Raw genomic sequence first — 72,089 nt, 5'->3', positions numbered from 1 at the left:
AGTACCGCCAATGTCCACAGTGAAATGTTTGTCCCCGGTCTCCAGCAGGTGGAAGGGCCCGTCGTATGGGAGCCGCAGCGGTGCCCGGTGGGCGTCGTGCCGGACGAAAACGTACTCTGCCGTGCGAAGCTCCGGGGCGACGTGGGAGGACGGGAAACCATGGTGTGCCGTCGGCACTGGGGCGAACCTCCTGGCGGCCTCCTGCAGGGTGGAGCACTGTTGCGCCGCGGACCAAGGAGCCGTGGAGTCGGGGATAAATTCGCCCGGTACCCGCAGCGGTTGTCCGAAGACCAGCTCCGCCGAGGACGCGTGCAGGTCGTCCTTGGGCACCGTCCTGAGGCCCAGCAGGACCCAGGGGAGCCTGTCGGCCCAGCTGCCGTCGCGGAGGCTGGCCCGGAGCGCGGCCTTCATTGAGCGATGAAAGCGCTTGCACAGGCCGTTGGCCTGGGGGTGGTAGGCCGTGGTGCGGTGCAGCTTGATGCCGAGTCCTTGCGCCACCGCTCCCCAGAGCTCCGAGGTGAACTGGGGGCCGCGGTTGGACGAGATGTCCGAGGGGGCACCGAACCGGGCAACCCACGTGGCGATGAAGGCTTGCGCGTCGTCAGTAATAAAGCATTTCAGTTTGTACAACGCGTGGTGGCCTACCTTCTTGGCAAACAAATCGTGTGTGCATAGCACCACACTGGTGACCCCGACTGGTTCAGCCGTAGCTGACCCCCGAACGCGCCATGGCTACCAACGCTGTCGCCGTCAAACTCCCGGAGTTCTGGGAAGCGCAAGCCGACGTTTGGTTTGTGCAGGCCAAAGCTCAATTCCAGCTCCGGGGCATCACAGATTAACCGCATATATACACTACTCACAATAAGTTAGGGACGTTGGCAGGTTCTTCGGTGTGGTTGATTTTGTGTATTAATTATGTTGAAAAAAGTTGTTGGCCCTAATTCTATGGTTATTAATGAGTGTGAAAAAACACAGCATTCTTGATTTCAATACCCTAACCTGACCCCTATAAAAAAAAAAACTCACTCCCACAATATCCCTAACTTATTGTGAGTAGTGTATGTTGAATGTGAACGATTACAACCGCTTTTTACCTTTCTCCAGGAACGCTTTGTGAAGCTTGGTTCTCTCTTCAATTACAATGTTTTTATTTATGGGGTTTTAGGACCGTCTTCCCTTAGGAATGTGGTTTTGATGAACTTTTTAATTGGTCAGGCCAAGTTTGCAATTTACAAGTCCAGGAAGAAAAAAATGGGAAACATTTCTGGTTCTTTACATGATGTATTTCTCACCTTTAAGGCTCTTGTAAGTGCAAGGTTAAAATTAGAGTACTGTTTTTTTTAAATGAACAAGAATTTAACATTGTTTAAAGAAAAATGGATTTTTAATGATGTCATATGTAAACTTGATGATGATTTGTTAATAATTTCTCCTTGAGACCGTTTTTTTAATTATTGTGATTTTTCTCTGTGACTGTACATAACTGAAAATTATTGTGCCCGCTCCCCCCGCTCGGTCTTCCCTTCCTCCGACCGTTCCTCCCCCCTCACCCCTCGTTCCCCTCACCTCCTCGTTCCCCTCACCCCTCGTTCTCCTCACCCCCGTCCCTGCCTCCATTGCATTCCTCGCTTGTAAAGCTATCTCTATTTTTAGTTTTCTCCACTTTCGTTCATGAGAGAGAGAGAGAGAGAGAGAGAGAGAGAGAGAGAGACACAGACAGACAGACAGACAGAGAGAGAGACAGACAGACAGAGAGAGAGACAGACAGACAGAGAGAGAGATAGAGAGAGAGAGAGAGAGAGAGAGAGAGAGAGAGAGAGAGAGAGAGACTTTTGTGTCCTTTTTATTATAAAAAAAGTGTAAAGCCATTTCACAAAGTAGTTGTAAAAAAACAAAGCAATCAGTTTAAAGAAATTGCATAAGGATCATGAAGACACCACAAAAAGAGCAAAGGGTATTTAAAAGAAACCAGCAAATATACAAATATATACATTTTACAAACCAAAGGTGAAGCCACAAACAAAACCACAACCATTTTTAAAGGAAATGCTCACGCAAGAGCTATGAATACATCAAGAGCAAATTAAGCGAAAAACTAAGCGAGAGAGAGAGAGAGAGAAATGTGTGGAAGTGTAACTCAGTGTAACTTATTGATTGGCACTGGTAACTCATTGATTAAAGACTGGTAACGATTTCGTAAATGGATGCCAAGAATGTGCACGAACATGGTAATCTCTTGTCCACCTGGTCACAGCCCCAGGCTGGAGCACCCCCCTATCGTTTGGTAAACGGAACTCGCAGCAGGAGGGGAGCGAGCTGGTGCCAGGACTCGGTGCATGCATGACCTCGGGGCATTAGCGGAGAAAGGATTAGCGCGACAAGGCCCATAAAAACCAGAGCAAACGATGAGTCAGGAGACTTGTCACCAGAAGCTCTGACCTACGGAACGGAACGGAACCCTGTGAACAGCGCTGAGAGAGAGCACTCATACTCAGAACCTCTGCCCGACGGGAATGGCGGAGGAACATCGGCCGAACGAGAAGGACCATGCGGATAGAGTTAACCTGGTCCATTGAGTTAAACGGTATTATTTGGTAATGGAATAAAGTGAATAACCAGTTAATAAACCAGACCTTTTGTAGAACCTGTGTCCGGTCATTGGCGTCTTGAGCCCCACCACTTCCCCTACAATTTGGAGGCACCGCTGAGATCAATTGGACACATACAAGACCTTTAAAGGTGAGTGTGTCTTGTTTTTGTCCAGTATGATTTACGAACTTGGGAATAGTTATGTGTATATACATGGAGGATTTGGTGTGTGGGACTTGTGATTGTCCATAGGTAATCCAAGGATGGAACGTTTTAAATGATTCTATTATTCGTGAGCTTGCGAGAATATGTACAATATACGCTGGGTATTAAAAGCCTGACTCTGGTCTGCAGGCAAATCGGCTCATGAAGTGCACCATGAGGCGATTTGTTTGCCGGTTCGGTAAGGTTCGGTAAGGTCCGTACACGTGTACAATCGTGTACACCCGTTTTAAATAAATAATTTTTTTTCAGTTTTCCCGCCATGTCTAAAACTCGTTCGATCAACAAATAAATTCATGACAGACAACGCCACCTCATGCCGGTCCAGAATTATTGTGAAAGATGGCGATTGGATGAAAATTGCATACCAACACTCCCTCACTGTCCCTCATTGTCCCTCATGTCCATTCCGGCACCCTGTCTCTTGCTCCCGCTCCTTCTCCCTCCCTTTAGTTCCCATTGGCGGACGCTTTGCGAGGAGCAAAGCGTTTGTGTGAACCCTCAACCTCAACCTAGGTTGAAGTTGTTACTGCAGGGTTATTGTTTTTTTGTGTATTTTCTCTGCGCCCCATGCTCGCAGATTTGGTTGGTACAAATATTTTATTGAAAGGTGAAAGATTTATCTGCGATTAAGCTTCAAAAATAAAAAAAAATAAAAATAAAATAAAATAAAAATTGATCTGCTTTGTGTTAGTTTAAGGGCTGTTCCAAATTTATCCTGGTTAAACACCAAAATTGCATCAAATTTTGTCCAGGTCCATCACTAAGCCTTTGAGACATGCTTCACGGTTGAATGAAAGACAATAATTAAGTGCTTTTGTGGAAAAGCAATGGCAGACCACCCATTGTCACCACTTTCATGAGCTCAGAGAAATAAAAAATTCCAAATTCCACTCTGATGGCTCAATGGAAATAGGCAGCAGAATGAAAATCAACAGACAATGGAACAGCTAGCGACGAGTGTTTGTGAGTAACAACCACCCTCTGGTCGAGGCTCATAGGAAAAGTGATACTTATTGATTCGGCACGCTTACAATAGATATTAATGGCGAAGGTTGTGGTTGGTTCGATTTTGCGAAATGAACGTTCTTTGAACAAGTTTAATGGGATTTAAAAAAAAAAAAAAAAGGATGTAAGGGTGTAATGTAATGTAAGGATGTAAGGTAAAATTGAGTTATGGAATTAATTGCTTTCAACAATGCAAAGGGTGACAAGATATGGGATTGTAATGGGATTTTAATGGGATAAATATAAAAAGAACCCATCCCTACATCTAAGGATCAGGAAGGGAAGGAATGGAAAATTTGAAGTATTAAAGAGTTTTATGGGATTATAAGGTCATATCGCGACATCATGGGAAAGCTAATGTTAATTGTGGGATGCCAGAGGTAATGGTGTAGTTTAATGTTCACACTGTTTTGGAAAATAATGCTCGATGCAACATGATCCTAAAAAGAACCCATCCCTACATCTAAGGATCAGGAAGGGAAGGAATGGAAAATTTGAAGTATTAAAGTTACGGAACTCAAAATATCTAGGTTTGGATGTAGTCATTAAAAAATTGAGTCATTCATTGGTTTGATGATAATCCTAATATTTTGATAAATATTTGATAATAATCCTAATAATTTTAATCCTAGGAATAATATTGCTAATAGTTTGTCTGAAGGCTTTGATAAGTATTTGTCTAAAGCAAACAGCGACTTCTAAGATGACAGACGTGTGAGGTATTTGGCATCGCCAGACTAGCTTATTGGTTTAGGAATGTTTAGAGGTCATTGCAATGTGATAATTACTTGTGATCATTTGTTGTTGGAACGTTTTGGGAACATTCAAATGTTGTGTTTTGCTAACGTTTCCACAACGTCGCCACAACGTTTCACTTTCGTTGTTGCAACGTTTTGCTCCAACGTTTTGGGAACATACAAATGTTGGGTTTTGCTAACGTTTCCACAACGTCGCCACAACGTTTCACTTTCGTTGTTGCAACGTTTTGCTCCAACGTTTTGGGAACATTTAAATGTTGGGTTTTGCTGACGTTTCCACAACGTCGCCACAACGTTTCACTTTCGTTGTTGCAACGTTTTGCTCCAACGTTTTGGGAACATTCAAATGTTGGGTTTTGCTGACGTTTCCACAACGTCGCTACAACGTTTCACTTTCGTTGTTGCAACGTTTTGCTCCAACGTTTTGGGGACACTCAAATGTTAAGTAAATCGGATAAGAATTCACGAGTTATTTAATTATTAGCGATTAAGGAAGTACTTATTTAATTAATTACATTTCTTATTAAATTACAGTAATTACATTACAGTAATTACCTGAGGTAATTACAGTAATTACAGTTCCGGTAATTACAGTAATTACAGTAATCATTACAGTAATTGCAGTAATCTTATTACAGTAATTACATTACATTAACTCAGGCACCTTTTGAGTAAGGAAGCTGATATTTGGACATGACACTGACCAAGTGATGTGGCTGTCAAGGAAAATTCTGATTTATTGATTAATCATTTAATAAATTAACTCGTTGATTTATAATATGACTTATTTAATTAAAATTCCTCAGAGATACATCTTCGGATGAGATACTTGCAGATTGGTTATGCTATGAGCCAATTGATTAAGGAAAATATTTTGTGATGGCCATATTGGCAATTTCGTGGCAACTCAGTTAGTGCCACTGCACCTTTAAAATGCATCCCTGCATTCATTTTTCGATCGATTGAGTTGAAATTTTGAACAATCGGATCTGGACTGTCGTTATTAACGACTCTAGCACGCACCCGTCCAATCAGGATGGAGCGGTATGGTCCCCGGATCATCACTGCCCGCAGTTTTAATTAGTTTTACTTTTTCTCTTGGTCATATAATTTTGAAGACATGCATGTCATGATATAGGAAATGTTTGTTCTGTTGAACGGAATAAATGTTGTTTATTTGTGTGGGTGTGTATTTTTGTGTATTTTGGATATATTTTCACGACTAATTCCAGTCAACATCCTGCAAAATTTGCTCGTTTTCTGGCCGAGTCGGAATTGCGTTGAGTTCCTATGGCATGCGCCATTAAAAGCGCTGTGTAATGGTTGAGCTCCCTTTATTTCGTTTTGGTCATGCGGATGAGCAGACAAAGTGACGAATGCTGCGGCTGGAGCAGTAGAAGCGATGTTTTTTTTAATTGAAATGATGTAATTTAATTAAACGTGGTAGGTGGGCAACACCGCAAAGCATACCTCTTTTAAGGTGTGTTCAAACCCATGAACATTTCAGCAATCAATACGATGCTGAAAAGATGTAATTTAATTCAACGTGGTAGGTGGGCAACACCGCAAAGCATACCTCTTTTAAGGTGTGTTCAAACCCATGAACATTTCAGCAATCAATACGATGCTGAAATGATGTAATTTAATTCAACGTGGTAGGTGGGCAACACCGCAAAGCATACCTCTTTTAAGGTGTGTTCAAACCCATGAACATTTCAGCAATCAATACGATGCTGAAATGATGTAATTTAATTCAACGTGGTAGGTGGGCAACACCGCAAAGCATACCTCTTTTAAGGTGTGTTCAAACCCATGAACATTTCAGCAATCAATACGATGCTGAAATGATGTAATTTAATTCAACGTGGTAGGTGGGCAACACCGCAAAGCATACCTCTTTTAAGGTGTGTTCAAACCCATGAACATTTCAGCAATCAATACGATGCTGAAATGATGTAATTTAATGAGTAATTTAATGAGTAATTTAATGAGTAATTTAATGAATAATTTAAGGTGTAATTTAATTGTGTAATATGGTCGACCTTGGGTTTGTTTGGGTTTTGTTGTTTATTTTTGTGGGTGTGTATTTTTGTGTATTTTGGATATCTTTTCACGACTAATTCCAGTTAACATCCTGCAAAATTTGCTCGTTTCCTGGCCGAGTCGAAATTGCGTTGAGTTCCTATGGCATGCGCCATTAAAAGCGCTGTGTAATGGTTGAGCTCCCTTTATTTCGTTTTGGTCACGCGGATGAGCAGACAAAATGACGAATGCTGCGGCTGGAGCAGTGGAAGCGATTTTTGAATTGTTCAATGATTATTCGATATTGTTATGACTTATTGTCAATAGGTATACTAAGTGGCCATGAGGTAGCCTGTTGCTATGTACAGTTTTAATTCTATTGTTGATTATACCACATAGCTGTGGTGATAAAGGAAATGTTCGTTTTAAATAGATGACTATGATATGACCATGACTATAAAATCATGATGATTATTATGAATGATATCATAGGGTTCAAATGCAGAATGATTGCATGAACTTGGGAAAGAACTTTCAAGCCCTATGGGATAAATTGGGTGTTACAAGCGATGGAGTTTCAAAATTTAGCATGATTGAAGGAATTTTACAGTCTTATTTCAGGAGTTTTACGAAATTTAAATTGCCAAGAGATTTTGGGTACTATTAAAAGAAAAAATGATGAGATATTTTTCCCAATGAACTTTAATATCTGCCATCCATTTTGGCTGTCTCACGAATGAAGGATGAGTTGCCTTTAGTGGTTGCAAAGAAAATTTGTGGAGACCAGGCAAAATGGGGAAATATGTCAGATATGACCCTAGGACAGGACGGTGATTCATCAATTGACATGAGGTACGAACCAGAGGTGACGACCGATGAGATTCGATCTCAGTCAATGGATGGACCTGTCCTGACATCATTGGGGAAAGGGCTTATGCAAGGAGTCATCCAAAATGATTAATTTGATTTATTGATGAATATTGATGAATTAATTGAAATTGAATAATTGATTGAATTGTTGATTGATTGAATCTAATTGATTGAATTTAATTGAATAAATTTAACTGAATAAATTGAATTGAATATATTGATTGTTTGATTGATGAAAATGCGGTCTCAAGAAAGAAGCTTTGATATCTTTGTGAGATATTATCAATGTGAAGACAACCTTGGAAAATTGAGCAAGGTGGTGAGTTTATATACAGATACATATGTGCGGTTACCATTGTGTGATTTCCCCGTCAACAGAGCGGACACCTGAGGATTCACCCATTTCATACTGACCCTCTGGCTCATCTGCAAATACTGATCTGTGAGATTGGATTGTGCAAAAGCCACAGGTGAGGGAGATTCTCTGGAAATCACCGTTTGAACAGGTGGAGAGATCCTTCCTGGAGGTACGAGTGAAGCTTTAGAGGAACAAACTACAACACATCCAACGCTACTTTGATAAAAGGCAGAATGGGAAATGGAGTCTGCAAGAACACACAAGGACAACCAGAGATTCCACAAAAAGGTACTTGTACACATCATATGTACGACGGTTATGGTGCCGAAGCTATAAGGCAGGTCGAGAATTGGTATTTGTGGACAAAGGGACATGATGAGGAGTTTCCAAGAGATGGTACATTTGAGCGAAGTCGATTGGAAAGATTGGAACAAAGATTGAAAGCCAGGAAGAGACAGAATCTAACGGTAGACTGGCTTGCATTCCATCTTTGGGATGGTGAATCCAGACAACGGGAACAGCAAGAATGGATAACGGATCTAGAACTTAAAATAAAAAGGATACAGGATACAGTGGAGGAGACAAATGCACAACTGCCCTCGAAATTAGGAATGAAAGTGACAGTTGTCCCATCTGATTTCCAGTTGTCTCCCCAAAAAGGACGGTACAGAGAATTTTTTCGTGTTTCAGGAGATAATGAGAGATTGCAGTGGCAACTCAGGGATGTAGAGATGCAGCCCAGCAATACAAGTGCACAGGTGCACAGACCAGGCAACGACAGAAACCGGTGTTTCAAGTGTGGACGGATGGGACATTGGAAAAAAGGATGTCCGTATACCAAAAGGAAGACAAGTTAATAGGGTAAACCAAGATCAAGGGTACCAGTGCTGACCGATACCTCAGACAATGATTAGGCCTTCATTGCGACAAATCCCAAATGACGATTGGCCTCAACAAATTAGATTACTGGACAAACATGAATAACTGTCGATGATTCTTGGGTCTGAAAAGTTTTCGGAGCAAGAATTATTCATTTTTTCTTTTGCTTGTAAGCAAATTAGTAATTAATTGATCAAATGCCGAAATTGGATCTTTTATGTTGGGCACACAATTTTAAATTTACAAAGTTGGAACAATTGCTTTGCAAATTTTTGAAACCAAGTGACAAGGGTCACATGATGATCAGGTGGGAATTTCGGACTAGTGTTCCGCATGATTGATAGGTCAGTGGTCGACTGACATGCAAATGGGTGTGTAGTCAAATTTGGATAAATTATGGTGGGAACTGAAAGGGTAATTTCAATGTGACATCATAGGGGTTTTAAAAAAATTAACCTTTTGGTCCATTTGCGTATTAGCATTTATAAAATTGAAGGACAAATTTTATGAAAATGAAACAAAACTGACACCCAACCTGATCTGTAAATAATGGTTCCAACGCAAACAAATATGCATAATGCATGCGTGTGTGTGTGTTTTGTGTATCAATGTTTGTGTTTGTTGTTTATTTTTTGTGTATCAATCTTACAAGATTGTTGACACCGACAGTGTGCCTTGTCTAAAAAATAGATAGTTCCATGGGGAAGGGATCGCATATCGAGAGAATTCATAAAAAAAATAAAAAATAAAAAATAGAAATATAATTTGATTATGAAAATTATCACTTTGTCAAGGGATATGGAGAATAAAGATTTGATTTGCTGAGTTATGAGCAGCTATTCATTAATAGTAAAAAAAATTGGAAGTAATCTTGGGATTCCATTGTGATCGAATTTATATGAGAATCAAAGCTATTTATGGATATGAGCTTCATAAAAATGTGGGAGTACAAAATTAGCCAAATTTTGGAGAGGTCTAACACTGACTTCCCAGAGTACTCTGCTCATGGATTTTTATATATATAAACTTAAATTTAGTAGCATATAAATTGTGCTGTATGTATGGATGTGGTTTAGGCATAGATGATATGGGAAAATAGTAAAGAAAATTTTGCTGGTTTGAACTATTATGAGTTTTTCAGTTCTGGAGTTCAAACAAAGTCACTGGCTAACAGATGAGAAAGGATAGTAAATAAATTATTCGATGCTGGGTAAATTAAGTACGATATTACTAAGACTTATGAGAGCTATTGTTCTTCCTTACAGCAGTGGAAAATTATTGGGAAAAAAATTAGATCCAACATCATGAATCTATAAAAAAATGTGATAGGGATAATATCCTCAATTTGTACTAATTATTTGATTGTGGGTAAAGGAATTAATTTATCGTAGTGGATTGTTAACAGCAGCCTGAAAATGTCCTGAGAGTGTGCATCCATGTAATCAGAAATCCCAGATTTGTTTTTACAAACAACATTTTGGTAGAGGTCTTGTGTGGACGAACACTTCCTTGGTAGATAAAAAAACGGTACTGCATGCTGGCAGCCACTTTTGCGGCCAGTTAGGCCAAACAAATTGAGAGGAAATTGTAGTTAAATACGTAAGTTACACATGGCTATTTGAAAAAAGGAAATTTGTTGAGATGGGAAACATTTTTCGAAGGTTTATTAAAGTGTTATAATATGACATGTGGCAAGGCAAACTATTGGATGGGAAAATTAGATCTGGCTATAGAATAAATTTATTGACCCCTTGAAGTTAATTCTTCGAATCATTGTTTCACTGGCATTTTTTGTTCAAATTGGAAATAGTTTGGTAGAGCTTTGGTTAAAACCTTTGGTTGCGGTATCTTGGAACGAAATGACAAACCATAGGAGATTGATAAGAAAAAAAAAAAAAAATGGACCCAAAATAGAAAGTTGGATTCATGCCCCTCATTGCAAACAAGCACATGGGGCTAAGGTGGACTATCCCACAGAAAATGAGGCTGCACCTAGCAGCCCAGCAGAACATTCAGTGGCAGATAAATGATAGTCGTGATTTACAGTCATTTGAATTACATTTTAACACCCCTTGCATTGATAAACATTACATTTTCAACATGTGATATTCCTACTTGGGATAGTGACATTTATTTGCCTACATGACATACAATTACCTGCTGATATTAATACAACATGAGTGAAAAATGTATCACAACTACACTCATGATCAGGGGATTGAGTTCAACCCCGGGAGATAGGGGGATCAGGGTAAGACAAATAATCTTATTTATGTTACATATTAAGGGATTTTCTTTATTTACCTTTTAGGAAGCTTGTTAGTTTGGTATATAATGTTGAATGTCATCAACATATAATTATGTCATAGGTATGAATATATACAAGGAGTAGCAGACTTGTTTGTTGGTTTAGTAGTTATATTGGCAATTGTTTTAGTGGTGGCTTGCTTGAAAGCCTTAGTGACGGTGTGTTTGAATAAGGTAACCAACAACACGATGATAACGCATGAAGTGACAAATGAGGAAAGAAATGTGGAACCAGAAAAGGAAGACTTTTATGGCGACATAATTACTGAGATTAAAAGATTAAATCAAGTGATGTTGCAAATGAATACAGTAGAATTAAGATAATGGCATAACGACAATGTTATGAGTTGTGTCAATTACAATATCAGTGAACTCATATCACCACGAGTGACACACTGTTAGAAAAAAAAAGAAAAAAAAAAAGAGGGAAAAGAACAAGTGGAGAGGAATTATGGTAATAATACATTATGCTTAATTTGTTGGTTTGGAAAATTGTTGTTGGGAATTAGGTATTCCCGTTTGTGATTGTAATCATATACAATTTATTTTCTTAGAGTAGTGCTAAAATACCTGCATGAGTTAATTTTTGAACTACATTAACCTGAAAGCAATTGTGGATGCTATTCTTAGTTTAGTAATAAAATACATACCTGATTGAATATTATTTGTGTGACGCATATAAATGAATATAACTTTTTGTGTTAAGGAAAAACAACAAATTGTTGAATGTGAAACTGTCGGAAGATATACATGATTATGCTGATTTCATGGTAAGATGTACCCTATCTGATTCAGTGTGTGCGGAAAGCAGATTCAGATGTGACTGAGCATAAGGATAAGACGAGATCACATTTTGAAGGGAGTGCTAACGGAATTGGGAAGAAGTTCGAGAAAGAAAATTTGTGGCTAAAAATGAAGTTAATCATGGCATACACCCTCTTTCTCAAAGAATGATGAAGACATTCTCCCGTGTAACTTGGAGATGAATGCTTACCTTCACCAAGGAAATTTATGTGACCATTTGCCTGGATCACACTGCAACATATGAAAGAAAGGCGATCACTTACTCTTGTTCGAAGGCTTCGAACATTCATCACATCAGAAGTTGCAGGACAACGACATTTTACCCGCAACCTCTGTGAAATGCGGGGACATATGTTATTACTTCACCAACTTCCGGGGAGCCAGCATGGAGCTGCAAACCAATGGCTGTGCCTTTTCACAACAGCTGTGCGCGATTCTGCGGGCCACTCCTGGTATGGACCATGGATGACCTGAACACCATGGGCCCAACATCATTGTGGATGCATCCGGCATCCCTGTTCCACATCTTGCTGGCCAATCAACGTCACACCAATACTTGCTGCCCACTCACAATGAGGGAGGAGGCAAGTCGACTACAACTGGGTGAAGGCCTTGTTCAGGAATTACAATGGTTTACAGCAAAAAGTGGCAAGAATGCTACAAGGAGAGCAGGGTCAGTCTATGACTCAGCAATGTTACCACAACAGCGAAATCCTACACGAAGTAGTGCAGGAGCTATGAAGACATTAGGAGAAAATGTTTCATACCTGGATTCAAACACAAGTGATCAGCCCTTCCTTTCAAACAGTCAACATTTGTGTGGAGGCAAACGTTTTTGCCAGATGGTGCAGATGCTTTACAAAACTTGAAAATGAAGTGAAATTGTTGTATCTTGGTGATGGTGAAGTGTTGTTTTGAAAATATATTTGTGATGCAAATGCAATAGATTGAACAATATGGAAGGAGTCAATGACCAACGAAATGTTTTGTGATTCTTGCAGGATGACGGTGTATGCCTAAGGGAATTTGATTACCAAAGTTATGATTATTTACTTATACTTGTAATGATGTTTACTTGCAGTGATTGATTATTTACTTATACTTGTAATGATGTTTACTTGTAGTGATTGACTGTTTACTTATATTGATGTTTAGATTAATGGTTAATATAAACAAAAACAAAAAGATGAGGGAATTGTGGAAGTGTAACTCAGTGTAACTTATTGATTGGCACTGGTAACTCATTGATTAAAGACTGGTAACGATTTCGGAAATGGATGCCAAGAATGTGCACGAACATGGTAATCTCTTGTCCACCTGGTCACAGCCCCAGGCTGGAGCACCCCCCTATCGTTTGGTAAACGGAACTCGCAGCAGGAGGGGAGCGAGCTGGTGCCAGGACTCGGTGCATGCATGACCTCGGGGCATTAGCGGAGAAAGGATTAGCGCGACAAGGCCCATAAAAACCAGAGCAAACGATGAGTCAGGAGACTTGTCACCAGAAGCTCTGACCTACGGAACGGAACGGAACCCTGTGAACAGCGCTGAGAGAGCACTCATACTCAGAACCTCTGCCCGACGGGAATGGCGGAGGAACATCGGCCGAACGAGAAGGACCATGCGGATAGAGTTAACCTGGTCCATTGAGTTAAACGGTATTATTTGGTAATGGAATAAAGTGAATAACCAGTTAATAAACCAGACCTTTTGTAGAACCTGTGTCCGGTCATTGGCGTCTTGAGCCCCACCACTTCCCCTACAAATGTATTCAAGGACACAGGAAGAAACATATATGCAAGCAATCAGTCCCAAAGAAAAAAAGTCAAAACATTCAGGAATTATAAAGTAATTACCACTTTTGAATCATCGACTGAGCACAGAACATTGCCAATACACCACTTTCTCTCAAAATGTTGGGCGTTTCCATTACTGACAAAGAAATCAAATTCTAGCTTGAGTCGTGTTGAGACAAACCCTTTAAAAATAGAAATAGCATCAGAGACATAGCCGTTTTATATTTTAATTTTCCGAGATTTATATATCGCATATTTTGCAACAGCAACCAAAAAATTGAGAAGAACACCCACATCTCTACATGTGGGCCTGAAAGACACACCAAATATAAACATATGCATATTCAAAGGGAAGGACAGTTGGTGAAAAAGATATTCAAGGAACAAGAAAAGCGATGTCAGTCTACGACACTGTACATAAGCATGAAACAAATCCTCCTTCTGATCACAGAAAGGACAAGTTTCCGGCAGTGAGCTGTTAATATGGTGAACAAAAATATTGGAGGGAAGCGCCCAGTGTGCTAACCTCCATTGTATATCCGCTAACACACCATGTATTGGTAAGGTGTACATGTGAGGCCAAAGGGGAGTAGACGGAGACCCCGACCCTAACCACTCTGACCACAAAGCTACTCGTGTTCTCCCAGAGAGGGGTACATTCTTATTTTGTCGAGAGAGATCACTGATTCCAATCTGAGTTACAAGATGAAAAGGGGGGGTGTGTTCAATCTCCGGCTGAAGAGAAGAAGAAAGGAGCACTTTGATTTCAGGGAAACCTAACCAAAAGTCCTCAATGTTACCAACACCTTCCCAGCCGATGTTTAGCTGTCTAAATTTTCTAATGACTATACGTACAACTTGGTCTACAAGTCGGACAGACCGAAATCCAACTGAGGTTGCCACCAAACCAGCAGGTTTCCACTTAACTCCAGATGAATCTCTCAGATCACATACTTTGTTAATCCCTCCTTGGATAAATTTTTTAATCAGGGCATGGCTATGAGGGATACCAGGAAAAAAGTTATTGAAGAAAAGGGGTTCTTGAAGGAACATTCGACAATTATAGCCCTCAAGGAAGCGGTGGACGTCAAACCTTTTCCAAGTGTCCAATAAACTCTGATAGAATCTTGGAAGAGAAGCAAAATTTATATGCTCGAGGTCTATCAAAAGAAGCTGCCGATCATATCTCAGTCTACCAGCCTGTTGTAACAGAAAAAATGCAAAGGGCCGCCAGGGCAGCTGTTCAGCGAACAGTAGTCTCTGCAGAGACTGCAGCCGAAAAGCCACAACCCGGCCAGAGATATCAACAATGCCCTGGCCACCTTCCTTCAGGGGGTAGTACAATATCTCAGGCCTCAGCCAATGGTAGCCACTCCAAAAGAAGTTTACCAGCATTCGCTGAGTAGCCATAATTCGTTGGTTTGATGGCTGCAAAGCAATAATTCTGTGCCATAAATTTGTTGCAACCAGATTGTTTATGACAAGGGTACGGCCTCGATAGGAGATGGACCTCAGCAGTCCTTCCCATGCTTTCAATCTGTGCATAATTTGTTCCAGCACTCCTTCCCAATTTTTCATTTCTGTTTCACGATTACCAATATGCACTCCAAGATATTTAACCCCATCCGTTCTCCAGACCAGGTTGTGTGGGAGTGAGGGTGGTGATACACAAGAGAGATTGCCTTTGCCACACCATAATGCTGTACTTTTATTCCAATTGATCCCACCGGAAGAGGCTGCAGAGAAATCTCGCATACAACGTTGTAAAGCAGAGACATCATTGGAGCTTCTAATCAAAACACAGACATCATCAGCATAAGCCGTCTGCACAAATTCTGCTCCTTCTATACTTCTCATTCCCTGAGGTATTTGCTGTCTAATAGACCGAAGGAGTGGTTCAAGGGCGACTATATATAAAAGCCCAGAGAGGGGGCAACCTTGGCGAATACCCCGTTGGAAAGGAAAGGGAGAGCATAACCTATTGTTGATCTTTATCATACATTGAGTATTAGTATACAGGAGTTTCACATAAGAGGTGAAAGTTTCACCAAACCCCATTCCTTTCAGGACAGAAAAAGGTACTTGTGGTCAACACGATCGAAGGCCTTAGTTTGGTCAAGAAACAGCAATCCAAAATCGTCATGCAGGAAATTATTGCATGAAATAACATCTCTTACCAAAAAAATTATCATAAATAGATTTTCCAGGCACACAGTAGGTCTGGTCCGGTTGTATAACTGAACTGATCACAATCTTCATATGATTAGCAAGTACTTTAGAGAGAATATTGTAATCAACACACAATAAGGAGACAGGTCGCCAGTTATCAACCAGTTGAAGATTCCCAGCTTTTGGTAGCAAACAAACGACTGCTCGTCTACAAGACATTGCAAGTTCTCCGGCACATATGCTTTCATCGAGTACATCGAGTAAGTCAGGTCCCACAAGGGCCCAAAAGGTCTTGTAGAATTCTGCGGGCAGGCCATCTATTCCAGAAGCTTTCCCATCTTTCAGGCTCCGCACAGCTGCTTCAAGTTCATCAGCCGAAATTGGGGAATCGAGCATGCATCGCTCATCCTCCTCGACACTCGGAAGCCCAGCAGTTAACTCTCATATCACCTCATTGTCCACGTTCTGAGGAGAATACAAGTTAGAATAGAACCCTTTCAGAGTACACCTGATCGCCTGCTGGGAGGTCACCAGCGACCCATTGGGAGTGAGTAAAGTATGAATTTGTTGTGACCTTTTGAGGGAAGACTCTAACTTAAAGAACTCTTTGTTTGGCATGTCCAGAGTTAAATAGCTCATTCGCATTCGGACCAAGGCACCCATTGCCCGTTGCCGTACCGCTTCCTCCAGCACTGCTTTCTTTGCCCATATTAGTTGGTCACGTGCACCTCTCCCAACCCCGTCAAGATTCTGTTCTAACGATATAATTTCAGATTTTAACTGATCGATTGATATTGATTGGATTTTAGTGGTGTATGCACTATATTGTTGACAGAAATTCTTAATTTGGGATTTTGCAATGTCCCACCACAGCCGGAGACTATCATACTCAGGTCTGGAGGAGCTAATTTTCTCCCACACGACGTGAAAGGCCTCATTAAATTCCTTGTCATGTAAGAGACGAGTATTCAAAGACCAGTAAGCACTACCACCGGCTGGAAAGGGTAACTTAAAGGACATTGAGATTAAACTGTGGTCTGTGAATCCAGTTGGTAAAATTTTGGAGACAGACACCACATTCAACATTGGCTTGTTCACATAAAATCTGTCCAGCCTTGCTATTGACATAATACCATCATTGCATCTACACCATGTATAACAGCATGAGAGTGGGTGTTGTGATCTCCACACATCCTTAAACCGAAAGATGTTGATGGTGTCCTCTAGAGCTTTCGTAGAGGCAACATGAGGCTCATGACCATTCCTATCAATCGACGGACAAATTGTGCAATTAAAATCTCCCGCGATACAAATAAAGGCTGTTGCGTCCAGAGTTTTTACAAAATCCCGCAGAGTGGAAAAGAAAATTTTCCTCTCCATTGGGTCACACGGTGCATAAACATTCACTACTATAATCTTTTGGGTATTATAAAGAAAATCTACGGAGATCAAATGCCCTTTATAGATTTCTTTAAATGAAACCTGTTGAGCACAAATCTTATGACTTAGGCAAATGGCAACACCGGCCCGAGGTGTAGGGAACCCACTTAGCCACCATTGCCCTTTAAAAAGTTTCCCACAATCGGCTACTTGAGCACTAGTAGCATGGGTCTCTTGTAAGAGAATAATGTCAGCCTTTTCTTTTCCAACCGCTTGAATGGTTTGCACCCTCCGTAAGGGGGCACGACCCCCATTTATATTTAAGGATACTACATTTAGTTCCATAGTTGATTCTTCTGGGGGGTGAGTCCTCTTCCTCATTTAATTCCTTGTTTGCCTTCGTGATGGATTTCCTCAGCCGCTGAAATTCAGGTTCGGAGATTTCCACATGCTCACTCCTTTGCAGCAAAGGTTTTGCGGCTGCAAGGAAGGCCTGGATATTAGGAAAATGATCCTTAATTCGTACATGCCTTTGTCTGAAAGTTTCCTTCAAAAATCTGACAATACTTTCTTTTGAGATCTCCAAAGGCTGCTCTTCCTCCTGAGGGGGGGGGGGGGGGGGGGGCGGGGGGGGAGCCCTGTCAACCATTGCCACTGGTTCCTCATGGCCGATCAGTGTCTCTGTAGTTAGAATTCCCTCCGTGACGCTAGTAACGAGTTCCTCCTGAACCTGTACAGAAACACCTGTTCCATTCCCATCTACCTTAGGTTCTTCATCCTCTTTATCCTCATGCATCATTGCAATGGAGGGGGGGGGGGGGGGGGGGGGGGAGAGGAGTCGTTATTAGTAGTAATGGGTATTTTGCATTCCCCATTAGAATTGATATGGTCATCAGTAGGCTGTTCGGTTTCGCAGGTTGATTTACAACCTTCAGGAAAAAGTTCCCCTTCATCCTGAGCAGGTGGTATCATGTCAGCCATAGTTTCACCACCTTGCTGATCTTCATGTGAAGGACTGTCTGAATCGTTTAAACTGCTTCCTGTCTGCACCACCAACACTTTAACACCTTTGTCCTCATTCCTTGTACTTACAAGTGACCGTTTCAGATTTTTTCCGAAACGCCGTATCTACAATCTGCTGCTCCTCACAAATCATTCCCTCTACAGGTAGAGGCTTCTCCCTTACATTTGCTGACTCATCGGTTGCACGATGGTCAGCTGTACTGGATGACTCATCGCTTACACGAAGCACATCCGTTTGGGTCTCATCAGTACCACTCTTAGCCGTACCTTGATGGTCCGACGTAGATTCCCGCACTGAAGGCGAAACATCTATAGAATCCTCCGTAATGGTCACGGGGGGAGCTGGTCCGGCTGCTGTGGCATACGCTTTCTCCCCATCAGGACAACACTGCCGAGTGTGTCCATGTGCACCACACCCGTAACAAATCAACCTCTCCGTTGCCGCAAAAATCCTGTGCTCACGTTTTGACGACTTAAAAACGAGAGAGACATTCAATTGCGTCAAACCATCCTTCAAAACAACATAACAAAACCGTCTAAACGTTTCGATATGCTTAAGCTTCCCGTCTGTGGTGCGAATGGAGGCTTGGATAATTCTCGACACCACAGTGCCGTACTGACCGAGCTTCTGAAGAATTTCCTCATTAGACAGCGTCGATAGAACGTTTGATAGTATTACCTTCGAGGCCGGAGTGTTCCATGGCGAAACCGGAACAAACTGGTCATTGCCCAAGGTGAGGCCGTTCTGCACGACGATGCGCGCGAAATGGACACGTGAAACGAAAACAACCACCTTGTGGTGCATTCGGGACGCTGCCCGGATGTTCTCACAACCGATCAATCCTCCGATTGCGAGGAGCGTCTCCTCCAGCGAGACATCTTCCGGTGGACAAAACACATGCCGTGTTCATCTGTTAACCCCTCATCGGCGTCACGACCGGCATTACTTCGACTATTCTTGCTAGCCATTTGAAGTAACTAAACGAAAAAAATAACCAATAAATGGTACAAAGGTTTATAAAGCCTAAAGTAAATGAAAAAATAAACAACAATAACTGGGAAATAAATAAATAAATCCCGTTAACCACCTAAAGTGGATAACTTTAACCGTGCTGTCTCTCCTGCTCTCGCTCAGTAGACAAGATGATAGAAAGGGACACCGACACTCGGACAGCAGAAAGGACCAAAAGGTAGGAAGAAAGGAAAAAGCAACAAGAGACACAGCACGTACCGCCAGTGACTGAGCAACAGACCTGGCGCTCACACGTGCGTGGAGAGCGAGAGCGAGAGAGAGAGACCACGACCACGAGAGAGACCACGAGAGAGACCACGAGAGAGACCACGCGAGAGACCACGCCTTTCGGTGAGATCGAGGGGTGAGTCCATCGGCACTCTGACGGGTTGTCGTGGTTTCCCGCCCTTTTCCTCATTGAGAGGTGTGTTTCCTCACGATAGATTTGCTCGTGCTGGTGTTCGCCGAGTAGTGCTTTTCCCTTTTTCCCCATACTGGTACAAAAAGCTGTACCTCCTCCCCCTCCATCCTCCCCAAATCCATCTCGGCTTAGGCCGAGGATTTTTCGATCGTCGTAATGTCGGCACGTTCCCGCTACGCGGCCTTTGAGGGCTTGACGCGGAAACATGACGTGGTTTGCGTTCCCCTAACGAGGTCACCGTGGAAAACATCGTCAATGCGGTGGGTAACATAATCGGGCTCGATAAAATCCGTGCAGCTTCACGGATGAACAAACGTGTGATTATATTCGTGGCTGAAGAGCAGCTCGTACATGACATTGTGGCGACCGGTTTGTCTACCGAGAATGGACATTTTGTCCTGGTCTCCCCACTGGGCACCCCAGCCGTGAAAGTCTTGATATCGAATTGTCCCCCATTCCTGAAAAACGATATAATTTTAAAAGAGCTTTCTCGGTGTGGTACAGTGGTGTCGGAGATCACGATGTTATCTCTGGAGTGTCGGAGATCACGATGTTATCTCTGGGATCTCACAACGAGCAGGCTAAACACATCATATCCTTCCAGCGGCAGGTGTACATTGTGTTTCCTGCATCCAATGTGGACAAGGTGCTCAACGCGGTATTTACCTTTCGTCTGGATAATCACGAGTACCAGGTATATGCGTCCACAGAAACGTTAAAATGTTTCAGCTGTGGGAACTTTGAGCATCTAAAACGGTTTTCTCCACAATTTGCCCCCGCGGTGTCCGAGCAGACAACACCCCCTGATACTGTGACAGAAAACGTACCATCGACATTGAAAGCCTCCGATAATGAAGACGTTTGAGATGGTTTTACACTCGTCTCCTCTTTGAGAAAGAGGAAAACACCTCGGAATGTCCCTCCACCCCGTAAGGAAAAGAAGGTGGTGTTAGACTCCGATGCATTGGACTCAGTACCACCTGATAAAACATCGATGAGTAATTGATATGAAGTATTGCTAAATGTGAATGCAGATCCTCTGCCTGCTCCTGCTGTCGACATGGACCCTCAGTCTAATGTGGAGGAGTTGCATGCGCTACCTCCAGATGAGGTTGGAGTGCAAACTACGTTAAATCCTTGTGCGGATTATGACAAGTCTGGTCGAGACTCGACTGTGGGGCAAAAATAGCAAAATTTGACCCCTCAGTGTTCCAATGCACATGATTGTGATCTTTCAAATCAAATGGTCGTTGTACTGGCCAATTTAGAAAATGTACCTGAACACAATGATTGTCCCGAGGAAGAACCTCAAATTGTGCAACAGGTTGCAGAATCGCCCCTCCCCCCCCCCCCCCCCCCCCCCACATTACCCGGGGTTCTGGTAGAACCTCTCCCTCAATCTGTTTCTACAGAAACAGGGCAGGGTGACACCTGCACATCACAGAGTTTTCTGGTGTCTCAAGAGCCAGGGGTCCCAGAAAGTGCTTTTGACATGTCTGAGGAGGAATCCTATGACATTGAGGAATTCCCCACATACAGTGATTCCAACGTCTTACCATCGCAAATACTCAAGTTTCTAAACCAGACTTTGAAAAAGATATATTGAAATAAAAGATCATTTTTCTGACCTTCATGGGTTTATTGAAACGGCAAGGTGTATTATTCGCCGACCCATTGACCACAATTTCACGGAACCCCAATGCAGTAGGCTTAAGAAACACATTGTTAAAACTAAAAATGAACTAAAAGGATGATACGCATATTTCCCTTTCCTTACCTCTTTTACATCTCTATGACTATCTTTTGTAGCCTCAATATAAATGGTGGTGTGAGCCAGTCGAGGATGCTCCAAGTGGTCAACCTTGTAAGGCAACGGAAACTAGATGTGGCGTTCTTACAAGAAACCCACTCTACTCCATCGTATCACGCTATTTGGAAACGAATGATGAAAAAGGCCGGCTACTTTAGCGATTTAACCTCTCGAACAGCAGGAGTTGCCTTTCTAATTAATCCCCATTTTTGCCCGCTCCAACTCTCATTTCAGGAAATAATCCCAGGTCACTTCGCTTCACTGGATTTTGTTGATGGAGACATAAATTTTACTTTAATAAATGTCGATGCCCCTTCAAAGGGCACAGACCGACGAACCTTCTATGAAAGGTTACGACTCCACATGATGCAGTTAGACCTGCAGATGTGCATCCAAATGGGGGGTGATTTTAATTGCACCCTGCAACCTGAGTGCGATCAGAATGGCGCAGAACCTCACCCCGGACCAGCCAGACTATTATCTAAAATAATAAGAGATTTTGGTTTTCAAGATATCTGGCGGATACAAAATCCAGGCACCCGTCAATTTACCTGGTGTAAGGTTGCCAATAATGAAGTGGCCCTTGCCAGACTTGATAGATTTTATATAAATTTGCCATTTGCCAACCTCTCCCCCACCACTGAAATTTCCCCGTCTGGTTTCTCCGACCATCACCTCATTACCATGAGTTACCGTGTAGGGTTATCTCCAAATCGCCACTCTTTTGGGAAACTGAACATTTCCATATTTGATAACCCCTCCTTTAGGAATGCCTTTGAGTGGGTGTGGTCCAATCTGAGAGGCTCCAAATCCAGTTTTAAGGACCAGCGATTGTGGTGGGACAACACAAAGGTCCAAATTAGAAGTTTCTGTCAGCAGTTTTGTTTTCTAAACACACAGGTAGAACGCAGAATGAAAGTGGAGCTGGAGAAGGAGATTCTCCAGATTCAAACAAATTAAAAAACCCATCCTACCCCCCAAAAGAAACTAAGACTATGTGAGAAGAAGTCTCTTCTTAATAATATAATTTCTAATCAAACCCAAGAAGTGCTAATGAGACTACGCTTTCAGCACCTTTACCTGCTGGATTCTCCGATCCGGTTTTTCTTTGATTTTGAAACAAAATTTCCTCATTCCCAAATTACTGCTTTGAAACGTCCTGATAATTCAATCATGACTAACCCTGTAGAAATTAAGAAGGATGCAAGACTCTTCTTCTCTATACTTTACCAGGCAACAGATGTCGATGCAGAACTTGTTCCGAACTTGTTTGATAGTGTCGGTACACTAACTCCAAAGCAAAGAACGGATCTGGAGTCACCGCTCATGCTTGAGGAACGTTCTGTTGCCTTTAAAAGCCTGGACAGAGGGAAATCACCTGGCCTGGATGGTCTGCCAGTGGAGTTCTTTGATAAATTTTGGGACTTGATTGGACCTGATTTGCTTCTGGTTTTCCTGGAGAGCTTGAAGGGTGAACTTTCACTGAGCTGCAGGAGAGCCGTGCTTACTTTGCTTCCTAAAAAAGGAAATTTATTGCTCATATCACAGTGGAGGCCAGTGTCCTTATTGTGTACGGACTATAAAAACTTCTCAAAGGCTTTGGCCTTGCGTCTCTCATCCCTACTAGGAGACATTATACACATGGACCAGACTTATTGTGTTCCTGGTCGCAATGTTCAGGATAATATCTCTGTTGTCCAAGATGTCATTGAAATCTGCGAGATTAATTATGAAAGCTGTGGCTTGATCTTCCTTGACCAGGAGAAAGCTTTTGACTGTGTTTCTCATACATATATTTTTGAAGTGCTAAAATGTTTTGTGTTTGGACCTCTCTTTCTATCCCATATACAATTATGTTATTCAAACATATCGGCTATCTTAAAGATAAACAATGAACTTGTACTCCCCTTTTGTGTTGGGAGAGGGGTAAGGCAGGGCTGCCCTTTGGCAGGAATTTTTTACGCTTTATCCCTTGAGCCCCTCTTAAATACCTTTCGGAAGTCCTTGTCTGGTGTTACTTTTGGAACCCACCCCTTAAAAAGCATTGCTTATGCATATGACATCTGTGTCTGCATCAGAAAGTCAGAAGACGTTGATTTGATGATGAGTGCATTGGATCTCTTCAGCAGGGCATCATCGGCTAAGATAAATTGGACAAAAACAGAAGCGCTGTGGCATCAACCCTCTACCTACCTCCTACCTGCCCCCCTATTTCCTCTCCCTCCTCCTCTCCCTGCCAATCTTTCGTGGAGAAGAGATGGGATTGAGTTCCTAGGGGTGTTCCTTTAGCCCTGGGACTTTTGTGAGGCATAACTGGGAAGGCTTGTTGGCACACATTGAAGTACTGTTACTGAAATGGAAGAACTTGCTCTGCCAACTGTCCTACCAAGGTAGGGTCCTAGTCATCAACAGTCTGGTCACCACTAAGTTATGGTACAAGGTTCTTTCCCTGCAGCTGCCCAAAACTCTGGTGGAGGACATACAAAAATGCATCACCCATTTCTTCTGGTCTGAAAAGCATTGGCTGAGACCAGAGATTCTAAACTTACCAACTGCAGAGGGTGGCCAAGGGCTGGTCAATGTCAAGTGCCGCATCATGGCTGTCCGCCTACGAACAACATGGCGCTTCTTGTTTGAACCATGTTTGGCCTGGAAACAGCTTAACAGCTGCATCCTACATCAAGCGGGGAAGTTGGACCTTGCACAGGAGCTGTTCCTGATGGACTCGACCAATATAGACCTATCGATGCTACCTGCCTTTCACCAAAGCCTACTGAATGCGTGGTAAGCCTTTACCTGTCTCCGTGACCCCTCAACTTATGTTCGATCCATGTACTTCAACGAACCATTATTTCACAACTCTGTATTTTGTGAGTGGGTGAATGAAAGCATCTTCATTCAACAGTTTATAAATGCCTCAGTAACAAAAGTGTGTCATTTGAGAAACGCCACCAATGACAGGTGGATCAGTGCTATCGCTCTGGCTTCGACGGTTGGCATTAGATCGTGTCGCAGAGTTGACAGCTTTTTGAAAATGGTGCTTCGCATCTACTGTGCCTCAAATGGCTAGGCAAACAACCCTCCCGTACCCACCTCCGAATCTTCTCCACCCTTCCCCAATCTCAGTTTGGAACCGATTAGTTTTGGCCGCTCTCTATCCTTTTCTGGGAGCAATCGAAAGACCCTGTATGTGCAATGCTTAAAAATCATTTTTCCATCGTTGTCCTCCCCTGTACTCTGTAGATGGCCTGCAGTCCTGCCAAATACCCCTCCCCATTACCCTATTTGGGGGTGGTACTATAAACAGCCGAAACGTGTTGGGGATCTTCAATGGAGAATTACTCCTTCGATCCTACCAACAAATTCCCTAATTCACCGCTTCTCACAAGCGCTAAGTGAGCAATGTCCATTTTGTGGACAAACTGAAACCTTGCCCCATGCGTATGTACGCTGTGACCGGTTAACTCCTTTATTTGTTTTCTTTAAAATGTTACTTGCACAGTTTTCCTTTGTTTTTGATTTTCCTGCCTTCATTTTTGGCCCTAGTGGGCGGTTCAATTCCCCAACAACAATTTTAATTAAACTCTCTCTTGCGCAAGCCAAGTTGGCGATATGCAAGACCAGGAAATCAAAGATACAGAATGATTCGTATAGTACAGATGTTTTGGAAATGTTTAAAGCTCTGTGTTTCAAGAGTGAAGCTGGAATTTTGTTGTTGTTCTGAGGTACAATTCTTTGAGAAGCAGTGGTGTGTGAGAGATGCATTTTGCAAAATAGCTGAGGGTCAGTTAGTATTTACTATGTAGTTTTTCTCAATACTTGCTTGTTTATTTGCTGCTCATTTGTTTATTTATCAGGTAAATGCGTGTGCAACTGTTGTGATTGTTTTCTGCGAATCATCATTTATTGGTTGTTTTTAAAAAAATACTTTTGTAATAAAAGGACATAAAAGTCAAGTGTTTCTTTCTTTCTTTTTTTTTCTTTTTTTTCTCTCTCTCTCTCTCTCTCTCTCTCTCTCTCTCTCTCTCTCTCTCTCGCCCCCTGCTGGCCGTTCGTGTGTTGGGCGTGGCAAGATGGCGGTTGTGCAGTTCGGGGAGGTGTCAGTTGCTCTGGCTGTCGAGTGTCCCGACTGTTTTCCCTCATTATTTCAACCTTTCCCTCGCCCCCACGACCCCCCTGTTGTTCTCATATCGTTACTTCATTCGTATTCGTGTTTCCTCCCCTGTGCTCGAACCTTTCCCCTGTATTATCTTTTCCCTCCCTTCCCTTCCTTGAGACGAGAGAGAGACAGAGCGCATGCGGTGGGTGATGGTAAGCGAGTTCGTTGCTTTCCATTGCATCCGCATGTTCTTATCGCTTCGTGTAAAGTGACGAGAACTGTTCTTTTGAATTAATTACATTCTCACTTTGCCGTCGCCATACTTATCATGGCCCAGGCCGGCATGACAAGCGTCCGTCCTCGCAGTACTGCGTTCGGATCGTTAAGCAGGAAGCATGGCCTCACATGCGTCCCTCCAGCTCATGTTGCGGTCGAAGCGATTATTATCGCCGTCGGTGAAATTATCGGAGCTGAAAATGTCCTCGCAGCTTCGAGAATGAACAAGAAAGTTGTTGTCTTTGTGCTACAACAAGCAATGGTTGCGAGTGTTGTGGAATCGGGTTTATCCGTCGAGCCCGATATTTTCATCCCAGTTTCATCCGTTTGATTCGCCATCAGTAAAAGTTCTGGTTTCCAACATTCCGCCATTTTTGGAGGACGAAAAAGTCGAGCTTGCTCTTCGTAATTTTGGCACAGTCGTGTCCCGCATTTCAATGGTTCCCTTACCGTGACGATCGTTATAAACACGTTTATTCCTTCAGACGTCAATTATTTATGATTTTGAACGAGACCCGTCGTGACCTTGACGTTAAATTCACGATAAAGCATGATAACTACAATTATCAAATGTATGCAACAACAGAGGTGTTAACGTGCTATGCCTGTAATCAGCATGGACACCTGCGGAGGGATTGTCCGAATAATCTCCCTGATGCTAATTCAGCGTCCAATCAGAACACCACACCACCTGAAGGACAGGAATTTCTTCCTACGCCTGAAAGACGGGACTCTTCTTCTTCACCTGAGGGACAGGAATCACTTCCTTCGCAAAATGCTCACCCAGGAGGGACAAATGATGCAGATGATGGCTTCATGGTTGTAACCCGGAATAAAGCACAGAAGCGGGCAATTGATACCAAATTAGACAATCAAGTGAAACCTAAGAGGTCTCCTTCCTATGCGCAAGCGGTAAGGGCACCTGCCAAACAACCATCTGAACCCATTCCCACAGACTCACCTCCTGAGCAGCCCTGTACTTTTGTGAGTACACATGAAAATGTTACTCCCACTGTGCTTGATGAACCGGAGATCCCTCGTGGAGTTGTTGAGACCCTCTCCCCAACCCCACCATGCACAGATGCCACAGTTAAAATCGATGCACCGGATGTACAAATTGATTGTGATCTGGAGGTGGCTGTACCTGCAGCATCTGAACAAATTGCTACTGAAGAACCGCGGGAACTTGTGGTTGACAGCATGGGTTATGAGTCTGATGGAACATCTTCTGTTGCTTCGACCCTAAGTGACACAGGCAGCGATGTTCTTCCTCACAACCTTGAGGTTGATTCCTCAGTATCTCCTGATGCCGTTCACGCCTTCTTACACAAAAGTTTTTGCAAAAAGGGGGTCAAAATTAAAGATCATTTTCTAGTCCTAGAAGATTTCATTCAAGTGGCTCGACTAATGATTTCTAGACCGGATCGGTACAACGTTGCAGACCCTCAACGTCACCGGTTAAGGAAATTTCTCAGTCGTGCTCAGAGAGAACTCAAAGACCATGGCTGATGTCCTGCCGGTGCCCCATCACAATGAAACTACGCATTGCCAGCCTTAATATCAACGGTGGTCGCACGTCTCTTCGTAAAGTGCAAGTTAAACAACTAATCGAGTGCAACAAGGTTGACATCTTGTTGTTGCAGGAAAGTCATTCTACTGAAGGTTCTTCAGCTGAGTGGGAGTTGTTTCTTAAAGGGCATTGGTTCTTTAGCAATCTATCAAGCCCAATTGCTGGGATAGCCATCTTCTTTCGGCAAACTCTTCCTTTGACTTCGGTTTCCTTTAAAGAAATTGTGAAGGGATATTTAGCTTCGCTGACTTTCTCTGTTGGTCAGCAGCTTTTCACAATAATCAATGTGTACGCACCAAGTACAAATGCTGAAAGATCTTCCTTTTTTGACTGTCTTGACTCGTATCTTGCTGGTGTTCCCCCTGACCACTTTCTATGTCTTGGAGGAGATTTCAATTGCACACTTAACCCCTCCCTTGATAGGAATGGGGCTGAGCCACATGCAGCCAGTACAAGACCTCTCGTTCGCTCAATCTCAAGATTCAAGCTGACAGACATTTGGAGATTGCAACATCCGATGCAGCAACAATTTACTTCGTGTCGCTGCTCTAACAACTTAGTGTCGCTAGCTCGACTTGATAAATTGTACGTTTCTGACCATTTCCTCAACCTCGTCTTAAACACCTCTATTCTCCCATCTGGGTTTTCCGATCACCACATCTTCACTATGCATTTTCAGTTGCCACTCGTAAAGGTGGTGAGCCCTTATAGTAGGGGAGCTCCCAATAGAGTTCGTGACCATTTTCCCGTGATCAAGGTTTGAAGGTTGATTTTGAAAGATAAAAATATATATAAAAAAATAAGCTTGGGTATCTTTTTTTAAAATGCGGGCTAACTCGGCCAGAGGACAAAATCCAAGATGTCCGCCAAAACCGCGAAATCGGGCATATTTCCGCCTACGTGAATGCTACATATACATATTGGGTGTCCATATGTGGGTTTTTCTGGGCCCAGATCTTGCATCTTACATCAGTCAAGTGATATTGTGACTTAAAATGATATTAAATGATTAATGTTGACCAAAATCCAAGATGGCCGCTGCAAAAAACCATGTATTGTATATGTTCATAATTGTGCATACCATAGATTCATCGCTGGCGTCTAAATACAGTTTTACATGACTAGTGTTTTCATTTATAACCTTATTGTTACTATGAATGACTTTTTGAGCAGGTAACGAACCAAGATTGCTGCCTTATCTACAAGATGGTTTGATTAAGTTTCACAGGTATTTGTTCACAGGTAGTTGTTAGTATTAATTTCCAGGGAGTACCAGGGTGGACAATGGATCAAGGCATTACAGTTAAGTATATTCAACTAATAATAGTTAAAATATTAGTTAAGTCCCTTTCTTTAAGAGATAAAGATCTGTCCTGTTCAATATTTAAGTTCAGTTAAGTATTAACATCATTCATATCATGCTGTCTGATGTACGGTATGTACAGTAAGTAATAGGTTTTATTTTTCATTGCAGAGTATACCATGGCGACACCACCCATTCAAGGAAAGAAGAGAAAGAGTGAAGATGAGGACCAGCCTCCAGGACTATCAAGCTCCAGTGAGTGTATCCTCTGTCATAAGCATTGTGATGAGGAAAAGAGTAGCTTAAGCCCAGAAGCCTGGCAGCATCTCCAACAACAAGCAGAACGATGGAGAGGATTGGACAAATACGGTCAAGTCTTTGATGCAGTGCCATGGCACAATGGACCAGCTGGAATATATTTCCACAAACTGTGTAAAGTTCAACTGGCCAGTAACTATAAATTGGAGCAGGCACTAAAGCGACAAAAGAAATGTTTTGAAACAGAAATCTCTCGCAGCGATGATGTAGCTGACGAAGCACCTGGACCATCTTGCGCTCAGAGACAATCACGATCACAAACCGGTATTATACAAGACAAACATTTGTGTATTTGGTGTATGAAGGGAGAAGACCTGAAACACCCTGGACGGGACAAGTGGCACATCATGCAACAAATGGATGCATGGCATGTCTTCAAAGGTCACACAGTCCATCTGGACGACGAGAATATGCGGGATCGCATTTTGACACTGATTGATTCCACGTCAGATCCATTTGCCACAGAGATCCGCTACCATCGGTCATGTTGGACGAAATACATCAAAGTCCATGATTATAATGATCAACATTTGCACATGCACAATGTACGACTGGCAGAAGTACGTCAAATGTTTTTCAAACATGTGCGCACTGTAATTTTTGAAAGACATGAACTCCGAACACTACAGAGCCTTCTACAAGACTACACGCAAATGCTGGTGAACTTTGGCATGACTGTGAACACTGTGAAGTCTAGCACAATAAAATCTATGCTCCAAACGGAATTCAGCGACCAAATTGGTTTCCACGAAAGAGTTACAAAAAACAAGAGCTCAATGGTTTTTGACAGGTCAGCTGGTGGAACATACATAGAAGCTGCTGTAAATTGCCTAGGTGCAACTGATGACCAACTCGTCTCAATTGTAGCGCAACGAATTAGAGCTGAAGCAGCAAAAGTATCGCCAATGATCTGGCCACCTCACATTGACGATTTACTCAATGAGGACGAAACAAGCAGCCTACTGAAACAGCTCATTTCCCGTCTAAAGTCTTCAAAACCTCAGCGTGACCTTGATATGGAGGATGACGACTCTGCAGTTATCGCTTTGACTGCCTTGCTCTCTTCATATATGACAGGCAAACGAACTTCATTTGGAACAAGGTTGTCTGTTATGATACACGGACTAACCAGAAGCCGGGAACTTGTCGAGTTATTGAAAAAATTCTCAATTGGGATCAGCTACAAAGACGTGCTACATCTCTATGATGCTTGGGCCAAGTACGATATTGAGCAGAACAAAGCATGTCCCCAGAGGAGCTTGCACTGGGTATGCCAGGGACAGCAGTAATGGACAATGATGACTTTTCTGAGGACACGCTAACTGGCGCGAACACTTCACACCGTACAAATGTTATGTTTGTCCAGCCACTTGATTTGGTTCATGCTCCAGAGGAATCGGCCCCAGAATTAACAATTCCCAAGTCTAAAGAAATGAAGCATCTTTGCATCGATCAGCATAAAGTCCATCCTTACAAGACTGTCCAGCGTGGAGCTCCAAGTATGCGAACAGGTGTTGACATTACTCCTTCAGATACTAAAGTCCAGAGGCAGCGAGGACTCATTCATGCCATGGCACGTCTAGATGAGACTCATACACCACCTGCACCATGCAGTCAAACAGTTGGGGGATTTGCAGGTTTCCAGTCAACAGTTCAGCCGCATGTTGTCAAAAGCAAGCCGTATTACTTCTTGACTTTTCCAAATCCTCCTGGAAAATCTGTAGTGCACGAAATAATGTGCCGGATGGTTGATGCAGCAGGCAAAAAGAACATGCCCTTCATCCAGTTGGTAGGAGATCAACCAGTGTATGCCTTGATAGTGCAAATGAGATACGAACACCCTGATAAATTCAGTGTCGTGTTGCCTTCTATGGGCCCATTTCATATTCACATGTCTTACATTTCTGCCATGAATAAGCGTTTTCACGGGTCTGGCTTGTCTGACATCCTCGTTGCGGCAGATGTTATTGCAGAAGGGTCTGTGGACCAGGCATTACGGGGCAAACACTACAAGAGGAGCATACGATGTCTCCGATTGATGTATGAAACTCTGCTGAGAAGAATCATACAACAGTCACTACAGAATGGGGGAAGCATCTCAGATGAACTTGAAGCTCACTTGACTGTCCTGCGGAATCCTTCCTCAACAGCAGAAGAACGGCAGGAATGTTATGCACTTCTGGAAGCCAACCAAGAGGTTATTTCATTGGTGGCAGATGAGTTCAATAGAATTGAGGAGTCCGGTGGTTCAATGGCAAAGTACTGGATCACATTTATGGAGATGACTGAAATATTGATGATGAATCTGCATGCGTTGAGAATCCAGAACTGGGAACAATTCAAGTCGACATTACGTTTAATGCTACCATGGATCCAGATTTATGACAACGATAAATATGGACGGTGGTTGGTTGAGTATTGGCTGGAAATGGAATCCCTCCCAGAGGATGTAGCACAATACATGCGAGATGGCTTATTTGCTCAATCCATGTCGGGAAAGCCTTACTCATGTTTGCCATTGGATATCTGGATCGAGATGACAATGAACAAGGGTTCAAAGATGAAAGCTGGCTGGCTCAAAATTTTGAAGAACGAAAAGATGCTGCTGTCACATTCCCGAAATGCTAACAATGTTAATAGAGTCCGATCCTCACTGCATGATCTTGCCAGCACATCAGAATCAAAACGACATCACAGTGAAAATGCTCCCACTCGCATGAAGGAAGACGAACAAGCTGTACAAGATATTAACAACTGCATCACTGAATTCGGCTGTGACCCTTTCAATGAAGAAAACAAGGTCTTGAAGTCACTACAGTCTGGAATGGTAGCTTCTGATGACCTCATTCAAGATTTTGAATCGGTCCACACCGATGGCGAGAAATGCTTGAAGGCATTCTGTGAAGACAGAATGTTCAGCAGCAACAAACCTTTCCATGCAACCATTCACAGGAATTTGAGACGGAACTTCAGCAACCCACCTTCAGTCAAGACTGGCGAGCGCATCATGAAGTCAGACGCAATGGAGAACAGAGCGATGGCAGCAGTTGTCTCACTTGCTGAAAATGACACCGAAAATTTCACCTTGTCAGAGATAATGTCGTACCGAGTCACAGATGAATGTCTGCCAATATTCAATATCAACGGCACCATGAAAAAAGTGCAAAAATCTAAGTTGGTAGAAAAATTCAAGCTACATGCGTTGGAACCAACACCAGACAAGTACACGGCGATCCTGGACATGGGATTTATATGGCGTTTGTCTACGCCATCGGTAGAAGACAGGGAAAAGGCTGATGGAATTTCCTACACCTGGGGAGACTACGCATCGAAGGTGTTCGCCGTCATTATGAGCAGACATAAATATGCATCACAAGTTGTGTTTGTCAATGACAGATATGATGTTTCCCTGACCGTCAAGGATAGCGAACGCAAGCTTCGAAAAAGCACTTCTGGATTTTCAGATGGCTCCAAGAATGTATTTTTCAAGCAGTCGGACAAATTCCCATCTGCCAAAGGATTTCAAGACTTCTTCCACAATGCAACAAACAAGCAGCACCTACAGATCTTTCTCAGAAACGAGTTCAGCGTGTTGTACCGAAACTATTCTAACACTGAATTTGTCTACTGCGTTGGGCCCACATGTGTCAATCTATCGACAGGTTTGCCTGTTACAGACTTCCAGTGTGAACAGTTAGAAGCAGACACATGCATGTTCTTCATCTACTCACAAATACGTAAAGCTGGAATAGAAACACCTGTTATCATCGACGCAGAAGATACGGACGTGCTTGTATTGGCATCGTATGTTGCTCATAGAACTGAAGGGGTGCTCGCAATGAAGTACAAATAGCAGTTCATAGATTGTACAGCTTTCTGCCCGAAGGAAATAGCAGATATCATAGTTCCTCTTCACGTCCACAGCGGCTCAGACACAACAGCAGCATTCTTTGGACATGGGAAGAAAACCATCTTCGACATATCATCCACTTCACCTGAAGCTAGAGCGTTCCTCAGTGAAGTAGGGAAACACCTACCGGTCCCTCAGCAGGTGCTTGATCATATGACGCTGTACACCATACGGTACATATACAAGGACAAACAAAGTACCACTCTGTGTGATGCTCGGGCCAGGAAGTGGCGACAAATGAAAAGGAAATCAATACTGCGGCTTCCACCAGACAAAGAATCCCACGATTTGAAAGTCAAGAGAGTGAACTATCAAACCTACGTGTTGCTCAACTACGAAAAACCTGATGCGCCACCGTCTCCTTTATCTCATGGCTGGCATCTCGAGGAAGGCATGTGTCTTCCATTGAGGTACATTCACCCAGCACTCCCAGAAAAACTAACTCAGGCTTTGGAAAGCAGCCCAACTATGGATGATCCAGTCGAGTCTGGGTCCGAGACGGACGATTCGGACAGTGAATAACAATTTCAATCTATCCAACACAAACAAACTGTTATAACAACTATTGTCATTTTCAACCCTACCGTATATGCTACTTGTGCAATGTGTATCACTGCTTGTAAATGTAATGTCATGTCACTGTAAATATAATAAAACAAAATAGAGAAAGATAAATTCTTTCTTACTGATTGCAAATGAAAACCTTGAACATTGTGTCAAATAAAAGACGTTGCAATAGATACAATGTACAGTAGCCATAACTGCTTATCTAACGGGCGAGAGGCAGCCATCTTGGTTCGTTACCTGCTCAAAAAGTCATTCATAGTAACAGTAAGGTTATAAATGAAAACACTAGTCATGTAAAACTGTATTTAGACGCCAGCAATGAATCTATGGTATGCACAATTATGAACATATACAATACATGGTTTTTTGCAGCGGCCATCTTGGATTTTGGTCAACATTAATCATTTAATATCATTTTAAGTCACAATATCACTTGACTGATGTAAGATGCAAGATCTGGGCCCAGAAAACCCCACATATGGACACCCAATATGTATATGTAGCATTCACGTAGGCGGAAATATGCCCGATTTCGCGGTTTTGGTGGACATCTTGGATTTTGTCCTCTGGCCGAGTTAGCCCGCATTTTAAAAAAAGATACCCAAGCTTATTTTTTTATATATATTTTTATCTTTCAAAATCAACCTTCAAACCTTGATCACGGGAAAATGGTCACGAACTCTATTGGGAGCTCCCCTACTCTAGTTATTATTTAGTTATTATTGTTATTATTGGAAGCTCTAGTTATTATTGGAAGTTCAACACAACACTTCTTCAAAACGAATTCTTTGTTGCATCCTTTAGGGCCTTTTGGGCACATTACATCACGATGGATAAAGAGTTCTCGTGTTTACGTCAGTGGTGGGACAACGCTAAAGCTCAAATTAGAGTTTTTTGTCAAAATTTCTCACGACACAGTACTCGGGATCACGATGTAAATATAGATCTGGTGAAGGCACAAATTCTTCACTTGCAAAACAAAGTGTCCTCCTCTAGTAATAATGGGCAGCAGCAGACGTTGTATGAAAAGAAAGCCCTGTTAAATGAATTACTGGCCGAACGTGCAAAGGGTGCACTCCTTCGGATGAGAACGACTCATTTGCAACAACTAAATAACCTGAGCAGACTTTTCTTCAAGCTGGAAACTGCCTCAAAAAAACAAAAACAAATATTGTCCTTGCGTTCTGCTGGCGGAAGGATTTTGACTGATCCAAGTGACATTAAACTCACTATTAAGACTTTCTTTTCTCACCTCTACTCCTCCAAGCACACTTTCCCAAACCATATACATTCATTTATCGCATTCTTGCCCACACTTACTGAGGCCCAGAATTCGACTGCTGAAGGCGAAATAACATTGGACGAACTTACTAGTGTTTTAAAGACCTTGCCCACCAGCAGGACACCTGGCTGAGACGGGTTGCCAGTGGAATTCTACAGCATCTTCTGGGATTTGCTGGGGCCATGTCTACTAATTGTCTTCATTGAAAGCATACAAACTGGTGAACTTCCCTTGAGCTGCAGACGTGCCGTCATTTCATTAATCCCTAAAAAGGGAGATCTTCAACTTGTCGAGAACTGGCGCCCAATCTCTCTACTCTGTACTGATTACAAAATCCTGTCTAAGTTACTCGCTAATCGCATAAAAACCTTAATTGGGCACATTGTATCCCCCGACCAGTCTTATTGTATTCCCGGCAGATCGATATTTGACAATATTTTTTCTGTTCGTGATTTGATTTCGATTTGTCATTGTCGGAATGTTAACACCGGGCTGATCTTTCTAGATCAGGAAAAGGCCTTTGATAGTGTTGACCATTCGTATTTACTTGAAGTTTTGAAGGGTTTTGGGTTTGGTTCCTTCTTTATTTATTGTATCAAGCTGCTGTATCACAACAACTTTAGTTTGGTGAACATCAACAACAGTCTATGTTCACCTTTTCCTATTCAGCGAGGTATTAGACAAGGCTGCCCCCTTTCCGGGTACCTGTATTCACTTTCCATTGAACCCTTGTTGATCCACTTACGCCACAAACTTTCTGGGTTCTTGGTGACACCTCTTGCTAATCCTGTTAAGGTGCTTGCATATGCTGACGACTTGTGTGTGATTGTTAACACTCAGTCTGACATTGCTGCCCTCACAAGTGCTCTATGTGAATTCAATTTGGCATCCTCTGCTACTGTCAATTGGAGTAAGAGTAAAGCCTTGTGTCTTGGTCCTTCTGGGTTATTTATCCCACCTTCCCTGCCTAATGCTTTGCAGTGGAGGTATGATGGTGTTCAACATCTCAGTGTGTTTCTTGGGAATGAGACCTTTTCCTTAAAGAACTGGGATCAGATGGTCGATCAAATTTCCCATATCCTTAATTGTTGGAAAAGATTGTCCAGTCTATTGTCTTATAGAGGTCGAGTGCTGATAATTAATAACTTGGCTGCTTCCAAACTCTGGCATCGGATGGCTGTCTTACAACCGCCCAAATCGCTAGTCATTAACTTGCAGCGTATCCTTGTTAATTTTTTCTGGAACGGCATGCACCGGCTTCGAGCTGATCTTCTAAGTGTCCCTTTGGATAAAGGAGGTCAAGGACTTGTGGACATTACCAGTAAAATACTGGCTTTTCAACTAACCACCTTGCGCCAACTTCTCTACAAGGAAGTCCTGTCTTGGCGGCCCCTGGCTTCTTGCTTGTTGCAGCAAGGGGGTAAGCTCAGGTGTGGCCCCGAGCTCTTTCTACTCGATCTGCAGCGAATAGACATCTCCTTGCTGCCCTCCTTTTATCGAAGTCTCGTGAATGCCGGTCAGTGCCTCCTTCCAGTACGAAACAAGGATACATATAAATTTTGGAACTTAATGTGTGAACCCGTTTTCTACAACAGCCTATTTTGCCATGACTGCCAAAGTAGGTCCCTAATTCAATCCTTTATCGAACCTGGTTTTTTTCTTGTCAAGGATTTTGTTAATCATACTTATTCTGGATGGCAGACCCCTAACCAGATTTCGGAAGTATGCAATGTTACTTCAGCCCGACTAATTGGACAACTTCTTCGTTCAATTGTTAAAGTGTTCAACTCTTTTAATTTATCATGGCCTCTACTGCATGATGTTCAGAACACAAAAACAATGCACCCTGACTTACCTGAATTTTGTTTTTCTGGTGCTCCTTCCACAAAGCCCCTACAAGCCTGTGCAAAGGCTACTTTGTACGTGCAATGTGTCAATGTTGTCATCTCTGCTAACCCCAATAGCCCACTGACCACCCACTGGAAAGAGCTTCTACCTGCAGGGGCTCCATCCTCTCCTACCTGGTCGTCGATGTACGCATTGCCTGTGTCTAAACGTGCCGGAGATATACAGTGGAGGCTTGCGCACTATTCCTTGCCTTCCAACACGTTTCTTAAAAGATTGAATCTCGTGACATCTGACGACTGCCCTTTTTGCCTTCACTCCAAGGACATTTTCCACGCTTATGTTGGATGCCAAAGGCTGGCTACACTTTTTCAACTTCTGAAATATGTCTTCCAGAATTTTGGTTTTTGTTTTTCTTCTCATCTTTTTGTGTACTGCATGCCTGTGTCTAACGAGAATGTCGGTTCTCAAATCGTTAATTTTTTACTTGCCGAGGCGAAACTCGCGATATATATAACGCGGAAGAGTCGGGCTTCTGGGACAAGCTCACCGGAATGCAGTATTTTGTTAGCCTTTTAAGGCCTTGTGTCTGCCTGCCTTAAAATTGAATTTATTTTTTACCGAGAAACTTCTCGGCTTGATCACTTTGTTCAAAAATGGTGCAAAGCTGAAATCCTGTGTAAGGTGGAGGGAGATGAACTTTTTTTGCTGCTCTAGTTAATGTCATGTTTTTCAATTCCTTGATTTAATTATTTTGTTGACTGCTATTGTACTTTCTATACTTTTGTAATAAAAGACCTTAAAAGTCTCTCTCTCTCTCTCTCTCTCTCTCTCTCTCTCGCTATCTCGCTCTCTCGCTCTTCCGCCGCCCCCCCCCCTGTCTCTATCTCTGTCTCTCTTCCCCCGCCCCCCGTCTCTATCTCGGTCTCTCTTCCCCCGCCCCCCCTGTCTCTATCTCTGTCTCTCTTCCCCCGCCCCCCTGTCTTTATCTCTGTCTCTCTTCCCCCACCCCCCCTGTCTCTATCTCTGTCTCTCTTCCCCCGCCCCCCCCTGTCTCTATCTCTGTCTCTCTTCCCCTGCCCCCCCGTCTCTATCTGTCTCTCTTCCCCCACCCCCCCTGTCTCTATCTCTGTCTCTCTTCCCCCACCCCCCTGTCTCTATCTCTGTCTCTCTTCCCCCGCCCCCCCCCCTGTCTCTATCTCTGTCTCTCTCTCTATCTATCTGGAATGACAGACATGTTGCTACATGTGGAATTTTTGGAATGACACACATATATCATGCTAACAGGAAAATGACTAGAAGGCACTCGGTAGGGGGCACACCTCCATCAGGCTGAACAGTTTACGTTTTGTATCCCAGTGATTAGCCGGATCTGCATCCGTACCTGAACCAAAATTGAATAGTCTTGTTCTTGTCACACACCCAATCTGTCCACTAAATTTCATCAGAATCCATCCATAACTTTTTGTGATATCCTCCTTACAGTCAGACAAACAAGCAGGGCAGAAAACATAATCTCCACAATTACCTCCCCCTTCCCTTTCAGAATTAAATAAAACAATGTTGAAACGAGTTGGAATGACTCAGCTCTTTGTCCTTTCAATCTTCTCCTCTGGTGACTATGAGGCATTGTGTCCTTTGTATCATCGCCTGCCAAGCGAAACCCCATGTAGCACATGAAACCACGTGTCACGGCTCCCTTGGTGCTTGTAATAACAAGTTCCATAATGCATATTTCCTTCATACTCCTATTCTCCTCAAAAAATCAAATTAAATAACCTACCTCGGTAGAAAGCTGGAACATTAGTCTGAGGTTGAACAATTAAGCATAAGCAACAACCCCACGTCGTCTCAAACCTTTCCCCCCAAGGCTCAGCAAAACCAACGCCTCAAGCCTTACTCCGTTTGAATGGTGTTTTCAAACAAATTAGTTTCCTGTAAATGCACCATTAACCTATTTGTAAAATTGCCTTTGGCCTGCTGGGTTGGGGCATGAGGCAACTTGAAGGTGAAACACTGCGGAAGCCAGGACTCCGGGTCAACTCTCCCACCTGGAGCCAAGTAAACTAGACCATTGTACCAATCCCAAGAGTCATAAAAATACCATCATCAAAAACTCGAGCCAAGGGAGCAAGACCATTCATTGTACCAATCCCAAGAGTCATAAAAATACCATCATCAAAAACTTGAGCCAAGGGACCAAGACCATTGTACCAATCCCATGAGTCAGAAAAATACCATCATCAAAAACTTGAGCCAAGGGACCAAGACCATTGTACCAATCCCATGAGTCAGAAAAATACCATCATCAAAAACTTGAGCTAAGGAAACAAGACCATTGTACCAATCCCAAGAGTCATAAAAATACCATCATCAAAAACTTGAGCCAAGGGAACAAGACCATTGTACGAATCCCAAGAGTCATAAAAATACCATCATCAAAAACTTGAGCTAAGGAAACAAGACCATTGTACCAATCCCAAGAGTCATAAAAATACCATCATCAAAAACTTGAGCCAAGGGAACAAGACCATTGTACGAATCCCAAGAGTCATAAAAATACCATCATCAAAAACTGCTTTCAAATAGATTGTGCAATTCTTCGTGTGCTGCTTCACAATGGCAGCAGCAGTGCGTGCCTTTGCCTTAAAGACCAAAGTGGGAAAGAATTGAACATATCGTAAATGAGCACAAGTCATTGTTCCCCTTACAGAATGGTACATGATACGCTACGGAGACCAATGTCCTCCAAAGTAGAGTCATACGCCATGGTGTACCAGATAAGACCCCTGTGAAAAAGGAATCCCTGTAAAAAAAAGAATCCCTGTGAAAAAAAGAGATCCCTGTGGATCCCTGGGGAAAAAAAGAGGGATCGCTGTGAAAAAATGATTATTGTGGATCCCTGGGGGGAAAAAAGAGGGATCGCTGTGAAAAAAATATTATTGTGGATCCCTGGGGGGGAAAAAAGAGGGATCCCTGTGAAAAAAATATTATTGTGGATCCCTGGGGGGAAAAAAGAGGGATCGCTGTGAAAAAAAGATAATTGTGGATCCCTGGGGGGGGAAAAAAGAGGGATCCCTGTGAAAAAAAGATAATTGTGGATCCCTGTGAAAAAAAGATTCCTGTGAAAGAAAGGATTCCGGTGGATCCCTGTGAAAAAAGAGATCTCTGTGGATCCCTGCGGAAAAAAAAAAGATCCCTGTGGATACCTGTGAAAATAGACATCCCTGTGAAAAAATGAATCCCTGTGGAAAAAAGATTCCTGTGGATCCCTGTGAAAAAAAGAGATCCCTGTGGATACCTGTGAAAAAAAAGAGGGCAGATTACAAAGTGAAGGACGATTTTATGGAGCCCTGCACATATGATCAATTATAAGGGTGGCCAAAAGGTAAGGAAAGATAGGAATTGGGCAGTTGGACGACAATCATTAATTTTTACCTTACATGTTACATTATTCTAAACATGTACAAAAGATGTCACATGTTACATGTTACCTAAACACACTAAATATGTTACAGTACAAAAGAGCGCGCACAGCTGTAAGGATGAAGGACGGGAACAGTGGTGAGTTTGAGGTGAAGGTGGGAGTGCATCAGGGGTCGGTACTAAGTCCACTACTATTTGTAGCTGTGATGGAGGTGCTGGCTCAGACCGTAAAGGAGGGTTTACCGTGGGAGTTGTTGTATGCAGATGATCTGGTGTTGATTGCGGAAAGTATGGATGGACTGAAGGAGAAGATGAACAAGTGGAGGGAATGTATGGAGACAAAAGGTCTGAAGATGAATATCGGAAAGACAAAGGTGATGGCAAGTGGTAAAGCATGTGGTGAGGTGGAAAGAACTGGGAAGTGGCCCTGTGCTGTGTGCAGGAAGGGTGTCGGAGTGAACTCCATTCAATGTACAATGTGCGCTGAGTGGGTTCATCAAAAATGTAGTGGTTTGAGAGGGTCATTAACCAGTGTGGCAGCTACATTCAAATGTAAGGTGTGCACAGAGGGAGCTGCAGATGGAGGAAATGTTGAGTTGGATCTTGGAGACGGCGTGAAGCTGGAAGGTGTGAAAACATTTTGTTACCTCGGAGACATGCTGAATGGAGAAGGTGGATCAGACTCCGCAACGGTTGCTAGAGTGAGATGTGCATGGAAGAAGTTTCGGGAACTGAGTGGCGTGCTGATGAGGAGGGGAGTGTCGGTGGAGCTGAAGGGAAAGGCGTATGCTGCATGTGTGAGAAGTGTTATGATTTATGGGAGCGAGACATGGGTAATGAACGTAGAGCAGAAACAAAGGCTGGAAAGGGTGGAAATGCGAATGGTTCGGTGGATGTGCGGATTATCGTTGAGAGAGAGGAAGACAAATGATGAATTGTGAAAGATGATGGGAATAGAGCCTGTGATTGATGCTGTGAAGTGGAACAGGTTGAGATGGTTTGGTCATGTGTTGAGGAAGGATGAAAGTAAATGGTTGAGAAGAGTGATGTAAATGAATGTAGAAGGAAGTAGAGGACGGGGAAGACCGAGAAAGACTTGGCTAAAGATGGTCGAAGAAGAAGTGTGGGCAAGGGGGTTAACAAGGGGAGATGCAGAAAATAGGGCAAAATGGAGAAGATTGTCATGGGGACCGCAAGGATAACCCCCGCTCTTGCAGGGAAAATGGCCTTAAAATGCCTGTTGTTGTTGTTGTATTCTAAACATACATATTTAATAAAATTAATTACCGCATCTTTCCCTCCAAATAAGTGATGGCAGAAAAATTAACAAAAGATGAGAGAGTGGAGTTTGTTAGGAAATGTCCAAACATCACATGCACCTCCAAACATCACGTGCACCTAGATTAGAAATGTACCTGCAAGTTCATCGCTAACAATCTGAACATCTACTGCAATCACTGGTAATCTCGCATGCTAATTAATTAATAAACAAGAGAGATGTCGTGCGTAGCACGATACTTGCCAAATCCCTAAAAAAAATTGACCTTAAAAGAATTGTCAGTCGAATTCAAAGATCAAATATGCAAATCCTATTCAAATTTCAAGTCAATCGGATGAAAATTGAGGATTTTAGAAATTACACCTAAGTTATTGACCTTTGACTTTTTGGCCAATGTTGACCCCAACAATAATTTGTGGTTGAATTCAGTGAGCTGACATGCAAATCTTCTTCAAATTTAAAGTTAATTGGATGAAAATTGAGGATTTTAGAAACTTCACCTAAGCTGTTGACCTTTGGCCGATGTTGACCTTTTGGATGTTTGACCTCAAAATCAATGGACTTCTTCCTCATGACCAACTCTACAATTTGGTGAAGTTTCGTAAATATCTGTATCAAATTGTGACCTGCAGGGGATTGATGTAAAGACAAACCGACAGACAAACAGACAACCAGACAGAATAACGCACAAGACCAACGGATATACTTGAAAACTCTTCGATTTTCACAAGTAATACATTTTCTTTACTGTCAGGTATATATATATATATGTTGGAACCCATCTGTGGATCGGTCCCATCGGCCGATGGGTCTGACCCATCTATGGATGCACGAGAAATGACAATGCAGACCCATCGGCCGATGGGTCTGCGCCAACTGCGGATGTGTTGTTCACCTTGAAGGAATGTGTATGCATCATAATTCATCTCTGTTAAATTCTGTTTAACGTATTGTATTGTTTGTGTTAAAAATCATCTGTTAAATTCCTACCACATGTAATTCCAATGACTGTGTACCTGATTGAAGAGCACCATTCTGTCAACACATTCCTTCAAGGTGAACAACACATCCGCAGATGGCGCAGACCCATCGTCCGATGGGTCTGCATTGTCATTTCTCGTGCATCCACAGATGGGTCAGACCCATCGGCCGATGGGACCGATCCACAGATGGGTTCCAACATATATATATATATACATTAGCTTCGTTACTGAGGAACGGGCTTATTTTAGCTGCGGATAATGACTGTACCTGAGTTGCTGTGTTGTCATGATTTACACCAATCATAATACAAACAATTTTTTTGCACAAATGTATTTGTTGTGTTTGTGATATCACATTTTTATAGGCAATTTAGGTTGAAGATTTAGGTTGAATGTTTTTTTTCAAGAAAGAACCCCTCAGCACATACATAGGGGAGGGGTAGGTGCAGACTGGAAGTTTGGGATGATTACACCTCACCACCACGTAATTCAAAACACCTCACCACCACGTAATTCAAAACACCTCACCACCACGTAATTCAAAACACCTCACCACCAAGTAATTTAAAACACCTCACCACCACGTAATTTAAAACACCTCACCACCACATAATGAAAAACACCTCACCACCACGTAATTCAAAACACCTCACCACCACATAATGAAAAACACCTCACCACCACGTAATTTAAAACACCTCACCACCAAGTAATTTAAAACACCTCACCACCACATAATTTAAAACACCTGACCACCAAGTAATTTAAAACACCTCACCACCACGTAATTTAAAACACCTCACCACCACATAATGAAAAACACCTCACCACCACGTAATTTAAAACACCTCACCACCAAGTAATTTAAAACACCTCACCACCACGCAATTTAAAACACCTCACCACCACGTAATTCAAAACACCTCACCACCACGTAATTTAAAACACTTCACCACCACATCATGAAAAACACCTCACCACCACGTAATTCAAAACACCTCACCACCACGTAATTTAAAACACCTCACCACCACATAATGAAAAACTCCTCACCACCACGTAATTTAAAACACTTCACCACCACGTAATTTAAAACACCTCACCACCACGTAATTTAAAACACCTCACCACCACGTAATTCAAAACACCTCACCACCACGTAATTTAAAACACCTCACCACCACGTAATTTAAAACACCTCACCACCACATAATGAAAAACACCTCACCACCACGTAATTTAAAACACCTCACCACCAAGTAATTTAAAACACCTCACCACCACGTAATTTAAAACACCTGACCACCAAGTAATTTAAAACACCTCACCACCAAGTAATTTAAAACACCTCACCACCAAGTAATTTAAAACACCTCACCACCAAGTAATTTAAAACACCTCACCACCAAGTAATTTAAAACACCTCACCACCACATAATGAAAAACACCTCACCACCACGTAATTTAAAACACCTCACCACCAAGTAATTTAAAACACCTCACCACCAAGTAATTTAAAACACCTCACCACCACATAATTAAAAACACCTCACCCCCAAGTAATTTATAACACCTCACCACCAAGTAATTTAAAACACCTCACCACCAAGTAAGTTAAAACACCTCACCACCACATAATTAGAAACACCTCACTACCACATAATTAAAAACACCTCACCCCCAAGTAATTTATAACACCTCACCACCAAGTAATTTAAAACACCTCACCACCAAGTAATTTAAAACACCTCACCACCACGTAATTTAAAACACCTCACCACCACATAATTAAAAACACCTCACCACCACGTAATTTAAAACACCTCACCACCAAGTAATTTAAAACACCTCACCACCAAGTAATTTAAAACACCTCACCACCACGTAATTTAAAACACCTCACCACCATGTAATTCAAAACACGTCACCACCACATAATTAAAAACACCTCACCACCATGTAATTCAAAACACCTCACCACCACTAAATTTAAAACACCTCACCACCACGAAATTGAAAACACCTCACCACCACATAATTCAAAACACCTCACCACCACGTAATTCAAAACACCTCACCACCACGTAATTCAAAACACCTCACCACCAAGTAATTTAAAACACCTCACCACCACGTAATTTAAAACACCTCACCACCAAGTAATTTAAAACACCTCACCACCAAGTAATTCAAAACACGTCACCACCACATAATTAAAAACACCTCACCACCACGTAATTCAAAACACCTCACCACCACTAAATTTAAAACACCTCACCACCACGAAATTGAAAACACCTCACCACCACGTAATTCAAAACACCTCACCACCACGTAATTCAAAACACCTCACCACCACGAAATTAAAAACACCTCACAGCCATAAAACACGTAATAAAAACACCTCACCACCACGAAATTGAAAACACCTCACAGCCATAAAACATGTAATAAAAACACCTCACAGCCATAAAACACGTAATAAAAACACCTCACAGCCACGAAATTAAAAACACCTCACCACCACGTCATTTAAAAACACACCACCAAGTAATTCAAAACACCTCACCACCACGTCATTTAAAAACACACCACCACATAATTCAAAACACCTCATCACCAACTAATTCAAAACACCTCACCACCACATAATTAAAAACACCTCACCACCACGTAATTATTAATACCTCACCACCACATAATTCAAAACACCTCACCACCATGTGATTTAAAAACACCTCACCACCACGTCATTTAAAAACACCTCACCACCACATAATTCAAAATACCTCACCACCACGTGATTCAAAACCACCACACCGTTATTAAAAACACTTCACAACCACGGAAACAAAAGTTTGAGGGAGTCGTTAAGTGACAACACAGACACTGCCCAGATGTGTAGACTGTAGATATATAGATCAATGACTGTACCCGAGTTGCCGTTTTGTCATGGTTTACACCAATCATAATTCAAACAATTATTTTGAACAAATGTATTTGTAATATACGTAATATCACATTTTATAAACAATTGAAGTTGAAAACTTAAGTTGAAAAAAAAATTCCCCTCAAAAAACAAATTGGAAAATTTTTCAAAAAAAATACCCTTAGGACATACCGACGGGAGAGATTGTGCATACCAGAAGTTTGGTAGGATTTCACAAAAGTTTGAGAAAGTAGTTCAGTGACAAGACAACACAACACAACACAGACACTGCACAGATATATATATATATATATATATATATATATATATATATATATATATATATATATATATATATATATATATATATATATATATATATATATATATATATATATATAATCTGAACTGAACATCAAAATAAACTTATCACTTTCGTTTTTTGAAATGTGCAGCTTTACAAACACGTTTCTTCAATTGTAATGGCTGATTATGTAACGGGAACTTCACTTCAATCACCTGGTTGATCAACAATGGCATGCTTGAGTGGTTCTGTATATAGGAATCTTTCCCTTTAAATAATGACCCTCATAATGAAATCCTTCAGTTCTTATGGTGAGACATTCATTTACTGCTGTCTATAGTCACTCTGGAGGCTTCTGACAGGGAAAACAACAAGAAAATTCAGATGCCACGCCTGACATCTGAACAACGTTTTCGGGCAATTGGGATGCTTGAGGCTGGTGTAAGCAAGCGAACAATTGCCCAACGTCTTGGTTGATCACATCCTGCAATTTCCAACCTGTGCAGGTGTTACGGTGAAACTGGAACTGTGAATGATGGTCCAGGAAGAGGAAGACCACGGGTAACCACCCCAATCCAAGACCGCTGGATTGTGCTGCAGCATCTTCGTGATCGTTTCCACCCTGTGATGCAAACAGCTGCAGTGACAAAAGGTCGCCACAACATCCGCATCATTGTCTCTACTGTGCGGAGGCGCTTGAGAGGTAAGGGCCTGGTGGCAAGACGTCCTTGCAGAGGTCCAGTGTTGACGCAGTGCATCGGCGGAACAGACTAAGATGGTGTCTGCAGCATCGCCGCTGGACACAGCAACAGTGGAGTGCAGTCTTGTTCAGCGATGAGTCCAGATTTTTCCTGCATGCTGCTGATGGGCGTCAATGGGTATGGCACAGAGTTGGGGAAGTATGCATCATGCTGTATTTGCCAGATCAATAGTTGGGGAGGACCCAGTGTGATGGTATGGGCCGGCATTTCCACCCATTTCAGGACACCTCTGGTCGTCATCGAAGGCAATCTCACTAGCCAGTGTTATGTCAATGAGGTTTTGAGACCTCAACTGCTGCCATTTCTCCAGACTCATCCTGACCGCAGTTTTCCAGCAGGACAACGCTCGACCCCATGCTGTTCGCTTGACCACCAACTTCCTCCAGGAACAGGGTGTTGAAGTGATGCCTTGGATGCCTTGGATGCCTTATACCCCTGACCTCATTCCCTTTGAGCATTTATGGGATGAGCTTGGTCGACGTCTTGCATCGAGGAGATCAACGGCTGTCAATGGGCAAATGCTCATTAAAGGCTTGCAGGAGGAGTGGGACAGAATTCCCCAGGACCGCATCAGACGCCTGGTACAGAGCATGCGTCAGAGGTGTACAGCCTGCATCACTGGTCAGGGAGGACACACACGATATTGAGGTCTGCTGTCATTCTGTCCTTGACTGTTAGGAGTGTTGTGTCCATTCCTGTGTCATTTTGTTTTGACTGTATTCAGGTGCGTGCCTTGTATTGCAGTGCTGTGACTTTTGTTGCACCCCTCTCCCCCTTGTGATGTTCATGCTTTTTGTTTTTTTGTGATTTGAGGCAACCTCTTGTTTATTGACATGTGTTCAGTAAAGACAGCTGAACTTTACCTCTGTGTTCAAATATTTTTCATTTTTGCATGGACGATTTTAATGAGTGTCCTTCTAAAGATTTGATAAGTTTCTTTTGATGTTGAGTATTGTTGCGGTTTTGCAATAAAGACAAACCCCCTATAGTTAATTGCACGACAACATGTAGTCTGCAGTAGTTTGTTATTTCTTATTAAATGTAAAGATTAGCTCCCCTCCCAATGTTTAGTAATCCACACCAATATGCGTTGAGTTAGGCAGGATTTCAAACCTCCGTGTGGTTGAGGGAAGACGGTTTTCATGTGCAGGAAGGCGTGGCTAACAGAAAAGCCCACGTCACCAGCAGGCGAGCAATCAGGTCGAGCTCACGTCACCAGCAAGCGACCAATGGTAGGTTGTAAAACCTCCCCGAATGGAAGAGGGAAGGAGGAATGAAACCTTCCGAAGGGGAGGCAGGGATGAATGACCACACATGACCAACCTCGGCCAATGGGAGGCCGTGGAACATATTAGAAGAACTTCCACCCGATAAAGGTCCGTGTCCATCGTCATTCGAGCTCTATCTTGGCGTTCATCTCTCTCGGTGTTCATCTAGAAGCTGGCTGTCGGACGTGCTGGGTCGTCTTTCCTGCGCTGCAATTCATCCAAGGTGGATCGTCGTCGTTTGTGCAGACCTTCAAGCTGCGCATCCTGAACGGCCGTGAGCTGCGCACGGGAGCTGGCGGACCCAAGTCAGCGTCGACATGTACATCGGTACGAATTAACCTGTGCAATTCATTCCTGTCTGTGTGTGAATGCGCCTGTTGGGATTAGGCTAGGTAGGAATTGCTAAGTTAAGACTGCCTCTCGTCTCTTTGCCTTGTAAATAAAAGGCTGTACCTTGTTTTCTTTTCGAACCTGTTCATCACGTCTTTTCCTTCATTGACCTAGCATCGTCCGAAACCGAATTCGACCAGTCAATCAGGCCCATCAATCACAGAAGATAATGCCGCGACCCACACCGTGCGATCCGCTCGGCACTCCATAAGGTGTGGGAACGCGAGGGTTCAATTCCCGGACTTTCTGGCCGCGTGTCTCGAAGGTATTTGGGATTCATTGACCAGCAACCCTTCGGCGTGTGGTTGGGAGACTGGCGATTGGAGTTGCTTCGCAAACCATCGACCATGAGTTTAGTCATGGCCGGCGGCCTGTGGACTCGCAGTCTAAGGGGGAAACGGGATCATAATACGCCTCCACCCGCCCCCTTAGTACGTTGGCAGATCCGGGATCCACAACAGTATCCAGTCACATGAAAAAGTAAGTACACCCCATGTAAAGTTTTGACTTTTTCAACATATTTCAACATACAGCTATTTGATCTTGATTTCAACAATATTGATAGATAAAGGTGATATAATATAACAAATATCATGAAAGATTTACATTTTGTAGTCCATTGTATAATTTAAATACACATAAATGCAAATTTCGCATGTGGAAAAAGTAAGTACACCCCTACATTTATCACTACTTCAAATACCTAAAGTTAGAATCAGGTGCACCAGCTCAGGTGCAAATGATTAGAACATTGTTAGAGAGGATCTTGGAGGAAACAGTCTTATTTAAACTTCAGACATTTCGTTTGGTTTGGTCTTTGTTGTTGAAGTGTGCGGCGCCACCATGCCTAGATCAAAAGAGCTCTCTGAGGCCTTCAGAAAGAAGGTTATAGATGCCTACGAGTCTGGGAAGGGATTTAAAAAGATCTCCAAACAATTTGAAATCAATCATTCGACTGTCCGGAAGGTCATCTACAAGTGGAGAAGATTCCAAACAACTGCCAACTTGTTCAGGCCAGGCCGCCCCAGCAAGTTCAGCCCGAGAACAGACCGCAAGATGCTGAAAGAAGTCTCTAAGAACCCCAGAATGTCATCATGGGACCTGCAGGTAGCTCTTGCCACTGTTGATGTCAAAGTGCGCGAGTCTACCATTAGAAAGAGGCTGCACAAATTTGATCTACATGGAAGGTGTGCCAGGAGGAAACCTTTGCTGTCCAGAAAGAACATCAGGGCATGACGAAAGTTTGCCAATGAACACCGAGGCAAAGACCAGCACTTCTGCAACAATGTGCTCTGGACAGATGAGTCAAAGATAGAGCTATTTGGCCACAGTACCAGAAGACATGTTTGGCGAAAACCAAAGACAGCATTTGACCACAAGAACCTGATACCAAGTGTAAAGCATGGTGGTGGAAATATTATGGTTTGGGGCAGCTTTGCTACATCAGGGCCTGGGCAGCTCACCATCATAGAATCCACTATGAATTATTCATTGTACCAGAAGGTGCTTGAGAATAATGTGAGGCCATCTGTCAGAAAGTTGAAGCTCAACCGAGGGTGGACCTTGCAACATGACAATGACCCTAAACATACCAGTAAATCCACCAAGGAATGGCTGAAAAGAAAGATATCGAGGGTTCTGGAATGACCAAGTCAAAGCCCGGATCTAAATCCCATCGAGATGTTGTGGGGGGATTTGAAACGAGCTGTGCATTCAAGAAACCCCTCAAACATCGCGCAGCTAAAATAATTCTGCATGGAGGAGTGGGCAAATTTTCTCCCAGTCGATGTCAGAGACCGGTAGACAGTTATAAGAAACGCCTACTTGACGTTGTTTCTGCCAAAGGGGGAAATACCATCTATTAGAGCCAGGGGTGTACTTACTTTTTCCACATGCGAAATTTGCATTTATGTTTATTTAAATTATACAATGAACTACAAAATGTAAATGTTTCATGATATTTGTTGTATTATATCACCTTTATCTATCAATATTGTTGAAACTAGGGCGTGCCCGCACGTACGTGCTTGCCCGTACGTGCTTGCCCGTACGTGCGTGCAAAAAAACATGCGTGCAAACAACAACAAAAAAAAACTTTGAAACCACGTGGCAGTAACGACCACAGAACCCCCCCCCCTCTATTTACATGAAATGGTTTGGTCCATTCGCAAAGCCCACAGAACCCCCCCCCCCCCCTCTATTTACATGAAATGGTTTGGTCCATTCGCAAAGCCAAAGCGAACGGCTTGCGAGTACGGTGACCATACCTTGGGAACCACTTGTCCGATTAATTTCAAACCTTGAAAAGGCACATCCTCGGGTCCCCAGCAATATACCTGGCAAGTTTCAAGTATATCGGACCGGCAGTTGTCGAGAAACAGCGGTCGCATACAGACAGACAGACAGACACACAGAGATTACTGGAATTATAGATAGATGATGAAGATCAAATAGCTGTATGTTGAAATATGTTGAAAAAGTCAAAACTTTACATGGGGTGTACTTACTTTTTCACGTGACTGTATATATAGTTTTTTTTTAGTTCTTACATATACAGACTACAGTATATAAAGTTACACAATATTATGTCTGTGGCTCCTTACTTTTGGGCCACTATGTATAGTTTGTACCAAGCATACAAGATATGGGATCGGGTGGATAGTTCAGAGGTCGTTCTCCAATTTTTACTCTCCTCCAAGGTGTCGAGGTTTGATTCCTGGAGCAGTGGTATCCAACTGCGAACTGTCGTCCTGATTGATGCTGAGCATTGAACCACAGAATGTGTCACTAGTCTGGTACCCCCATCTGCTCGTACTTGATTGCGATTTTATAAATCTTGCGGTGCATTTCAAAAAGAGCAGGCCACGTGTGCCAGTAGCGTATAGCTCAATTGAAAATTCATGCCATAGTTCAGCGTGGCTTTGACAGCACTCTTTTATTTTGTCATGTACCTTGGATAAGAGGATGTTGCTGAAGCCGGTGCAAGGTGCGATCAAAATGTACACAGAAAGATTTAATGTCTGTGAACCAGTTTATGCTCAAACATGAGGCATCCGCCACCCATACCTAACTAGATGTGGCCCGGCGTGATGTTCTTTTCACTAAGAAGCTGAAAGGTGCGCTGCAGCACTCAGAAAGTCCTGTGATGAGGTACAAATAATTATTCACTGGTTACGTAAGGTTTCAATGAAGTGTGGGTATATCATTTCCATGGGCCACTGACATTATGCTGTCAAAGGACATTCCCATCAAACTTCCTAAATATTCCACACTCTCTTACAAACGAATTCCCCATACAACAGCCTGGTGGAACCGGTTACCTGCTGGTATATACATACATTCGATATGATAGAGCAGTTAGGCTTGGATAGGTGAGACAGTCAGCCACGGTGCGTCATTGCCTGCAACCTGGCCCCAAATTCACTTTGATGGACGTGTGTTCTCGAAATGACGTCCACCAAACGACAGATTGATACTGGAAGCATGGCACGTCAAGAGCCGAGGGGGTGGTCTTGCTGGGGTGACTGGACATGTTTCTTGCTCACCTTATCCAGTTGCTTGCACCATCCAGTTTTTTACCATTTGTTTCAGAAGTGTGCAAATATCAGAGGAGGTGCAAATGCACACATCTGATACAAATGAAAAAAAACTGGATGGTGCAAGCAACTGGATAAGGTGAGCAAGAAACAGGGCTTGGTCAACAACACCACCGCACTCACGCATGCACAACACCGAACGGACACTCCATCAATCACGTCTAACCCAGACATGAACCCAGCCAGGTTTGTGCGCCATAAACAAAAAACAACAACATGCACTCACACCCATACATACAACACCAGATCACGAGCAAGTAATAAAAAGAATAGAGCAGACATAAACATAAAAATAAAAATAAATAAATAAAAACACTCCTCCATTGACCTTGTGCACCGGCACGTACCCGGAAATGAGTGGTCACATCGGGAATAAAAACGAACAAGTATAGATACATTCAAGGTACACCACCCCCATGCCAAATAAATAAATAACATATCCTCCAGTTTTCGGTGCCCGGCGATGCTGTCGGGCAACACATGGAGACGGTATATTGGGAGGGAGAGATGTACAATTATAATTGATCAATTGAGTAATTAAAGTAAATAAATAATAATCGTAAAATAATGAATTTCTTAATCAATTGGAGAATAGCATACCTAAACCACCAGTGTTTCATATGAAGCTGTAACTTTTTGAAAATTAATGAAATAATTAATTAATCGAATAATTAATAATCGATTAATTGATTAATCAATAAATAATTAATCGATTAATTGATCAATCAATAAATCAAAAATATCCTTCATAGCCACATCGCTTGGTCACTGTCGTGTCCAAATATCAGCTTCTTTGCTTAAAAGGTGCCTGAGATATTGCCCAGATGAGAAAGAAAATACACAACTGATTAATAATGTAAATAAATAAATAATAATGAAAAAATAACAAATTTCTTAATCAATTGGATAATAGCATAACTAAACCACCATCGTTTCATCTGAATCTGTAAATTAAAAAAAAATAATTAATGAAGTAAGTAATCAAATCATTAAATAATTAATAATCGATTAATTGATTAATCAATAAATAATTAATCGATTAATTGATCAATCAATAAATCAAAAATATCCTTCATAGCCACATCGCTTGGTCACTGTCGTGTCCAAACATCAGCTTCTTTGCTTAAAAGGTGCCTGAGATATTGCTCAGATGAGAAAGAAAATACACAACTGATTAATAATGTAAATAAATAAATAATAATGAAAAAATAATAAATTTCTTAATCAATTGGATAATAGCATAACTAAACCACCATCGTTTCATCTGAATCTGTAAATTAAAAAAAAATTAATGAAATAAGTAATCAAATAATTTAATAATTAATAATCGATTAATTGATTAATCAATTTCTCAAATTTCTCAAACGAATTATTTATCAATAAATAATTAATCGGTAAATTGAAAAAAAAATTAATGAAGTAATCAAATAATTTAATAATTAATAATCGATTAATTGATTAATCAATAAATAATTAATCGATTAATTGATTAATCAATAAATCAAAAATATCCTTCATAGCCACATTACTTGGTCACTGTCGTGTCCAAATATCAGCTTCTTTGCTTAAAAGGTGCCTGAGATATTGCTCAGATGAGAAAGAAAATACACATCTGATTAATAATGTAAATAAATAAATAATAATGAAAAAATAATTAATTTTTTAATCAATTGGATAATAGCATAACTAAACCACCATCGTTTCATCTGAATCTGTAAATTAAAAAAAAATTAATGAAGGAAGTAATCAAATAATTAAATAATTAATCAATTAATTGGTTCATCAATAAATCCAAAATACCTTACAGCGAAATCACTTGGTCATTCTCATGTCCAAATATTAGCTTCATAGCTCAATGGATGGTTGAGATATTGCTCGGAAAAAAAAAACAGATGAAAAATCACTCATAGAGTGACACTTAGGAAAATAGAACAAAGTAGAATGGCACTCAGTAGGGCATCGTTTTGACCTCAAAAATAGTTGGTGGTTGCTTTGAGTAAGTTGGCATGAAAGGCCGATTCAAATTTCAAGTAAATCGGATCAAAATTGAGGATTTTAGAAATTGAAAGAAGTGGATTGACCTTTTGGGCTTTTGACCTCAAAAATAAATATGATTCTGTCGGCCCACCAACTCTACCATTTGGTGAAGTTTCGTGAGGATCAGTTTAAAATTGTGACCTGTAGGCAAGTACATTATAAGTGAGCTGACAAACATACACACACACACACACACACACACACACACACACACACACACACACACAAATACACACACACACACACACACACACACACATACACACAAATACACACACACACACAAAACCAACCAGCCTCATTAAAAACACTGCCAAAACCAACAACTGTATACACACATCTCCATTTCTCATCCACACTCGGTCACTACCATACCCCTTTTGGGACTGAAAGAACAATCACCCACTCAACCTCTACCTACACCGTTTGACCAGCCTCCATGAACTTCCCCCAAATCAAAAGTGAGCCTTTCAAGGAATCCTGGGCCACTCTCTCACACATCCTCCTTCTTTCTGTTCCACACCCTCCAAGTCCAGCAAGAAAAGTAAAAAGGGAATTGCCAATATACCCTCTACAGTGTCTACACCCCACCTCAAATGACTGATAAGAAACTCACACACCCTTCTCCCGACACTCGGCCTCCAGCTCACTGTACTTTCCTCTCTTATTCTTGTGCACCGCCGCCATGTTCTCTTCCCAAGGTATGACAATTCCCCCAAGATGAACTGCCTTGTTGCACTGGACTAGATGCCAATGTCAGGCCACACCTTGTCATGCACATCTCTCCTGGGAATACCAATTGCGGCTTTATGTCTGCAAATCACATACATTTGACAGATCTCTTGCCTTCTACCTCCTCCTCTTCCTGTATCTTACCACCTGGCCCTCTTTCACATTGTTACGTTTATGCGGGGTTTATAGATTACCTTAGAACAGATAAAACTGTATAGAGTGGTATGGTCCATGTGCGGGTAGGTAGCCAATCTCGATGTAAGAAGTAAGGACACATCAGCTTAAGGATCGTCTGTTTGATTGTGTACCATACGGATAATGAGGGAGGCAGAGCTATGATTGTAATATATAGCGAGGGATTAAGTGAAGGAAATGTGCGTAAAACCTCCTTTGACTATCCACCAAGGGTGCCAGGAGACGGTGAGTAGGAAAGAGCGGAGCAAAGAATGCCACCAAGAGAAGAGCAGAAAAGAGCAGAGAAAGTGAGGCAGAGCAATGATCGTCTCATGAAGGGGGTGGAGCTCAATGCCTCGAAGGGCGGAGGGTTGTCAAGAGAGAAAGAGGGAGGAGCTGAGAGGCACGACGGATCATGGAGTTCCGAGGAGGAAGGGGCGGGGACTAAAAAAATCATAACCGCCTTGGAGAATGAGAAATTACTGACAGCTTCTGGGATTGTTCATGTTATGAAGCAACACCTTGATGACACTACAAAATACTGTTCTAGACATTCAAAAATACACATGAGAATCAATTATATAGATTTTTCAAAAATCAATTATAAAGTTGATTTCGTAAGAAATAATTAATTAATTTGTTGAGTTATTCAATTTAAATGTAAAGCAGTTTGAACCTAACGGAGGCTTTTTCAGTGGTAATGTTATTCAAATCTCTTCTGGTGTAAACTCCACAGTTATTAAGTTTGTTATAACTGACAGAGATTCTAATGAAAGGATAAGAACATTTTTAAAGTCAATGCATAATCTTCACTAATCAAGCTAATCATACATCTCTTTCAATGGGGGAACTTACATGTAACAGCATTTATATTGAAGAGATTATTTCAGTGTTATAATCTGTATGAAGAGGTCACTTAAGATATGGATGATATTGTTCATGATGATATTGTTCATGGCGATATTGTCAATGATGATATTGTTCATGATGATATTGTTCATGGCGATATTGTCAATGATGATATTGTTCATGATGATATTGTTCATGATGATATTGTTCATGATGATATTGTTCATGATGATATTGTTCATGATGATATTGTTCATGATGATGTTGTTCATGATGATATTGTTCATGATGATATTGTTCATGATGATATTGTTCATGATGATATTGTTCATGGCGATATTGTCAATGATGATATTGTTCATGATGATATTGTTCATGATGATATTGTTCATGATGATATTGTTCATGATGCTATTGTTCATGATGATATTGTTCATGATGATGTTGTTCATGATGATATTGTTCATGATGATATTGTTCATGATGATATTGTTCATGGCGATATTGTCAATGATGATATTGTTCATGATGGTATTGTTCATGATGATATTGTTCATGATGATATTGTTCACGATGATATTGTTCACGATGATATTGTTCATGATGATATTGTTCATGATGATATTGTTCATGCTGATATTGTTCATGATGATATTTTTCATGATGATATTGTTCATGATGATGTTGTTCATGATGATGTTGTTCATGATGATGTTGTTCATGATGATATTGTTCATGATGATGTTGTTCATGATGATATTGTTCATGATGATATTGTTCATGATGATATTGTTCATGATGATATTGTTCATGATGATATTGTTCATGATGATATTGGTCATGATGATATTGATTATGATGATGTTGTTCATGATGATATTGTTCATGATGATATTGTTCATGATGATATTGTTCATGATGATATTGTTCATGGCGATATTGTCAATGATGATATTGTTCATGATGATATTGTTCATGATGATATTGTTCATGATGATATTGCTTCTGATGATATTGTTCATTATGATATTGGTCATGATGATATTGTTCATGATGGTATTGTTCATGATGATATTGTTCATGATGATATTGTTCATGATGATATTGTTCATGATGATCTTGTTCATGATGCTATTGTTCATGATGATATTGTTCATGATGATATTGTTTTTGATGATATTGTTTATGATGACATAAACGCTGCATGACGTTCATGATGATATTGTTTTTGATGATATTGTTTATGATGATATTGTTCATGATGATCTTGTTCATGATGCTATTGTTCATGATGATATTGTTCATGATGATATTGTTCATGATGATATTGTTTTTGATGATATTGTTTATGATGATATTGTTCATGATGATCTTGTTCATGATGGTATTGTTCATGATGGTATTGTTCATGATGATCTTGTTCACGATGATCTTGTTCATGATGATATTGTTCATGATGATCTTGTTCATGATGCTATTCTTCATGATGATATTGTTCATGATGATATTGTTTTTGATGATATTGTTTATGATGATATTGTTCATGATGATATTGTTTTTGATGATATTGTTTATGATGATATTGTTCATGATGATCTTGTTCATGATGCTATTGTTCATGATGACATTGTTCATGATGACATTGTTCATGATGATATTGTTCATGATGATATTGTTTTTGATGATATTGTTTATGATGATATTGTTCATGATGATCTTGTTCATGATGGTATTGTTCATGATGGTATTGTTCATGATGATCTTGTTTATGATGATCTTGTTCATGATGATATTGTTCATGATGACCTTGTTCATGATGATATTGTTCATGATGATATTGTTCATGATGACCTTGTTCATGATGATATTGTTCATGATGATCTTGTTCATGATGATCTTGTTCATGATGATATTGTTCATGATGATATTGTTCATGATGGTATTGTTCATGATGGTATTGTTCATGATGATATTGTTCATGATGATATTGTTCATGATGATCTTGTTCATGATGATATTGTTCATGATGGTATTGTTCATGATGATATTGTTCATGATGATATTGTTCATGATGATATTGTTCATGATGATATTGTTCATGATGATATTGTTCATGATGGTATTGTTCATGATGATATTGTTCATGATGATCTTGTTCATGATGATATTGTTCATGATGGTATTGTTCATGATGATATTGTTCATGATGATATTGTTCATGATGATATTGTTCATGATGATATTGTTCTTGATGATATTTTTCATGATGGTATTGTTCATGATGATATTGTTCATGATGATATTGTTCATGATGGTATTGTTCATGATGGTATTGTTCATGATGGTATTGTTCATGATGATATTGTTCATGATGGTATTGTTCATGATGGTATTGTTCATGATGATATTGTTCATGATGGTATTGTTCATGATGATATTGTTCATGATGATATTGTTCATGATGGTATTGTTCATGATGGTATTGTTCATGATGATATTGTTCATGATGGTATTGTTCATGACGGTATTGTTCATGATGATATTGTTCATGATGATATTGTTCATGATGATATTGTTTTTGATGATATTGTTCATGATGATATTGTTCATGATGATATTGTTTTTGATGCTATTGTTCATGATGCTATTGTTCATGATGATCTTGTTCATGATGATATTGTTTATGATGATATTGTTCATGATGATATTGTTCATGATGATATTGGTCATGATGATATTGTTCATGATGATATTGTTCATGATGATATTGGTCATGATGATATTGGTCATGATGATATTGTTCATGATGATATTGTTCATGATGATATTGTTTATGATGATATTGTTTATGACGATATTGTTCATGATGATTTTTTTCATAATGATATTGTTCATGATTATATTTTTCATTTTGATATTGTTCATGATGATATTGTTCATGATGATATTGGTCATGATGATATTGTTCATGATGATATTGTTCATGATGATATTGTTCATGATGATATTGTTTATGATGATATTGTTTATGATGATATTGTTCATGATGATATTGTTCATGATGATGTTGTTCATGATGATATTGTTCATGATGATGTTGTTCATGATGATATTGTTCATGATGATATTGTTCATGATGATATTGTTCATGATGATATTGTTCATGATGATATTGCTTATGATGATATTGTTTATGACGATATTGTTCATGATGATTTTGTTCATAATGATATTGTTCATGATTATATTTTTCATTTTGATATTGTTTAATGATGATATTGTTCATGATGATATTGTTCATGATGATATTGTTCATGATGATATTGTTCATGATGATATTGTTCATGATGATATTGTTTATGATGATATTGTTTATGATGATATTGTTCATGATGATATTGTTTAATGATGATATTGTTCATGATGATATTGTTTAATGATTTTTTTTTTTTTTTTTTTTTTTTTTTTTTTTTTTTGTATACAATATCGAGGCTCGTGAAAGAGCGAACATTAATCACACAGAAAGACAAACCGACACATAAAACATATAACATAGGGAGCGGTAGACGAGATGGGGAGAGAGGGGGAAGGACACAAACACAACATTTGAGAGCAGGGACCGAGAGACATGGAGACATCGAGAGATCTGAGAGAGGGCGAGGGCTTTGGGGGGGGGGGGGGCGTGGGAAGGGGGCAGTGGGAGAGGTATAAAACATATGGACACTGCCAGGACTTCCAGGAAAGAAGTTGGAATTTCAAACAAGGTGGATCTGGGGTGAATTAGCGGGGGTAGAAAAGATCAAGGTTTTGGATGGGGGAAGATAAGAGATGGTGGTGAACAGCTGTTTTAAAGACCTGGAGGGAGGAGTGGGATTGAAGGGAGTGAGGGAGTTTGTTCCAGAGGCGGGAGAAAAGAGGAATGAAAGAGTGAAGGTGAGCGGAGAGCCGAGATTTCGGCAGTTTAACCATCAGAGGGTTGCTGGCAGATCTTGTGCGACCTGTAGGAATATTTGGGGGACAGAGCACAGAGAGAGCTGGGGGTGCAAGGCCGGAGAGGAGTCGGTAGAAGACAGAAAGACCACCTACCTGCCTGCGGTGAGTGAGTGAAAGGCCCTCAGAGATAGCTTCATCGCGGGAGATTCCAATAATTCTGAAAGCTTTGGTTTCAACAGCGTGAAGCCGAGCTAGGTGTGAGGCAGGAGCACCGGCCCATAGGGGAGAACAGTATTCCATTGAGCTGCGGATGAAAGCCTTGTATGTGGTGAGGAGCTCAGGTGTGCCGAGGAAGGACTTCGCACGACGGAGGATGCCCAGTCGGCGACTGGCTTTGGAGGCCAGCTTGGAAATGTGGTTTTCCCAAGAAAGATCATGGCAGATAGTGAGACCCAAAATCTTGAGCGACAGAACTTCTTGGAGAGGATTGTTGAGAAAGTAGATGGGAGGGTTGTCCAGTCGATCTTTTCGGAGAGACATAGTAAGAGTGTGAGATTTGTCAGGATTGAAAGACATGTTCCACTTGTTTGACCAGTCTGTGATTTTGTCCAGGTCTTCAGAGAGTGAGGAGGCAGCAGACTGCCGATCTGAGGGAAGAGGAATGGAGCGGCAGAGAGTGGAGTCATCAGCAAAGAGATAGAGAGGATTTTCGAGAGAGTCAGAGAGATCATTGATGAAGACCAGAAAAAGCACGGGGCCCAGAACACTGCCTTGGGGAACTCCAGCCTGAACAGGAAGAGGAGATGAGAGAAACCCATTCAGGGCCACACGTTGACGACGACTAGAGAGGAAGTCCGCCAGCCATGCGTGGAGATTTCCATGGATACCAAAGGAGGAGAGTTTGGTGAGCAAAGCGGGGTGCCAGACCGTGTCGAAGGCACGTGATATGTCGAGGGAGACAGCTCTAATTTCCTGTTTGGCATTGAGGACCTCCATCCATTGTTGAGACAGCAGAAGCAGCATGTCCAGAGTAGAGTGACCTGGTCTGAAACCAAATTGATGATCAGAGATCAAGCCATTGGAGAAGAGGAAAGATTTCATATCAGAAGCAATGATGGATTCCATGACTTTGCTGATAATTGGGAGAAGGCTGATTGGTCTGTAATTGCTAGGATCTGTTTTTGCACCTTTTTTGTGCAAAGCGGTGATGTTGGCTGATTTCCAAGCAGATGGCAGTTGACCTTGAGCAAAAGAGAGGGTGAAGAGAACAGAGAGAGGGTGAGATAGAGCAGCAGAGCAGGATTTTAGGACCCGTGGGCTGATGCCGTCGGGTCCAGTTGCAGAATCAGAGTCGAGGGTTGACAGAAACTTTTCCACCTTGTCAGGAGGAAAGGACACGGAGTCCAGGAGCAGCAGGGTACGACTGGGTATGGTGGGTACAGAGAGGGATGGGTTTGGGACACAAGATTTAGAGGCAAACACAGAGTTGAGGCATTCAGCTTTTTCACGTGCGGAGTCAGCTGTGTAGCCGTTTGAGGTAAGGGAGGGGATGGAGGGGGAACAAACACCAGAAACGGATTTGACCAGACGCCACCAGGATTTGGAAGAGGGAGACAGATAAGAGAGTTCGGTCTTGAGAACGGAGAGATATTGTTTCCTGGCTCTCCTGAGGGTGGACACACACTTGTTTCGGGCTTTGTGAAAGGAAATGAGATTTCCTTCCGTTGGATTTGCTTTCCAGGAGACGAAGGCAAGTTGTTTCTGGGCAACAGCCTCCCCACAAGATTCCGTGTACCATGGACGGGAGGAAGGGTATGACAACTGAAGACGAGATGGGATAAATCTGTGCATGAGAGAGAGCAATTTACTTTGGAAGAATTCCCAGGATGAGTTGATGTCAGAGGTGGTAGAGATGGGAGACCAGTCCAGATGATTGATGGCTGCTTGAAGACCGTGCCAGTTGGCCTGAGTGAAATGCCAGACTCGTCGACGCTGAGCAGGCTCCCTGAGGATGGTCAGAGAGATGTCCACTTTAACAAGGACATGATCAGATGATCCGATCGGAGCAGAAGAAGAGCAGCAGACATTTTCAGGGAAGTTAGTCATAACCAAGTCCAGAAGAGAAGATGTTCCGTTGACTGAGATCCGGGTCGGGAAATTGACAGATTGTGTCAGTCCCAGTGAGTCGCAGAAGTCCTTTGCTGAGGAGCCATGGCTGGTGAGAGAGGTACCCACACCCAGCCAACTGGCATGATGACAGTTGAAATCACCACATATGAGGAAGAGAGAGTTGGGATGAGTAGATAGAAGTTGGTCCATATCATCAGACAGCGAGATGTAGATGGAGTCATCACTGTTTGGTGGACGGTACAACACACATATGAACAAGAGGTGGGAGCGAAGGGGAAGCCGTAGCCAGAGGTATTCCTGGGGGTGAGGTGGAGAGAGTGCAGTGCAGGGCGAGTGAGGAAGAGAGTTTTTGATAAAGATAGCAACCCCGCCTCCAGGACGAGGCTCAGGTCTATCATACCGGAGGAGGGAGTAGCCCGGGAGAGATACTATGGAATCAGAGACATCATAAAGGAGGAAAGTTTCTGTTAAGCAGATCACGTCTGGTTTGACAGAAGCAACCTGTATGGAGAGATCAGTTAAGTTTGAACGAAGGCCCCGGATGTTTGAGGTCCATACCGTTAATGAAGAGGAAGGGGGAGCATCAGATACAGAACAGGGGGGAGGAGGGGTAGGGTAAGATGTGGAAGAGGTGGAAGAGGTAGGGAGAGCTGTTGAAGGTGTGTCAGAGATTTCAGAATAGCTCGGAGAAAGGGAAGGATGGGGCGGACAAAAGTTTTGATGGTGATTGGGTGAGCCACAATGAGGTGTTATTTGAGGAGGGGGAAGAGCGAGGCAGAAGGTTGGGGGAGATGGAGGTGAGAGTTTGAAGGGGGAAGAAGCGGGGAGGACGCTTTGAGGAGGGGGAGTGAGCGGGGGGAAATTGAGAAGCAATGAGGGTGGGGAGATTTGAAGGGGAGGGGTGAGGGGGGAGTTTGGGAGGGAAGGGACAAGGGGAGGGATTTGAAAGGGATGGGATATGGGGGAGATTTGGAGGGGAGGGGTGAGGCAGGAGTCTAGGAGGGGAGGGGCGAGGGGGCGTCTTGGCGGGGAGGGGTGAGGGAGTAGTTTAGGAGGGAGGGGGCAAGGGGGGAGATTTGAAAGGGATGGGTGATGGGGAAGATTTGGAGGGGAGGGGTGATGGGGAAGATTTGGAGGGGAGGGGTTATGGGGAAGATTTGGAGGGGAGGGGTGAGATTGGATTTTTGAAAGTGTACGATTTATGGGAAACGAACATTTATTGCAAAATGAGTTTCTTGTGACCTTCGAGTTAAAAATACGTTTAAGGACGCTGGATGGAGGATGGAGTGCAGGAGAGTTTAGGGAATGTAGAACAAAGGCACTATAGGAGATGGATATTTTTTTTGGGATGAATTGATTTGGTGAGCAAGTCGAAAGCAGCCTTTTAAAGAAGAAGAAGAAAAAGGTGTTATAAAATATGACGGAATACATAACTTGAGGGGAAAGTGTAAACATTGAAGGTTAATGAGTGAAAACTATCTGGGGAAATGGGGGAGAAACACGTGGTCGAAGAACGAACGAACGAATAAGAATGAATAAACGAATGAGAACAGAGAAGGAAATGTTTTTTTTTTTTTTTTTTTGAGTATTGTTCATGATGTTTGAGTACAATATGATGATATTGTTCATGATGATATTGTTTAATGATGATATTGTTCATGATGATATTGTTTATGACGATATTGTTCATGATGATATTGTTTAATGATGATATTGTTCATGATGATATTGTTCATGATGATATTGTTCATGATGATATTGTTCATGATGATATTGTTCATGATGATATTGTTTATGACGATATTGTTCATGATGATTTTGTTCATAATGATATTGTTCATGATTATATTTTTCATTTTGATATTGTTTAATGATGATATTGTTCATGATGATATTGTTCATGATGATATTGTTCATGATGATATTGTTCATGATGATATTGTTCATGATGATATTGTTCATGATGATATTGTTCATGATGATATTGTTCATGATGATATTGTTCATGATGATATTGTTCATGATGACAAGGAAGCAAGATTTCTCTAAATACCAATTTATTTCAATCTCCAAACATACCTGTGAGTATAAACAACTTTAGGACTACACAACCATTTGGTCAAAACAAACACCAACAACAGGCATTTTAAGGCCATTTTCCCTGCAAGAGCGGGGCTTAGCCTTGCGGTCCCCATGACAATCTTCTCCATTTTGCCCTATTTTCTGCATCTCTCCTTGTTAACCCCCTTGCCCGCATTTCTTCTTCCACCACCTTCAGCCAAGTCTTTCTCGGTCTTCCCCGTCCTCTAATTCCTTCTACATTCATTTCCATCACTCTTCTCAACCAGTCACTTTCATCCTTCCTCAACACATGACCAAACCATCTCAAACTGTTTCTCTTCACAGCATCCATCACAGGCTCTATTCCCATCATCTTTCGCAATTCATCATTTGTCTTCCTCTCTGTCAACGATACTCCGCACATCCACCGAACCATTCGCATTTCCACCCTTTCCAGCCTTCGTTGCTGCTCTACGTTCATTACCCATGTCTCGTCCCCATAAATCATAACACTTCTCACACATGCAGCATACACCTTTCCCTTCAGATTCAACGACACTACCCTCCTCATCAGCACGCCACTCAGTTCCCAAAACTTCTTCCATGCACATCTCACGCTAGCAACCGTTGCCGAGTCTGATCCACCTTCTCCATTCAGCATGTCTCCGAGGTAGCAAAATGTTTTCACACCTTCCAGCTTCACGCCGTCTCCAAGATCCAACTCAACATTTCCTCCATCTGCAGCTCCCTCTGTGCACACCTTACACTTGAATGTCGCTGCCACACTGGTTAATGATCCTCTCAGACCACTACATTTTTGAAGAACCCACTCAGCACACATTGTACATTGAATGGAGTTCACTCCGACACCCTTCCTACACACAGCACAGGGCTACTTCCGAGTTCCACCTCACCACTTGCTTTACCACTTGCCATCACCTTCGTTTTTCCGATATTCACCTTCAGACCTTTTGTCTCCATACATTCCTTCCACTTGTTCATCTTCTCCTTCAGTCCATCCATACTCTCCCTAATCAACACCAGATCATCTGCATATAACTACTCCCATGGTAAACGCTCTCTCCTCCATGGGAGAAAGGGAACTCAGGAAAAACTGAAGTTGTGCCTTAACCCAAACAAATCACACTCAGAATCCATGTGCAATTAACGTAACGATGATGCAAAGAGAATGATATGTACTTTTCTTCATTATATGGAGGTGCACTTATTCTCCCTTGTTGATTGGTACAATTCCATTAATAAAGAAACACACATCATAAGCAAACCAATAATGGATAAAGACTGCATGAAATACAATTCAATTGTTTCCAAATCTAGATAAAAAACGTTGTGAGCATGAGCTCCATACTTTCCTGCCAAATGCCATTTTCCTAACAATCCAATTCCAGAAACATAGCACCCTTTATTTTTGGAATTGTCTTTATTAAACTTCTTGACTAAGTTTTGGTTGCTTTTTGATTGTTCCGTAAACTTCTCGTCTGCTATCATTAGTTGGTGGATGTTAAATATCCCAGTGTCCTTCGCGAACAGTAGCTCAGTTAACGCCGACACCCTGGATAAATTTAAATTTGCCGCCATAACCTAACAGGGGCACCGCATCAGTGACCGAGCCACCACCCCAGCAATGGTACAACCTGCTGCCACATGTTACATATGGGACAATATAATAGAATAATCAATATCTTATTTATTGTACACTGCTCCTTTCCTATGCCATCTCCAAGCGCTGCATGACGTCATTTTCGGGCACTGAAGGGGGCTCGGCAATGACACACACTGAAAGGGAGTACTCATTTTTCACTCTGGTTGTTTGTTTGTTTGTTTGCTTTCCTGTTTGTTTGTTTGTTTGTCCGGGCAATATCTCAGCCATCATTTGAGCTAGGAAGCTGAAATTTGGGCACAATAGTGAGTAAGTACTTTGTCAAAAAAAAGTATTTTTAATTTTTTTATTAATCAATTAATTGATTAGTTACTTAATTATTATCGATTCATTAAGTACTTAAGTAAGATTTCCTTTCTCTTCTGGGAATTATCTCAGGCACCTTTTGAGTTAGGAAGCTGATATTTTGACATACCAATGACCAAGTGATTCGGCTATAAAGGCTATTAGTCTGTGGGCTGAGTAGGGTTTACATGCCCCCCCACCCCCCACAACTTAATTTCCCGGGTATGTCCATGTACCCCCCACCCTAGGGGTTAGGAAAAACCATGTTAACAGAAAAAACTCATTCCCAAGGTACCTCCCACGCATATTTTGATGTTACCCCCCCTGTGTCAGTGATTTCCGAAAATTATGGGTAGGCGAAATTCAAATGGCCATAACATTTTACCTAGTCATCCTATGGTTGCATATGACCCCTCAAAATGTTTGTCCTGGGACACTCTTTACAATGATATGTTATATGCAAATGAGGTCACTAATGAGGTCACCAGAGGTCAAACTATGAGGGAATGAGTTTTTTTTCTGTTAACATGGTTTTTCCTAACCCCTAGGGTGGGGGGTACATGGACATACCCGGGGAGTTACGTTGTGGGGGGAGGGGTGGGGGGGGGGTGCATGTAAACCCTACTCAGCCCATGGACGATATCTTTGATTTATTGATTAATCAATTAATCGATTACTTATTTAATTATTCGATTAATGACTTAATTGATTTATTTTTTTTAAAGTTTCAGATTCAGATGAAATGGTGGTGGTTTATGTATTCTATTAGCCAATTAATTTTTTTTTTTTTTAATGATTATTATTTTTTTTCTTTTCATTATTCGTCATTTATTTATTTTCTTTCTCATCTGGGCAATATCTCAGGCACCATTTGAGCTAGGAAGCTGATATTTAGAAACCACCGTGATCAAGTGATGTGGCTATAAAGGATATTTTTGATTTATTGATTAATCAATTAATGGATTAATTATTTATTGATTAATCCATTAACTATTTAATTTTTTTGATTAATCACTTATTTAATTAATTTTCAAAAAGTTACAGCTTCGGATGAAGCACGAGAGGTTTAGGTATGCTATTATTATATATTAATTATTATTATATTATTATATAGTTTATTATTATTAATTAATTATTGCTATTATATTTAGGTATGGTATATTAGCCAATTGATTAAGAAAATATTTTATGATCATCATTTAATGATTTTAATTATACAATTAATTCATCAAATATTGTGGACCTCTCCTTCCAAATACAGTCTCTATCAGCTGCACGGCGGTATTGCCGGGCGCCGGAGGCGCCCCGGCAATGCCGCGCTGGAGGATATTTAATTATTTGGCATGCGGACGGTGTACTTTGACGGACATGCGGACGGACGCTTATTATCTGTACTTGTTTGTGATATTCTTAGTCTGCAAAAAGCATTAGGAGTGTTTCAGCTTATTTTAATGAGTAAACTTCAGGTGCTTATTTTTTTCAGATCGCATTTCTATCATTATTTTTCCATTACTATCACATATCATGTTGTGGTGAATAACATCTCTTTTGTGTCAAATTAATTTAAATTTCTACAAATATATATTTTGCTGAGTGTTTATCCATTTGCTAACTTGCCACTCAGGGGACATTTCTGATCAGGTAATAGACCTTAAAGAGTGATCGTTATTCTCCTTCATTATAAAGCAAATCAACATGTTTCGCATTATGAGTCTTAAAGACATATTGAACAAGAAGAAAAAGACGTAAAATGTCACAGTCCCCGTGGTTTTAGAAATTTCGCTGTACAGATTCAAAGGCCGCCAGTAGGCCGTCTTTGCGTGGAATACAAAACAATATATTCTGCATATGTATACTCTCATGTGTTGTCTTTGTGCCAAGTTTGAACAAAATCGGACCATCCATGTTCACTCACCGCAGGCAGGTAGGTGGTCTTTCTGTCTTCTTCCGACTCCTCTCCGGCCTTGCTCCCCCAGCTCTCTCTGTGCTCTGTCCCCCAAATATTCCTACAGGTCACATAAGATCTGCCAGCAACCCTCTTATGGTCTTATGGCTTATGATATTTAATTATTTGGCATGGGGGCGGTGTACTTTGAATGTATCTGTACTTGTTCTCGTTTTTTTCATTATAATAAAGTCCTTTTGCTTTTACTTATTTTTGGAAAGTCAATGTAACTCAACCTTTTAATTGGATTCTATACACTGTATATATATACACTATATATTGTATAAGCCTGGTGTTGGCTTAGCGGTTGGGGTGCCGGCTTGGGATCCTAGGATCCTGTGGTTCGAATCCCGGTCGATCGCTAATTTAACACCAGGGGGGTTGACTCAGCCGGTCATCCTTCCGAGGTCAGCAAATTGAGCACCAGCTTGCTGGGATGAATGATCCCGGTGTGGACCCCGGCTTAGAATAGGTACACCGTATCCCTGTGCATCATAAGAGCGTGACCAAGGGTTGGCGCCAGGAAGGGCATCCGGCCATAAAAACATTGCCTCAAACAGGGAACCATGATTGTCATGGGGCCCGCAAGCCTAACCCCCGCTATAGCGGGGAAAATGGCCTTAAAACGATCATTCATTCATTTTATATACTGTACCAACAAATCGAAATAACCAATCTTTCCTGAAGTCCAACTACTTTATTCAATTGGTAAGTTTGCATTTCACGTCTGCACTTCAACGAAGAGTGTCTTCTTCTTTCTGTCCAATAGTATTAATTATATTATTGCGAGTTTGAAAATCCTTTTCTGTTCTGTATTTCAAGCTTTCAAACAAAACAAAACTACCAGTTAGTGCAGGATTAACAAACATAGAATGACAAGAACATATTTAATTTTTTTTCATCATGAGAGGATTAATCAAAATGAATTTGATCAATATATTGTTGAGGTATGCTCGTTTCTAATCTACAAATCAATACAGTTTCATGGTTTGCTTCATGGTTTGCATATTTGTCCCCAAATGACCTCGTTCGTTATCTTTATTTCAATACGATGCTCATGGTGTGGGTCGAGGGTTGGAATATGCTCATGTGTGCTGGCGATGGATGTGAAGCATTGAATAAAAAGTTTTGTTCACGCTCGTATCAATCATCGCAGTTTAACTTATCGTTTTTGCAGGTGATCCTAAATCTAAAGCAAAAATAAGTTTAAAAGAGTCAGGAGTTGGGGAGCTATGGATCTTTGTTCCTTTCACATTTCTTTATACTTTTTCATATTTCTCTTTGTTCGTTATTATTGCTTCTTCTTTATGTCTCTTTTTCTTTATCTGTCTGTCTTCAGAGAAGTGAATTCTTGCAGATTTTTTTTTTCTGGAAGGTTCACTTTGTTGCGCTTGGGTGGGTTTGAGGGTAGAGGAGTAGCAGCTGAAACCCGAATCCTATCCATGTTCCTCCTGATGACTCCATCTTTGCTCTTTACCTTTTTTTTTTGGTTCCTTCTGATGACTCCATCTTTGCTCTTTACCTTTTTTTTTTGTTCCTTCTGATGACTCCATCTTTGCTCTTTACCTTTTTTTTTGGGGCTCCTTCTGATGACTCCATCTTTGCTCTTTACCTTTTTTTTTTTGGGGCTCCTTCTGATGACTCCATCTTTGCTCTTTACCTTTTTTTTTTGGGGCTCCTTCTGATGACTCCATCTTTGCTCTTTACCTTTTTTTTTTTGGTTCCTTCTGATGACTCCATCTTTGCTCTTCACCTTTTTTTTTTTGGGCTCCTTCTGATGACTCCATCTTTGCTCTTTACCTTTTTTTTTTTGGTTCCTTCTGATGACTCCATCTTTGCTCTTCACCTTTTTTTTTTTGGTTCCTTCTGGTGACTCCATCTTTGCTCTTTACCTTTTTTTGGGGGGGCTCCTTCTGATGACTCCATCTTTGCTCTTTACCTTTTTTTTGGTTCCTTCTGATGACTCCAATGCAGTATTTGGTTTTCTGTTTCATCTAAAAAGGATGACCGTAAATGTTTTATGCAGTAGCAACTGTAATTCAAACCAGGGGAACACAAGGGAGTGATACTCACTTTGAAAAGATCAAGCAGAGTGCAAGAGGAACTTGTGGTTCATTTTTAATGAATTCCCAGATCCTGTAGTCTGCCAACTGAAGGGTCAGGACAAAGACCACCTCCTTGTCGCACAGAGGCGTCTACTATGCAAGCCAGGTACTACGTGCAATTTTGGGAAAAAAAATTGAGTCGGTTTAAAGACATTTTATTTTAAATTTTGTTTGCTGATGATTCGGTCAAAGCGCAGTGGTACATTGAATTTTCCAATGCTGGGTGAACATCTGGATGATGAAGAAGAAGAAAAATAACTCATTTCGAGTCTTCAGACGTTTCGTGTTTCCGAGGTCGTTTTTCGTCATCTCGGTGACACAATCCTGGACGGGTCGCCATTCCGACGCTCATTTTGCCGACATTGGAAGGATGGGATTTTCATCGGATGATATTTTAAATATGTTTTATGTGTCAGTTTATTTTTTGTGATTAATGTTAGCACTTACATGAGCCTCGATGTTGTCTACAAACTAGAGCTTCCAGGGAAGCAGAACTCAACTGAACTGACTGGACAACTTGAAAGTAGGTCGGGTCTCACATGCCAAGTTTGATGAAAATTCGTCAATATATGTGGACGCTAGATTGTTAACGTCGTTTCGGAGCTGAAAAAATATGCCGGCCTATGGCGGCCATTTTGTGACAGATCGGGTTGACATGCGATAGCAACCTACCTTGTGTGGTAAGAGTCTCACACACCAAGTTTGATCAAAATCCATAAATATTTGTGGACGTTAAAGTCTTAACGTCGTTTCCGAGATGAAAACAATATGGCGGCCTATTGCGGCCATTTCGTGACGGATCGGGTTGGAATGCAATAGCAACCTACCTTGTGTGGTAAGGGTTAAACATTCTAAGTTTGATCAAAATCTGTTAATATTTGTGGACGCCTGAGTGTTAATGTCGTTTTCATGACGAAAAACAAAATGGTCGCCTACGTCCGCCATTTTTCAACGGATCGGGCTGAAATGTAATACCAACCTGGTCCTTGGGGTAAGGATGCTGCAAGTCAAGTTTGGTCAGAATCGGTTGATATTTGTTGACGCTGGAGTGCCAACGTGGAAAAGTTAACGGACGACAGACGACGACGACAGACGCCGGACGCCGGAGGGTTCAGTATGTGATGAACTCAACTGGACGGTATTCCAGTTGAGTTAAAAATAAATAAAATAAAAGGACAGGCCGAGTCAACTTACCTTGAGTTATGTTAATGACATGACCTCAAATATCTCAAGTCAGTCACCTGAACGATTGAGCCAACATCAGACTCTCCACCTGGATGGGTGACAAGGTTACGTGGTGCAGGTTGGTAGATGAATATAATTTCTCCAATTGACATGTATTTCCTTCATTGGAATCCAAAGTTTGAGAGTGAAGAAACTGTCATTGACAATTTATCGATCGGGCCACAATACTCAATTTGAAACCTTTGGTGGGGGACATGGAATGCACACCTGTTGGTTTCACCAAAAGTGCAGCTTTTTTAACCACAGCCACTTGAGCTGCCAAAACGACTTTAAAAACAAATCATCGAGCACAAGACAACAGTTTGTAAATCAATTTTCAGCTGACAAGTTGCTACAAGCCATTTTGTTTTCTGCAGTGGTGGTATCCCCGTCAGTGACGGTGATCTACACATCCGAGAACATCTTCCGTAATGTTGCACTGATGACAGGTAGTTTTATGATCCGACCCAGGACCGGGGTGGCTGAGGTGCACCATGGTTATCTTTCGGTTCTCACCTTATCAAAGACCAAATCCACTGAAAACTTCCATTCTGGTGTAGAGAATCACAAATAATACTATCCCTTTAAGTGGGATATTACGGTAGTCATCCCTGAGGATGTAAAAAGTACATTGAATCAATATAAAGTCTCGGCTCGTGGAGGAAAATGGATGGATGGATATTTAGCAACGGCCTTTGGGCAATCGACCTTGTGGATAAATCAATGAATACAGGATTCTATCTATTCATGCATGGTCAGCATTTGGCTACCGGTCGTATCACCTTTGGGGACCCTAATCCACCCAAAATGTCGATCAGGAAATATCATATGTACCGGCACCCAATGGCTTGCTCTTTTCAAAAGGTACACATGCGATCTTTAACATCGACGAGTGAATGCTGGCGGAGTTTACTTGACAAAGGTCCGTGTCAATAATAATTATTATAAGAATAATAATAAGAATAATAATAATTAATGTAAAAAGTAGGCAGGATGAGAATTTATATTTGGGCGGGAAACAGTTCAAAGCTATCCTGTGCTGTCTCTCACCTATCCTGGTGGCCTAAACGATACCTGGGTATTACAAAGGCACGTAAGGCGGCCGGTCAATTCCTATACCTAGTTATCTTGTATAAATCCCAATAGATGTGGATTAACCACGTTTGTTTATTTGCACTCGAGACCCGCTGTTACCCTGACATCACTGTAAACCTACAAAGTAAAAACAGTTATCATATATATTGTTGCGGATATGGGATTTGGCCTCCATCCATATCCGCTTGTAAATATTCCCCTATTTCCCCAATACTCCCCAACTATCCCCAATCCCCCATTCCCTAGTCCCATTGTCTGTAAACAACACTCTGTAGCCCCGACCTTCCCCTTTTTCCCCCATTAAATG

The sequence above is a fragment of the Myxine glutinosa genome, chromosome 14 (assembly GCF_964187855.1).
Source record: "Myxine glutinosa chromosome 14, kmMyxGlut1.1, whole genome shotgun sequence".
In the NCBI taxonomy this organism is placed as follows: Eukaryota; Metazoa; Chordata; class Myxini; order Myxiniformes; family Myxinidae; genus Myxine; species Myxine glutinosa.
The sequence above is the reverse complement of the archived record's forward strand: the minus strand, read 5'-3'. Positions refer to the sequence as shown.